This window comes from Vicia villosa, linkage group LG7 (assembly GCF_029867415.1).
Source record: "Vicia villosa cultivar HV-30 ecotype Madison, WI linkage group LG7, Vvil1.0, whole genome shotgun sequence".
NCBI classification, from domain to species: Eukaryota; Viridiplantae; Streptophyta; class Magnoliopsida; order Fabales; family Fabaceae; genus Vicia; species Vicia villosa.
In genome coordinates, this window is record NC_081186.1 from 26602747 (window position 1) to 26674835 (window position 72089).

General features: G+C 35.5%; 2 protein-coding genes and 2 long non-coding RNA genes across 4 annotated transcripts; 2 read left to right on the forward strand and 2 right to left on the reverse strand.

Annotated features, from left to right (window-relative positions):
- Nucleotides 1-12524: 12524 nt before the first annotated feature.
- LOC131617057 (uncharacterized) lies at nt 12525-14137 on the reverse strand. The gene is made up of 3 exons (XR_009288408.1): nt 14019-14137; nt 13449-13912; nt 12525-12937 (listed from the first exon to the last, which is right to left on the reverse strand). It is a non-coding gene; the product is annotated as an uncharacterized LOC131617057 (long non-coding RNA).
- Nucleotides 14138-23471: 9334 nt separating this feature from the next.
- On the reverse strand, nt 23472-25403 carry LOC131617058 (uncharacterized). The gene is made up of 3 exons (XR_009288409.1): nt 24966-25403; nt 24396-24859; nt 23472-23884 (listed from the first exon to the last, which is right to left on the reverse strand). It is a non-coding gene; the product is annotated as an uncharacterized LOC131617058 (long non-coding RNA).
- Nucleotides 25404-39234: 13831 nt separating this feature from the next.
- LOC131620410 (probable LRR receptor-like serine/threonine-protein kinase At1g53440) lies at nt 39235-48291 on the forward strand. The gene is made up of 24 exons (XM_058891479.1): nt 39235-39553; nt 42225-42399; nt 42639-42710; nt 42817-42885; nt 43151-43222; nt 43319-43390; nt 43492-43563; nt 43649-43720; nt 43842-43913; nt 44082-44153; nt 44240-44311; nt 44476-44547; nt 44655-44720; nt 44851-44910; nt 44994-45038; nt 45125-45171; nt 45264-45634; nt 45819-46014; nt 46094-46231; nt 46397-46509; nt 46652-46862; nt 46967-47204; nt 47322-47472; nt 47734-48291. The coding sequence occupies exons 1-24, from the start codon at nt 39448-39450 to the stop codon at nt 48127-48129; spliced, it is 3030 nt and encodes a 1009-aa protein (XP_058747462.1). The 5' UTR covers nt 39235-39447; the 3' UTR covers nt 48130-48291.
- A 1105-nt stretch (nt 48292-49396) lies between these two features.
- On the forward strand, nt 49397-54541 carry LOC131620412 (uncharacterized). The gene is made up of 4 exons (XM_058891480.1): nt 49397-51744; nt 51863-52054; nt 52949-53507; nt 54164-54541. Exons 1-4 carry the CDS (start codon nt 49565-49567, stop codon nt 54167-54169), a joined length of 2937 nt encoding a protein of 978 aa, XP_058747463.1. The 5' UTR covers nt 49397-49564; the 3' UTR covers nt 54170-54541.
- Nucleotides 54542-72089: the final 17548 nt, after the last annotated feature.

Sequence of the window (72089 nt, forward strand, 5' to 3'; positions counted from 1 at the left end):
AGATTGACTATACTGGGGAATTTGTTTGAGTGATTGACCTAGACTCTATTGAGGAGTTTTTGAAGGTTTGAAAGATGATTTGGAAGCTAACCCTTTCCAGGGAATTTGGATTTTTTAAAGGAGTGATTGTTGGAGGCTAACCCTTTCTAGGGGTTTACTCTGCTGGAGATTTTATCTTTTGAAAGTTAAATTTTTGGAAGCTAACCCTTTCCAGGGGATTTTGTTAAAAATGAAGGAATTAAGGGAGGCTAACCCTTTCCAGGGAATTTGGATTAAGAAATGGAGGATTGTTGGAGACTAACCCTTTCCATGGAATTTGGATTAAGTGTTTTATACTTCTTGTTTAAAGCCCAAGATTAAGGTTGACTCTGACTTAGGATAGACAGATGTGGAGCCTAGACTCTGCTAAGGAGGAAAATTATTGGAGATTTGAAGATAAAGGTGACAGAGACTGTCCATGTCTCTCATTCCAAAAGGTGAACTCAATACTGAGATTGAGACATTCTTAGCTTGTTTAACGTTTGGTTTAAAAAGTAGAAGAATCTCACCAGGGTAGGCTAAAAGGTGACTAAAGACCTGTTCCTATGTTTATAAGAAACTTGATGGGTCCTTATATACAAGCTCAAGAGGAAGCTGGGAATGCTTTTAAGAATCCTGTGGGTCCTTGTATTGTAAGCCCAAGAGGAGGCTAATCGAGGGTCCTTGTTATAGCACAAGAGAAAGCTATGTGGTTTTGAACTTATTTTGGCTCTAAGCAAATGGGTAAGAGGTTTCACCGGGAATAATTTCTCTTGGGTGGATGTGTCCTATTTTTGGTTCTAAGGGTTTTTTCAAGATGTTTTACCGGGAATAATTCATCTTGAGGTTTGAACTAAGGAAATCTAATTAGGAAAGAGCCTTCATCGGGAAGACATTCTCAATCCTAGGCCATAGTCCTATAATATATATAGTTTATCTGTCCTAAGATTGTACTCAGACGTAGTTCTAAACAATATATATATATATATATATATATATATATATATATATATATATAATTTGTATTTGACAGTAATTTAAATGAAAGCTTATAAATGGAAAGCTATAAAGCCTAACCTGGATGGAGTGGAGGCCTTTGAAGATGTATGTACAAAGCCTTACCAGTAGCTTGGTTGTTTATTGGAAACAGTTGAATGTTTATTGTAAACAGTTTAATGTTTTGGTTTTGAAAACAGAAGAAGTGAAGATGGACACTAGGTCACATAGGTATCTGAAGAGTTTCACCGGGAATAATGCCCTTCAAATACCAGAAGAATGTTTTGAAAACAGATGAGGAGATTTTGTAAAGAAATACAGTTTTGAAAACAAACTATGAAAAGAAAGAAGGTGTTGGGTCTTACACTCTATTAGAGGCCCATTGAAATTGATTCACTGTTTATGAAAAACAGTTGAAGATGATTTGAAATATACAAGGTTTTGTTGTCTGAAAACCTTAATCGTTTGTTTAATCGGAGATTGAAAACAGTTTTGAAAATTGACAAAAGTCAACTTAATTATGATAAAGACAAAGCCTATATCTAATTAAGACCTAAATGATTAGGGTTTTATCACAAAAATATATACAAGAGATTAAGTTTTGAAAATCAAGAGAAAACTATATTTTTAAAGTATTAAAACATACTTAAAACATATGATTTTAAACCTAATTAAAAAATATAAAAATAATATATTTTTTTGTGATTTTTTTAGATATTCTCAAAATAGATATATTAAATGAGAAGTGTGTGAAAAATCAAGTGAAAATGATTTAATTTGATAGGTGAATTAATTAGTTGAAGTTGTGAAGAAATTGAAAGGGAAAAGTGATAAAAAATAAGGTTTTGTCTCCCAAAGGGCTTGAACTCACGCCCTCTAGGTCACCACTCAAAACACTTACCATCTGGACCACGCGCGTAGCTTGTTAGACAAACACCTTCAGTTCATTATATTTGAAAACAAGTGCATAAAGGAGCAAAAAAATAAAATGAACAAAATAAAAGGTCTAACGGGGGGGGGGGGGTCGAACCCCAGACCTTGGGCAAGAGAGACTTTAGACGCGCGTTGTAACCATTGTGACACTACGATGAATTCGTAAGTGACACGCCTATCATTCAAAATGAAATAAACTCATTCCTGGGAAATTTGAAAAATGGCGCCACCATCTTCATCTTCAACCTCAAGCTTCAAAAATTTGAATTTGCTATCTCCTTCGTTTCTCAACCAAACTTAAAGATGTAAACATGGATTTTGCTCGTTTTTGAACAAGGATCATGATGGTGTCCTTTGATTTTATTTATTTTCAGTGTAATTCAAAATTTGCACGCATGAACACTAAGAACCCTAAAACTGAAAATCAACATGAAATACTCTATATGCATGATATGATGCAATTGATTGAGGGTTAATGATCCTCTCAGGGGCAGAAACTTGTTGGTATAACAAGTTTTGATTTATGAAGAATGAATCATAGAGTTTGAAGCTTATGAAACTTACCTCTAAAATGGAGATCGAGCTCTGATCAAAGTGTGTTACAGAGTTGTTGCAGCAATCCAAATAGCTTCAGTGATCCCCCAAGAAGGTGTTGAGATGCTTAGCTTGGGTTAGAACTCCCCAGAATCTCTTGCTCGACCTCAACTGATGTAGCTCCAAGTGAGAGGTGAAGATAATGATTCTCCACGTACAGAAGTGTTCCATATGTTTGGATCACTTCTAAGTACCTCCCTTGATGTGTTTGAATACTTACTTTCAAAGGAAGAGCTCTGGTTTGAAGAATCCGAGTCTTCTTGCCAAAGAGCCTTTGAAAAACCTAAGTATGAGGGAGGAAGAGAGAAAGCAAGATTTCTGTTGCTTTGGTGTGTCTAATTACTGAGGTATGCTCTTCTATTTATAGGCAAAGAGGTCAGTGTATAGGAAGAGAGTGAGCTTTGCTTAATGAGGTTAACTTGGTTTCTTGGTTATGAAGGAATTTCAAAAATATCCAAAATGCAATTATGGCAATTTTGATTCCACTTGATCAATCCCCTAGCCATCTATTTTGTGTGATCTTAGGGGACAATTCTGTTGCAGAAGTGAACTCTAATTGGCTTAGGAGAAGATTCTTTGGTGATTCATCAAGATTCCAATTTTGTAATGATTACTTAATCACATGGCATTGAATTCTTGCAACTTGGCCAAAAAGTATGAAAAGTCAATCTTTGACTTTTTTATCCTTGATTGATTTTCTTGATTTTTCTTGGTCAAATGACTTCAATAATCATATATTGATGATATTGATCCTTAAAAGTCATGTCTTGACCCAAAACCCTAAAAGTCAAAGGTGATCTTGTACAGTTGACTTTTTCAGATGAAGTGAAATCTTGGACCTTTGTGATGAATCAAGCTCTCCTCCTCAAGTGAAAGGTATGAATGGAACATATTGAGGTAATAGAGGTTATTGAGCCATGTTTTGAGTTGTGAATCCATGTCCTGATTAAAAGTCAACTGTCCAGATGAATTAGGTCAAAAACCCTAATTGTAAACCAAATGAAATTGATGACTGTAGACCTTGAATTGAGGTACAATGCCCAGTGGATATTGTAATATGGATCATTTGAAGAAGATTAAACCCTATGAGTGATGTCTTGGAGCTTTTTAGGGTTTCCCAAATGTGGTCCCTGATTTTAGTCCTGGGTGGGCTCAAAACCCTAGTCTGGTGACCTGAGCAAACTTGAGTCCTGATGACTCGTGTCCAATCAATCATAGGTGAATGAATGAATAATTTGAGTCTTTTGATTGTATTATATGTTATTCTCTTATTGATTGATCCTTTGCCTGAGCTCCTTTATCCTTGAACATCCTCGATTGAGTACTAGATAAACAGGTGACTGCTATGAGTACCTGTCTTGAGTTTGATGAAATATCTGGAGGTGTGACATCTCAGGGGTGGGTCAAAATTAGGGTATGACAGATGCCCCTATTTAATTTTCTTTCATCTGGAGGGAGAAAGATTAACATCTTGATCTCCTCTGAGCGAAAGAGACTTAAATACCAAAGAATGTCCGAATTTTGGGCGTTCCTGAGATGTTGCAGTGATAATGAAATGTTCATGCATTACTTGATCCCGTTGTCGCACTCGGCGGGGGATAGGGAAACAAACTCCTGTAGAAATGTGCTTATGCGGATTCCGGTGAATGGACGGCAATGTAGAATGCACGATCCATCTACTTTGACTAAGTGTTGATACTTAGAAAAAGGTAAACAACCTCCCCTCGTTTCGGATGTTGGATCGCGAAACTGGTCTCAGTTTGTGATAAACTCCCCTCGTTCCGGATGTCTGATCGCGAAAGTGGTCTCAGTTATAATGATGTAAACAACCTCCCCTCATTTCGGATGTCTGATCGCGAAACTGGTCTCAGTTGTGATAACCTCCCCTCGTTTCGGATGTCTGGTCGCGAAACTGGTCTCAGTTATAATGATGTAAACAACGTCCCCTCGTTTCAGATGTCTGATCACGAAAATGGTCTTAGTTGTGATAACCTCCCCTCGTTTTGGATGTCTGATCGCAAAACTGGTCTCAGTTATAATTTTGGACGATATCTCAGATAAAGAGAAAATCTCCAAGGGTTTGTTTCCTCATCAAACTTCTCACCAGTGTTTGTTAGAGAGATGCCATTTGATGGTTGATAAGAAACTTTATCATACTTTTCTTCAATGTGATGCGCGGACAAATATTTTAAATTCTTCTTTAAAAGAGTGGTATGTTGAGAATGTTACACATTTCAGGAGCTTGTGTGTCAAGTATCCAAATTTTCTAAAATATGTGGAATCTACTATTCTTGATCAGGTGAAAGAGAAAGTTGTATGTGCTTGGACGAACCGGGTTAGACATTTGAGAAACACAACAACTAATAGAATCGAATATGCACATGTGCCATTGAAGAAATGGTTGGGTGATATGAAGGGATATTTGTGTAGAGAATGTGACACGGTGAACCAAATGCTTCAAAACCAACATAATGAAATTCAAACAAATTTTTGTCGGAGCACAACCGTGGTAGAATTACGATTCAAAGATAAAATTCTATATGCACAGTTGGTTCTTAACATATCCCGAGCGGGATTGAATTTTATTTTTCATGAAGCGTGCGGAGACAACGGGGCCGGATAGTTTGAAGTGTGGATGTACAATTATGAAAACTTACAGGCTTCCATGTGCTTGTCTCTTGTCTATAAAAATGAAGCTAAATACCCCTATACGCATGGACGAGGTATGCACTCATTGGAAAAGACTCTGATTTGATGAATATGGTCTGACGAAGGAAGGTACGTCGAGTATAACCATCACAATCGAGTTGGAGGTGATCATGGATAGATTTTCTAAAGCAGGTAGGTAATACTATGAGATTGCACATTAAAGAATAGCTCTGAAAAATTGCCTATCCAGAAACCACTGATTTGAAACCTCCTTCGCAACCGGTAAAAACTAAAGGTGCCCCAAAAAGGTGAAAACCACCAATTCCACCACTGATTATTCACACAGATGAGATGTCGTTTTTTATGCCCAGGCACATTGAAAGGATCGTAGATGTGGGGTGATTGTAATTGTGGGTTTCGGGCTGTGTCCAGTTTACTTGGTAAAGGAGAGAAGAACCACACTCTTGTGCGACAAACACTTATTTCGGAGTTGACGATGCATAAGGTAGCTTACAGGAGACTATATTGGAATAAGGAAGGATTCGATAAAATTCACAATGCTCTTGTTCCATGTGTTACCGGTTCCGCACCACATGAAAAGTGGATATGCTTCCTTGAAATGGGTCATCTTATAGCAAGTGCGTATGACAGGGTGTGTATCAAAAGGGTGTGTCAAAATGAGCATCACTCACAAAGTGAACGGGGTTTAAATAAAAAAGGTGTGCTAGAGTTGTATACAAGTATTGTTGTTGACGGGTGGTTATCCGCAAGTATACAGAATGTATCAGAGAAATATAAAAGATTGTCGAACTCACAGAGACCAAACGGTTAATCTATCGTTACTATTGCTATGGTGTTTATCTAGAGCGATCGCTAAAAGGTTGTTAATGGACAGAAAAATAAAGTAATAAACTTTTAATAGATATGGAATGATAATGCTAGAATGTAATTCTCATTGACCAAACAATACTTTTATTATTTATAAATAGGATTACTTACGGGGCAATATTTTCTACTTTGAAAAGGAATTAATGAATAGGAATTGTCGCTCGCATATTCAAAACTGAATTTTACTCTCTAATTTTTACCAGGATTGTCACATTCCCAAGTTGCATTTGCGTTTAAGTAGTAAATCCATTTTTTAAGAAATTAAATCTTTTACTCAGTTGAAAAGTGATTTTGGTTTAAAATGTTAATTTAAAAGGGTTTTCGGCTTTTGCTCGAATAACTAGATTCTAAGCCTATAAATGCGTCCCTAAATAGTTTTAAAATCTTTTTTAGAAATATCAAATTTTCCTAATTAATCAACAAAGTGCTTTCGCGGTATTTGTTAACCAAAAACAAATCAATTTTAATCTTAAGTATCGGAAGGCTTTCGATCTTATTCGATGTATTCACGGCTTTACTTTCATAATAGTCGGCCAAATTATATTTAGAAAAATTGTATAAAAACCAAAACAGCCCATGGTATCAATCCTAAGAAATAACAAACAGAGTACCGTCGAATCAACAGTCCTCACATTCCAGCACTAATAATTTAGCTGGACATGATTATAGTAAAAGAAAAAGGTTTTGTTTGGAAGACGAAATTAAACATACTGGTACAAAAGGTTAATTAACGAAAATACTTGAATGCGAGAAATAAATTGTGGCAAGATTAAAGGTTGCTCCAAACTCGATACAGACTCAATCAACGACACGATAGCTCTTCGATGTCAAAAGACTAAGGCTTGCAAATTCAACAAAATATGGCTTAAGTTTGTACTAAGCTTGGATGGTTCAAAAAGTGAAACTAAAAGTCTGTTTATAATTTTCCAAGACCTAAAATATCTAGTGGGAGGTTGGTGAAATTGTGGGAGAGAATTTAGGAAAGAATGGGAAGAGTGGGTGACCACCAAGCCCAAAATGTAAGTGATGTGTGTTTCCTCAGTGTAGCGACCGCCACACCCTTCATGGAGAACACCATGCCTAAAAAATAGGCGAGACTTGGTCTTGATACCATTAGCACGTGGACCACTCATGGCCACCTCTATGATAAACACCATGGGGTTGCCTTGAGTGTAAAATGTCTTTTCTTCTCGGTTTTTCGTTCGAATTGCTTCGTTTCTTCGTGAATGACTCCCATTTGATCAAATACCTAAAATCCAGAAAAATACCAACATAATACAAAAATGTAAATAAATCAATAATAAAACTTATGAAAATCGAGTCAAATATACAGTGTGGTTCGGTGTTATCAAACTCTCCCACACTTGAACCATTGCTTGTCCTCAAGCAAAATGAAAATAAACAGGGAAACATCTACTCTGGGCGTAAAGACTTTTCTTTAAACAAGGTTATGTCAATAGGTACAAGTTCACAAAAACAAGGGTAACGTAATAACACATTCCGCATTTTATGGGCATAAGTCTCTTTCCTATACAAACCAATTTGTATCACGTTGTTATGCTTAAGCCTATTTTACTCATCTATCATAATCCATTTTTTGACCAAAATATCCCACTTCATTACCATCATTCATTTCATATAAAAATTATTCATGCATCATTTGTTATCCCAAAATATACAAAAATATGTTTGTTTGTTGCTTATTTCACAAGATAGGTATTGGCCAAGGAGCTCAAGAAAAATTAGGGTTTTCTTGCTCACAAAGAGATTCAAGCTTTTCATGTGCTCAAGTGATTCCCATAATCCATATTCAAGCCCAATAATGCTTCAAATCAAGATCAAAAACTTCCATTTCATCTGGTACACCAATTAGGGTTTTGACCTATTTATCTGAGGAAGTTGACTTTAGGTCAAAGTATGATGTTATGGCTCAAAACATGATTTAAGGATCTCAAGTACTTCATTATAGCCCATTTAGATCATATATTTGGCTAGAAGAACTTGATTTAATTGATATTTGGAAGAATGCAATTTAATTGGCAAAAGTCAATTGTGCAATGATCAACTTTAACTTTTGGGAATTTTGGTCAACTATGGACTTTTGAGGTCAGGGATCATGAAAACATGTTTGATGGAAAAATTTGATCAATAAAAATAAGAAATTTGAGGTTACTTGTAAAAGGGGTAAAAGTGAAAAGGTTGGAAAATTCACTAAGTCCACAAAATTACATGTTCAAGTACTCAACTTTGAAAGCTTATAACTTCTTCACCAAACCACCATTTTTGTCCTCTAAAGATCAGATTGAAATCTCATAATTTTGTCCTTGAGGATGAATTCCCAAAATATGCAAGAATTTTGAGTTATGGAACCATGAAGTTGGTGTCTCAATTACCCACACTTAGAGAAAATTTCAAGGTAGATTTGTTCCTAAAAAGTACATGACTTTGAGGCCATTTTCAACAATGATCTCTTGTGAATTCAAGAAAGCACCAAACATGAAAGTTGTAGAGGATGTTAAGGGTTTTCTAAAAAGTGCAAGAACTCATTCATAGCATACTTGAGCTGCAATATTCGAAGAGATTGAGTTGAGGTCCAACCCTTGAATTAGAGGTCATTTTCCATGAAGAATCCTTGGAGCCTTAGCACTCAAACCTGCAAAATACTTGATTACGGGTCCTATAACTTGCAAATCTACCTTTAATCAAAAGATTACACAGGTCCAACAAGCATTATCCAACTAATTTGATCATTATCGATTGATTCATTCCATTTTGAGCATAAAGTCATGACTTCCATTTTCATAAAGAAGCTTTAATCACAAAACTTTAACCTTAAGCCCATACCTTGTTGCTTCTGAACACAAAAGTGTCAAAAAACCAACAAGCAACCATCTAAAGATCATAAAATCCTCCCTATTGTCTAGATTAAAGCTTGCCAAATTCATGGGAACTATAACTTTCACATTTCTTCACCAAGAACCCAACCAAGTCAACTTGAGTTTGAGACAACCTTTTGATCAGATCCCCCCCCCCAACAAATCATAAATCATCCCTATAAATAGAGGCCTTTGATTCTGAATCCAAAGACACATAAATTCTCAAGATCACTCTTTCATTCAAAAGCTCCAAAATTCTACTTTGCATAAACTTGGGAATCTTGAATTCCAGCCAAGTTCTTTGCAACCTAAACACTCAAACAAGTTCCTTATATCATATAGAAGCTATCAAAACCTTTACATTGCATCAGTAACAGCCATATCATCATCACTCATTTTCACTTTTTCCATTTGCAACTTGGTTCGAGTAGAGCAATTAAGATCACCTCAAGGAAATTTAAGCATTCTAATAGCTTCACCAAGGTCCCAGGAAGTTATCCATATCATCCAATCATTTCTAGAAGTGATCAAACTCCATGCTCGATATTCACTGCAAAGTTAAGTTTCTCTAATTTCAAACTTTATGTTTAAGGTACCAATTTTAGTAAAGATCGATTCTATCTTGTTCAACATGATGTGAGGATCATTAACCCTCAACTAGTTGTTATTTATTGTTTCTATACATCATATAATTTTTTTAAGAATTAGGGTTCTTAAGATTTTCTGCAAAATTCAAGAGTTACAATTTAAATAAATTGATGAATGTTACATTTTTGAATTCGTGAATAAATTCTACATAAGTTTCATGTTTACATTTCTACAATTGATTGAGAAACAAGATAGTTGAGTTTTTCTGAAATTGGAAGTTCAAGGTTGAAGATGAAGTTTATCATTTGAAATTCTCGGCTTGGTTTATAATATATTTATTATTTTGTGTTTTAGTAATTGGATGTATGGCCACCCCAGTGGTGGAACGCGCGCTTGTTGTTGCCTGGGTTCGAACCCCCCTCAAACCATTTTTGAATTTGTGATTAAATTCTACACAAGTTTTATGTTTACATTTCTGCAATTGGTTGAGAAACAGGAGAGTTGCGTTTTTCTAAATTTGGAAGTCCAAGGTTGAAGATGAAGTTCATCATTTGAAATTCTCTGCTTGGTTTATAATATATTTATTGTTTTGTGTTTTAGAAATTGGATGTATGGCCACCCCAGTGGTAGAGCGCGCGCTTGTTGTTGCCTTGTTTCCTTGAGTGCGTGGGTTCGAACTCCCCCCCCCTTCAAACCATTTTTTTTATTTTGATTTTAAAAGAATTTTTCACTTATTTTGATATTTGTTGAACTGAAGCCACATTATGATCACCACAAGCGTGTGGCCGATTGGTCAATGTTTTGACATGTAAAGTGAAGGGCATGGGTTCAACACCCTTTGGCTACCAAGATATATTTTTGGCAAAATAGCCTTTTTGGTCTTGTATGTTAACCCCTGGGTTCATTTTGGTCCCTTAATTTCAAAAAGTTCCATATTGGTCCTTTAACTCTTCAAATGGTGTCATTTTAGTCCTTTTTGTCATATTAGCGACTGATTTAGCGACCAATATTTGAGTTTTTCCGTCGCTAATATGACAAAAAGGACTAAAATGACACCTTTTAAAGAGTTAAAAGACCAATATGGAACTTTTTAAAGTTAAAGGACCAAAATGAACCCTGAGGTTAACATACGTGACCAAAAAGAGTATTTTTCCTATATTTTTTATCACTATTTTTCTCTTATTTTTTCTTCATAATTTCACATATTTATTTAACCTAGCAAAATTAATCATTTTAACTTGATTTTTTGTACACATCTTATTTATATGATATATTTTTATAATATATTTTAAAATCTCAAAAATATTATTGTTTAATCATCTTTTAATTAAATCAAAATAGTTTTTTTTTAATGTCTTTTAAAAGCTTTTTATCAAAGATTTTCAAATGATTTCTTCACCAAATAAATTAATCAAACTTGTGTAATCACCTTAGGGTTAAGTTTAGCATATCTTGAAGACAATAACATGATCCCCTTTAGTTCTCCCCTTTAGTGGGAACCAGGTTCCAGAATGGGGGAATTGGTTCCCATCCATAAAAATTGTGTAAAACTGCATCAGAGGGTTTCGGAAACCGGGTTCCAGAATGGGGGAACCGGTTCCCATCCACCAAAAATGTGCAGGATTGCAATAGAGGGTTAGGGAACCCGAGTTCCATAATTTAGGAACTGGTTCCTACTGAGGGAAAATGAAATATTCTTTTTTGAAACTACTAAATGTCATAACTTTTGATCTGTAACTCCGTTTTATGCACCGTTCAAAGTGTTAGAAAGCTAACGTGATTATCTATATAATAGGATTTTAATGGTTAGTATTTGATGGATTAATCATGATGTTGTTGTGCGAATAACATGTAATTATGTGTATGTGAGTTATGAATTAGTGAATCGTGGATGACATTTGTTGATATGTATGTGATATGATATTCATGAAATTGTGTGAATGAACATATGTTGTTTAGATGCATTTGTTGTGAATGATTACTTGGCATATTTTGTACAACTGGTGGATAATTCAACGTGTGAATTATTGTGGTATGCGGTATGTTAATATTATATGGATAATCTTAATTGCATATGTTTTGGTGATAATTGTACATGCATTCATGAAGGCTTTGAAACATAAGCGGTGAAACTTCAGGTTCACATGGTGGCTTTGATCCTTGTGTGGAAACATAGGCATGGCCTTGTTCCTTTGTGGTTCGGAAGCGGTGAACTACCGGATCATAATTTTTGGAGAGCTTTGATCTTGTCTGAATCGGAAGCGTGGCTCTGATTTATAATCGGAAGTTGTGAGCTTGATACTCGCATGGTATCACTGTTGCACCCCAAAATTTGCCCATATTTATTTCTAACTGGCTTAAGTTTCTCATTTCATCTGCATACCATCCATTAGGTCATCAACAAAGTCATACATTCATCAATGATATGGTATGGGATCAAGAAGTCAGGCTAGCTGGGACTTGAGTCTGATTCAGTTGGTTTTTGATTATACATGGGTCAAACTTGAGGGTTTATTTCTCTAATAATGGTGATGATCAAGTTTTTGGATGAATCAATTCCACTAGGGTTTCAGGGAGGAACAGACATGGCATACACAATTTTAATTCATATTCTCGCCCAAGTGTGGTATATAAAGTTGTATCGATTCATGTAGTTACGTGGATAAAGGTTTTGGTTTTGGTTGAAATTAATTTTGCTAAGCTTGACTTGTTGACCGAAATAACACTTGATATTCATTAAAGGCATGCTATCGATTTCTAATCATGGAAGGCTAATCTAATTGAAAGTGGGATAGCAACAAGGGCATTTGTATATGGAATATGGAGAGGTGATACACCGACAAATTTCATCCAAGTCTGTTAAAGTTCCATCACAAAAATCCATGATTTAATCTATCATTCAAAGTTCTGTACAAAATTACACGGAGAAATAACAAATTGCAATAGAAAATCAAAGGAGAAATCATGAAAAAAAGACCGCTTTACAGACCGGTTTGATATTCTTTTATGTCAAGAGAATGATCTTAATTACAGCTTTGATTTTAGGAAATTCCTCGACATGATGGAGGATGAAATCGGATCCCATGTAAATGCAATGAAAGCTGGCAGTCTTGACGAACTTGAACCCGAGATACAGTCCATTGTATTACTAAGTGATGCATATGGAGCTGAAGGTGAACTTGGCATCGTATTATCTGAGAAATTCATGGAACATGATGTTTACTGTATGAAAGGGGCCAATGGTTCAGTTGCAATGGCGGATTTCTTCGTTTCATCTCCTGTAGCTAGCTCCCATACTGGCTTGCTTCCTGTGATTGAAGCTTCTACTGTATCAGTTGTTATCTCTTGCCGATCCTTCTCTTCAGTCTCCAATCCTCTCTCACCAATCCACCAACCTGCACATTCAAACAAGAAAAAGAAAGAACTCAGCCTCAGCTTCATCAACAGCAATATTCAGCCACATTATACATACCAAATTGACCCTGCATGTTCATATATAATTCGGCTTAATTACCACCCACAGCATGACATATCCAACCCTACATAAAACACATACATAAACCTCACTTCTAAACTCTCAACAAAAATTCTATCACTCCATAACAAACTTTAAAATTCCATTCAAAAACTCTAAACAGAAAAAACTCTAACTGTCAATAACCATTTAACTAACTGTTATAACAGTTTCATAACCATCCTAACTGAATTGTAACTAACAAGTAACAACCATAACAGAATCCCACTAACAACCAAAACAGAATTAACCAACCTATTTCTGAACCTCTTCCTAACTGTTAACCATTCTAACAACCTAGAATCAGATAACTAACCTTCCAAGTCAGTTACAAAACTCTAACAGATTCTATAACTGAAAATAACAGATAAGAAAATCAGAAGTTAACTAACCTTCAGCTTCTATAAATCAGAAACATCATCATTCAGAACCTCCTCTCCATTCTCTCATTCTTCACTCTCCACCATTCTCCTCCACCTTCACTCTTCAATCATCACCAATCTTCACTCTCAGTTCTTTACTCTCTCTCAATCTTCAACCTTCTCTCTCTGAACTCATCTTCATCACCTTCAAACTCCTCTGAACCTCTCTTTGTTCTTCAATCTGCATCTTCTCCTTCACTTCATCTTGTTTCTCTGCAATTGGTACACAAAAACTCAGAAAAAGCCTCGCAGAAAAACGATTCACCATTTCTCAAACTTCACATCTTCATCATCTCCACCATTGTACATACACCATCGCTTCACTCTCATCATCTTCATCCCAACCTTCACCACTTCTGCAACTCTTTCTCTCTCAGCAAAACGAATCGCAAGCAACCTTCAATCTTTGAGCAACAATTCCAAAGCTTCAACCTCTTGATCATCAACATCGGCACAACAACAACGATACGCAAAAATTTCAGAATTGAACAAAAAGATAGAAGAAGAAGCAGATATCGAGAGAATAACAAGAGAATTCACCTGAAGAACTCGACGTGTTCCTGCGTTTATTTCGCACCCGAGCACTGGATCCTCACCTCTGGTATTCTCGGTCAACTCATTCAACGATCAACGATTCAGGTAAGTCTTCACCATCCTCCTTCTTGCATGTTCTTGATGCTTTATCATTGTTTGATGCTGGTCCGTCCGTCGCCTTTCTTCAATCTCCAGAATCACGTTCGTTTTTTTTTGCAAATCGTTGATGATCGGAATTTAGGGCTCGCATTTCCCCTTTGTCGATCTACGACATTAGAGTTTTCTCTTTGTGAAATTGAGGTCAGGATAGGGTTCAGGTTGAAGCAAGGGTTGTGATTTTGGATTATTAGGTGTAAGGTCATGCTCCGCCGCCTCCGGCGCGGCGGAAGCGATTTCCGGCGAGAGAGAAAAGTGAGAGAGGGAGACGAGCGTGAACGAGAGTGAGAGAGCTTGGGGGAGTTGAAACGTCGCTCAATGAACCCTATTCCCCTTTTTTCTTTTGTTGTTAATTGATTTTAATTAATTGATTAATTGTTTTTTTTAATTAAGTTTAATTGAGTAAATTGATCTGATTAGATAATTAGCATCAGTTTAATTAGAATTTAGAAGAACCTTAGTCAAAGCCATTGGGCCGAAATCCACTCTACCCCACACTGAGCCCAATCACACCAGTGTTTTGAGTTGATAACAAAAAACTGTGTCAAAAAACAATCTTGGGCCTACCTTCTGGGCCCTGCGCCATTTATTCTGCTCACACACCTATATTCAGTTCGCACTCCCCCTGATTCACATTTAATTGATAGTTTTTTTTAGGTTTTACTTAGTTTTTTTGCTACTTCTTTTAGGTAATAAATTGACATAGAAAACAATAGAAATACTAGTTTAGTCTTGTTAAAATTTAGGTCTTTTAGTATAATTCCCTTAACACACTAAAAAACTCATAAAAATAGTAGATTTTTTAGGTTAATTTTGACATTTAAATTCCTTCACAAAAACCCATAAAAATAGTAGTGTTTTTTAGTTTAATTTCGCACTAATGCTTGAATTGCTTTTGTACTATTTCCATGTCATTTTTGTGTAATTGTCATGTGATTTTTGTTACTTGTTTTTTGCCATATTTTTGGCCTACTTTGTTAATACCATTTGTATGCTCCTTTTAGAATTTAGTCACCATGTTAACTTTAGAATTAGACATAGAATAACAATTAGGCTAGAAAATAGGTTAGTCTCCCCTCTTTCATTCTTTTTTCTTTTCAACTTTAAAACATTAATAAATAAAGAGGCGAATCACATTAAGAAAGTGATAGAGAAATGAGTGGGATTCATTCCCTAATCTGTTTCTCAATCACTTAGTGGCATAGAAATGAGTGGGATTCATTCCCTAATCTGTTTCTCGGTCACTACTTAATGGGAGAGAAATGAGTGGGATTCATTCCCTAATCTGTTTCTCAAACATTAGTTAATGGGATAGAAATGAGTGGGATTCATTCCCTAATCTGTTTCTTGAACATTATATAATGGGATAGAAGTGAGTGGGATCCATTCCCTAATCTGCTTCTCGATCATTATACATTTTATGTGATTCTAATCGCAAAGTAAATCCCCTTAAAAAATACCCAACCAAAAACATTCAAAACACTTAATAAAGGCTCAAATTAAAACAAAGTGACGAAGTGGTGCGAAACCTTGTATTGGGTTTTGTTCATCATGTAGTTACATAAAAAACACAAACCCAAGTTCATTCTTTTGCCTTGTTAGGCGCTTAAGAACAAGTTAAGTCCTTTCCAAAGTAGGCGTATAAGTCTCCAAAGGTCGAGCATCGTGGATTGTGACCTTAACCGCTGTTCAACTAAAAAATACAAAACAAATGGAAACTATGTAGCCGAACTACGGTCGCTCTGATTCCTTTAAAGGGATACGTAGGCATTGGGTCGCGGGGCCTAAGCGAGCACACTTGTAAATAATTCCTTCTTTTCCCCGTATTTCTTTTGCATGCATTCGCATTTAGGTTTTAGACATTAGACACCCTTTAGATAGAAACAAACATAGGTGGATACCATCGAGTACGATGGGCGTGAGGGGTGCTAGCACCTTCCCCTTGCGTAACCGACTCCCGTGCCCTGTTCTCTGGTCGAAAGACCTTGTTCTTGTTCTGAGTTAGGTTTTCTGATATTCCTTTCCCGCGATGGGATGAATATATTAGTGGCGACTCTGATTCCATTTTTCGCGGTAGCGACAGCTGGCGACTCTGCTGGGGATGTTGATAGACCTGTTGCTGGTCCATCCTTAGTGAGTCGATCCTAGCCTGCGTTTGTTTGTTTATTTACTGGGTGTTTATTTGTTTTTATGTCTATACCTTGTATATATGTTTACATGTTTACTTTTCTGCTTGCATATCATGTTTATTTCTGTTTGCACATCATGCATATGGATTATATTCTATGTTCCTTGGGGTCTTCTGTTCTGTTTTGCAGGTTGGGTGGGTTGTTCTATGAGGTAAAAGGCCCAATACCCAGGCCAGAGTTGACACATAGGATACCTAGGATAGAGTGGATAGTCATGACGCCAACAGAATGTCAGGTTCTATTGATTGCGATCATGAGACCCACGACCAGCCGAGACTCGAATGGGATATCGTTGTTGGCATGTATTTGCAACAATGATGGTGTTTCAGGAGAGTTGTTAACGCTGGAGACCTTTTTGACCTACCTTGACCTAGATTCACCTGTGAGTGGGGAGGGATATACATGACAGGTACCGTTGGTGACTATTTTATTCTGTTGGTGACTATTGGTTCTCCTGGTATTCAAAAAGGTGTCGGAACTTTGATCTCATGACATCTGACCTATAACAGTTATTCAGAGGATTGTATAGTGGTTACTTGGATTATATGGACCTTGATCCCATGCTTTTGCATTGCATAGCATCATTACTTTATCCATTTCATTTGTGAGGGATTCTAAAGTCTATTTTCAAATAAAAAGAGAAAAAAAAAGTAGAAAAACAGAAAAGATGGAAAAGAAAAAAAAAAGAGAGAAAAGATACTATATGCAAAAAAAAAAAGAATAAAAGAGAAATAAAAGTGTGTGAAAAGACTTTAGGATTCTCCATAAATGAAGCATGCATTCATAACATCATGCATTTCATGGTTCTATCAGAAGCTTATGGGGGCCCTTTCTACTCAGATTTTGATTTCAACAACAAATTGACTTCTCACCGCTACGTGCTCAAAGATTAACAATGGAACAACTCCGTGAGGACTTAATTCAAATGAGAACAGAAATGGGGATTAACCTGAATCATTGTATGGAGGCTATTCAAGCCCTTGCTGCTAGACACGAAGAGTTGAGACAGGTTCTTCAGAGACCGGATGCAAATGTTAATCTCAACACAGAAGAAGGTCTTGTGAATCAGAATGTCAGAAATACTGTTGAGATTCCAATTCCTGTTAAGGAGACTTCGCATCATGAGAATAATTCAGAACTTGAAGCCTTCAGGTTCCCGATTGACGAGTTTGACAAAAGGTTCCACATCCTGGATGAAAGGTTGAAAGCCATGGAAGGTCGTGACTCCATTGACCTAGATGCTGCTAGTTTGTGCCTAGTGCCTGGTATTAAGATTCCTGCTAAGTTCAAAGTCCCCAACTTCGAGAAGTACAAGTGTACCACGTGTCCAATAGCTCATGTTAAGGCATTTTGCAACAAAATGGCTCCTTATGCTGAGAATGACAAGCTGTTAATGCATTTCTTTCAAGATAGCCTCAGTGGCACATCTCTTGAGTGGTATAATCAACTCGAAAGAACCAATGTCCGAACTTGGAAAGAACTAGCAGAAGCCTTTGTCAAGCGTTACAAGCACAACAGTAACATGGCTCCGACCAGAATGCAACTCCAAGCTTTGACTCAGAAAACTGACGAATCATTCAGAGAATATGCCCGAAGATGGAGAGAATTAGCTGCTAGAGTTCAACCTCCACTCTTAGAGAAAGAGCTCATGGATATGTTTAAGGATGTGATGGAAAGTCCGTACTACCAATGTTTGGCTGCATGTAAAGCCTCTGATTTTGCAGAATTGGTTCTCGTTGGAGAACGAATGGAGCATGGTATTAAGAATGGTAATGTCCAAGTTTTTGGTACTCTTTCTGAATTCCCTAAGCAAGTGAATGAAGAGACCAATGCAGTCTCTGATTATGAAGAGGAATCTCCCGACCATTTTCCTGATCATATCTCTCGTCATGAAGCAGTGGTAGCTACTTCTGTTCAGAATAACTCACCAGTTTGTGCTGCAATTCTCAATGAGCCTCTCACTCAATTTGTTCAACAGAAGCTTATCCCAAAGGATCAATCAGGTCAGTATGTGCCACAAAGGCGGAATTATCAACACAATCGTCACCCACAAGGTAGACAGAGGCATAGAAGGCCAAAAAGAGTGTACGATCCCATTCCTATGACTCGTGATAAGCTGCTTTCTCACTTGATCAATCTTTCCTTGGTAGAACCAAAGCAACCCAAGCAACCAAAGCCTGTTCATTTCCCGTATCATGTGGGATTTGACCCTAATGTTAGTTGTGGCTACCATGCTGGGGCACCTGGCCATTCGATCGAAGATTGCCAACCATTCAAAGATAAGGTTCAAGACCTGATTGATTCCAAGGCTATCACTTTCATACCCGAGGGCCAAGATTGAAGTTCTCTGTTGACTCAGTGGGTCTTCTGAAGCAATAAGGCCATACAAAGTCAAGTCTCCTCAACTATGGCAATCATCATTTCATTTCCGTATTCTCATTTCAGTACTTCCTATTTTGTGAACGGCTATTTCCTTGTTTGAACCGGTTGGTATGATAATAATAAAAGCACCCCAAATTCTCGAGCAACTTTGTCAGAATCTTTTCAAAAAAAGGGAAATCAAGAATGTTTTGTAGAAGCATCTCTCACTCTCAAGGTTCTTATGCTCAGTTGTATCCGTGGAGATTGGTGTTTTAGTTGGTGTTTGAGCTCTCTTTGCAACAAGTAGTCTCTCTAAATTTGGTAACCACGCAAGGTTCCTCCATGTTTGATGGCAAATATTTCTTCAACGAATATGCTTGGGGCTCCCGCACGAGGGATAAGCAAGACGTACTCTTATCTTGAGCATTGCCTCACTCGCATTGCTCAAATCCCTAAAGTAAAAAAAAAAAGAGTAAAAAGAAAATAATAATTACAACTCTTGGGTGACTTCGTTGAAGTTTCCTTTTGAAGTAATCTGAAGTTTTTGGAAGGAACTGCAGAAAATATTCAAGAGCAATAAGTCCATACGGAGTCAAGTCTCCTCAACAATGGCATTCATTTAAGATCTTTATTGCATTCTCATTGGTAATATTTCATTGTTTGTTTAAGAATTGCTAGCATGTAAAATTTTGTTAATTTTTGAATGAAAATCATAATACATTGTTATGTTTGTCTTGAAGTAATCCATTCGTTTTCACTCAAAAAAAAAAGAAGAAGTTTTTGGCATTACGATACCAACTTTACTTATATCTTGCTTAGGCAACGAGCGGAGGGAGAATGATGAAAGAAAAAATGCAAAATCCCTAATTGTGTGTTTTTGAATAAAACCCTACTGATGATGTACAGGCATTGTTTCAAATCCCCAAACACCGGAGATATAAGGGAGATAGACCCTCGTCAACCCCTTTGAGCCTTGAAGTAGGAGTTTCTTTTCTGATCAGAAAAAACCCGTATTTTTAACCCTGGGGCAGGGTAGTGTTCATTTAACTTGATCGAGTGTTCAAAACTCACCAAATGATATACATTCAAGGATACAACAATGGTTATCCTTCCAAAGGTTGAGGAAAATCAAAAATCGTGATGGTCATCCTTCACCTACCAAGAGGTTAAAAGATGACGATACCACAATGGTAATTCTTCATCAATCATGGAATGAGGCAGTCGCAATCACTTCTAACGAATCAAAGACAATACGAGGTCACACGACTTGTCCAAAAAAAAAGAAAAAGAAAAAGGAAATAGAAAATAGAAAAAAGAAATGATGAAAGAATATAGCGATAGAAAGAAAAATGATGGTGAAAATAAAGAAAGAACAAGGTCGTGTGACAATGAATCAAAAGAATAAAAGGTGAGCGATTGCCATGTCCGAAAAAATTCATTGATTCCTCGACCATTCCAGAATTCTTGGTGAGGGACGAGCACTCATGTTGAGTTGACGGAACTTAGGAGTGGAGAACATCACGAAGGGGGTGGGCACTAAATATTTTTGAGCCTAAAAATCCTTTGTTTCAAAAAACCATGAACCCGGCCAAGTTACAACCCTTAAAAGTCCTAATTGAAGTAGGGTTTATTTCGAAAACGCACTCCAATGAGATAGTGTTTACTGACTCTCAATGAAGCGTAACACATGTATGTTGGTATTGTATGCCCGCTTTGCATTCCATTCACAAGAGGTTGTAACCTCATTTCATAAAAAGTTTTAAACTTCAAGACTATCATAGGCTTTGTATTAGAATTGTCATTCTTAGAATTAACATTCTTTTGCATACAAAACATTTGCTTAAACATCAAGGAAGTTTCCATGATGAGAATCCATAAAGAGTTTGATCATGTCAAAGTAAGAGAGACTTGAGAATTCCGTAAAGTAAAAAGCTATCACTTCAGAGATCAAAGCAAGTTGTTTGAATACTCCATTGAGCAGGAGCAGTGGATACTCTATTTGTTTGATTACCCTAAAAGTTTTGAATACTCTTCTGAGTACGGTAAAGTTACTTCCATGATTTATGGGATCTTAAGGGAAGTAAACTTAAGGAGTCTGATACGATGAATATAATCAGGGGCAATCACGACGAGGAATCTCTCTCGTGAGTTCAGCCTACCTGGGGCAATTAATTCGAGGTTTAACCTCTCAAATTCAACCAATCAGGGGCAATCAAGTCGAAGTGTGATCTCTCCAATCCACTTAATCTGGGGCAATCCAATCGAGGAATCTCTCTCAAAATCCAGTCAACCTGGGGCACAATCTTTTGGGAATCATCATTCACTTGTAATGTGACCATCACATAATGAAGAAGTATCATAATGATTCCCCAGCAAGTTACTCTCCCCCAAGCATAGGAGTTTATTTCTCCTGAGACTTTATTCCTCCCCAAGCATAGGAGTTTATTTCTCCTCAGATTTTGTTCCATTTTTCAAGCATAGGAGTTTATTTCTCCTCGAGTTGTCCCAATCCTCCCAACAAGGGTTCCTCATCAATATTTCTCAACATGGTGAATTGAGGGAATCTCCTCAAGCTAAAAATTCTTCGAGCTATGGCACATGGTGAGAAGTCAAAATTTTCTTCAAGTCAACAATCAGAAGTGTATCCCGCAAGTCAAAGTCCAATGTTTATTGGCACCCCCACAGAATTCTTAACACTAAGGGGATTCTCCCTGGTGTTTACCTCTCCCGAGGTCAAAGATGAAATTCAATGGAATACTCCCCGAAGGGACCCCAATGATTTTGCTTCTCTATCACACTATTGCCTTTATTTGGCGCCTTGCATATAGTAATCATTGCATTCACATTGCATCTACAAAAATGCGTAGCATTTCCATGAAAATGGAGCATTACGCTAAAGAAAAATTCAAACATGCATCAATGCATAAGCCAGTTTGTGTACGCTCCAAGGGCACAATATAATATATCCCCAGAAGAAGTCTCATTTTCTCTCTCCAGTGTGGATTGAATACAAAGTCTTTCTTCATCAAGATCATTGTTTCATTGGTTATTTCCCATTTGCAGAGATCAATCATTTGGATAAACCATACTTTGTGTGTGGCAATTCAAGTGATTGTCACTTTTGTAGAATTACACCCGCCTTTGGCCTGAGGGATCCATGTAATTCTTATGCTTCGCAAGCGTCAATGTTTCCTTGCAAATACAGTGTTTGACAACATCTCCAATAAGAGTCTGGTCATTACTAGTCTTCTTGCAGTCAAGTCCAATGATTATTGGCATCCCTTTCAAGTCCCGTGGTTATGGGCATCCTTCGGTCAGGTCTAATATTGTTTAGTCCTCCCCGCTCAAGTCCGGTGGTTATCGGCATACCCCTTCAGATCCAGTAAAGATTCCAACCATCGGGTTGTGAGTCCTTTGTTTTCCGACCTCGAGTCGTGAGTTTCCGACCTTTTGTCGTGAAGATTCCAACCATCGAGTTGTGAGTCCCTTGTTTTCCGACCTAGAGTCGTGAGTTTCCGACTTTTTGTCGTGAAGATTCCAACCATCGGGTTGTGAGTCCTTTGTTTTCCGACCTCGAGTCGTGAGTTTCCGACTTTTTGTCGTGAAGATTCCAACCGTCGAGTTGTGAGTCCTTTGTTGTCCAACCGTTGATTTGAGAGTTCTGAGATTCCAACCGTTGAGTTGTGAGTTTTGGGGTTTCCGACCTCGAGTCGTGAGTCTTTCAAACTTTGAGTTGTGAGTTCTGAGTTTCCGACTTCGAGTCGTGGTTGTCCTAACCTTCGAGTTGTGGACGTTTGTCGTATACTCCCCAAAAAGTGTTCTGGCAAACTAATCTTTTGCACCTGCCTATTATAGGCATTACAAGGCTTTTTCTTTCCTTCGAGGAAATCCTACGGGAATATTACAGTTACTTGCTGAAGCTTGTTAAGTGGAGGCATCCAAAAGGAAAAAAAGAAATGATACAAACATTTGTCACCTGGAGCGCAAATTTTCTGGTACTTTGGTATTTAATCTTCTTCTACCTCGAATGTTCGAAAGGCTAACGCCAATCTCACCTTCAGGTTTAAGACGATTAAATAGGGGCAGCTGTTGCACCCCAAAATTTGCCCATATTTATTTCTAACTGGCTTAAGTTTCTCATTTCATCTGCATACCATCCATTAGGTCATCAACAAAGTCATACATTCATCAATGATATGGTATGGGATCAAGAAGTCAGGCTAGCTGGGACTTGAGTCTGATTCAGTTGGTTTTTGATTATACATGGGTCAAACTTGAGGGTTTATTTCTCTAATAATGGTGATGATCAAGTTTTTGGATGAATCAATTCCACTAGGGTTTCAGGGAGGAACAGACATGGCATACACAATTTTAATTCATATTCTCGCCCAAGTGTGGTATATAAAGTTGTATCGATTCATGTAGTTACGTGGATAAAGGTTTTGGTTTTGGTTGAAATTAATTTTGCTAAGCTTGACTTGTTGACCGAAATAACACTTGATATTCATTAAAGGCATGCTATCGATTTCTAATCATGGAAGGCTAATCTAATTGAAAGTGGGATAGCAACAAGGGCATTTGTATATGGAATATGGAGAGGTGATACACCGGCAAATTTCATCCAAGTCTGTTAAAGTTCCATCACAAAAATCCATGATTTAATCTATCATTCAAAGTTCTGTACAAAATTACACGGAGAAATAACAAATTGCAATAGAAAATCAAAGGAGAAATCATGAAAAAAAGACCGCTTTACAGACCGGTTTGATATTCTTTTATGTCAAGAGAATGATCTTAATTACAGCTTTGATTTTAGGAAATTCCTCGACATGATGGAGGATGAAATCGGATCCCATGTAAATGCAATGAAAGCTGGCAGTCTTGACGAACTTGAACCCGAGATACAGTCCATTGTATTACTAAGTGATGCATATGGAGCTGAAGGTGAACTTGGCATCGTATTATCTGAGAAATTCATGGAACATGATGTTTACTGTATGAAAGGGGCCAATGGTTCAGTTGCAATGGCGGATTTCTTCGTTTCATCTCCTGTAGCTAGCTCCCATACTGGCTTGCTTCCTGTGATTGAAGCTTCTACTGTATCAGTTGTTATCTCTTGCCGATCCTTCTCTTCAGTCTCCAATCCTCTCTCACCAATCCACCAACCTGCACATTCAAACAAGAAAAAGAAAGAACTCAGCCTCAGCTTCATCAACAGCAATATTCAGCCACATTATACATACCAAATTGACCCTGCATGTTCATATATAATTCGGCTTAATTACCACCCACAGCATGACATATCCAACCCTACATAAAACACATACATAAACCTCACTTCTAAACTCTCAACAAAAATTCTATCACTCCATAACAAACTTTAAAATTCCATTCAAAAACTCTAAACAGAAAAAACTCTAACTGTCAATAACCATTTAACTAACTGTTATAACAGTTTCATAACCATCCTAACTGAATTGTAACTAACAAGTAACAACCATAACAGAATCCCACTAACAACCAAAACAGAATTAACCAACCTATTTCTGAACCTCTTCCTAACTGTTAACCATTCTAACAACCTAGAATCAGATAACTAACCTTCCAAGTCAGTTACAAAACTCTAACAGATTCTATAATTGAAAATAACAGATAAGAAAATCAGAAGTTAACTAACCTTCAGCTTCTATAAATCAGAAACATCATCATTCAGAACCTCCTCTCCATTCTCTCATTCTTCACTCTCCACCATTCTCCTCCACCTTCACTCTTCAATCATCACCAATCTTCACTCTCAGTTCTTTACTCTCTCTCAATCTTCAACCTTCTCTCTCTGAACTCATCTTCATCACCTTCAAACTCCTCTGAACCTCTCTTTGTTCTTCAATCTGCATCTTCTCCTTCACTTCATCTTGTTTCTCTGCAATTGGTACACAAAAACTCAGAAAAAGCCTCGCAGAAAAACGATTCACCATTTCTCAAACTTCACATCTTCATCATCTCCACCATTGTACATACACCATCGCTTCACTCTCATCATCTTCATCCCAACCTTCACCACTTCTGCAACTCTTTCTCTCTCAGCAAAACGAATCGCAAGCAACCTTCAATCTTTGAGCAACAATTCCAAAGCTTCAACCTCTTGATCATCAACATCGGCACAACAACAACGATACGCAAAAATTTCAGAATTGAACAAAAAGATAGAAGAAGAAGCAGATATCGAGAGAATAACAAGAGAATTCACCTGAAGAACTCGACGTGTTCCTGCGTTTATTTCGCACCCGAGCACTGGATCCTCACCTCTGGTATTCTCGGTCAACTCATTCAACGATCAACGATTCAGGTAAGTCTTCACCATCCTCCTTCTTGCGTGTTCTTGATGCTTTATCATTGTTTGATGCTGGTCCGTCCGTCGCCTTTCTTCAATCTCCAGAATCACGTTCGTTTTTTTTTGCAAATCGTTGATGATCGGAATTTAGGGCTCGCATTTCCCCTTTGTCGATCTACGACATTAGAGTTTTCTCTTTGTGAAATTGAGGTCAGGATAGGGTTCAGGTTGAAGCAAGGGTTGTGATTTTGGATTATTAGGTGTAAGGTCATGCTCCGCCGCCTCCGGCGCGGCGGAAGCGATTTCCGGCGAGAGAGAAAAGTGAGAGAGGGAGACGAGCGTGAACGAGAGTGAGAGAGCTTGGGGGAGTTGAAACGTCGCTCAATGAACCCTATTCCCCTTTTTTCTTTTGTTGTTAATTGATTTTAATTAATTGATTAATTGTTTTTTTTAATTAAGTTTAATTGAGTAAATTGATCTGATTAGATAATTAGCATCAGTTTAATTAGAATTTAGAAGAACCTTAGTCAAAGCCATTGGGCCGAAATCCACTCTACCCCACACTGAGCCCAATCACACCAGTGTTTTGAGTTGATAACAAAAAACTGTGTCAAAAAACAATCTTGGGCCTACCTTCTGGGCCCTGCGCCATTTATTCTGCTCACACACCTATATTCAGTTCGCACTCCCCCTGATTCACATTTAATTGATAGTTTTTTTTAGGTTTTACTTAGTTTTTTTGCTACTTCTTTTAGGTAATAAATTGACATAGAAAACAATAGAAATACTAGTTTAGTCTTGTTAAAATTTAGGTCTTTTAGTATAATTCCCTTAACACACTAAAAAACTCATAAAAATAGTAGATTTTTTAGGTTAATTTTGACATTTAAATTCCTTCACAAAAACCCATAAAAATAGTAGTGTTTTTTAGTTTAATTTCGCACTAATGCTTGAATTGCTTTTGTACTATTTCCATGTCATTTTTGTGTAATTGTCATGTGATTTTTGTTACTTGTTTTTTGCCATATTTTTGGCCTACTTTGTTAATACCATTTGTATGCTCCTTTTAGAATTTAGTCACCATGTTAACTTTAGAATTAGACATAGAATAACAATTAGGCTAGAAAATAGGTTAGTCTCCCCTCTTTCATTCTTTTTTCTTTTCAACTTTAAAACATTAATAAATAAAGAGGCGAATCACATTAAGAAAGTGATAGAGAAATGAGTGGGATTCATTCCCTAATCTGTTTCTCAATCACTTAGTGGCATAGAAATGAGTGGGATTCATTCCCTAATCTGTTTCTCGGTCACTACTTAATGGGAGAGAAATGAGTGGGATTCATTCCCTAATCTGTTTCTCAAACATTAGTTAATGGGATAGAAATGAGTGGGATTCATTCCCTAATCTGTTTCTTGAACATTATATAATGGGATAGAAGTGAGTGGGATCCATTCCCTAATCTGCTTCTCGATCATTATACATTTTATGTGATTCTAATCGCAAAGTAAATCCCCTTAAAAAATACCCAACCAAAAACATTCAAAACACTTAATAAAGGCTCAAATTAAAACAAAGTGACGAAGTGGTGCGAAACCTTGTATTGGGTTTTGTTCATCATGTAGTTACATAAAAAACACAAACCCAAGTTCATTCTTTTGCCTTGTTAGGCGCTTAAGAACAAGTTAAGTCCTTTCCAAAGTAGGCGTATAAGTCTCCAAAGGTCGAGCATCGTGGATTGTGACCTTAACCGCTGTTCAACTAAAAAATGCAAAACAAATGGAAACTATGTAGCCGAACTACGGTCGCTCTGATTCCTTTAAAGGGATACGTAGGCATTGGGTCGCGGGGCCTAAGCGAGCACACTTGTAAATAATTCCTTCTTTTCCCCGTATTTCTTTTGCATGCATTCGCATTTAGGTTTTAGACATTAGACACCCTTTAGATAGAAACAAACATAGGTGGATACCATCGAGTACGATGGGCGTGAGGGGTGCTAGCACCTTCCCCTTGCGTAACCGACTCCCGTGCCCTGTTCTCTGGTCGAAAGACCTTGTTCTTGTTCTGAGTTAGGTTTTCTGATATTCCTTTCCCGCGATGGGATGAATATATTAGTGGCGACTCTGATTCCATTTTTCGCGGTAGCGACAATCACATGCATTGAGTTACATTAATTGCATTCGAGTCTCATTATGTGTAGTGTGATTGCTTGAATCGGTGTGAATTGCCTTTTTGATAATTGGAAATTGTGTTTTGTGTAATAAATGTGGAGCTTATTCAAATTATGAAGTGTGAAAATATGATAATGATATTGTATGCTATATTCAGTGTACATATTGTATGTATTCATTATGATGTGAATTATTACCCTTCTGTTTGAATGATGTTCATTGTGACATCGTGCAGGTTCCGACGAGTACTGGGCTTGTCCGAGGATTTAGCCGAGGAGATTTTGGTTTATCATTTTGATTAGGTAGTGAGTCAAATGCTCTGGTCATGTAACACTAGGGGGTTTTCTTTGAACTCATGTTTTAATATTTTGGATATGGTTATCTTATCAGTATTTAACGTAATATTTTGGATATGATGTGTTGATGGCTATGCTGCCAAATGTTAATTTCATATGACATGTCTATATTTTGAGTTGATTATGTTATATGAATTGGTAGATGAGTATAGTATGGGAGATATTCATTAAAACTTCTTAAGTTACCTTTATTCCGCGTGCGATATGCATATTTATGAAAACATGAAGATTCAAATTATGCTATGGAATGATCAGTGCATATGATTGTTATGGGTTTTCATTACGGTGAAAGCGACATGTGACGCCCTTTTATTTTATGCATGTAAATACTCTATGAATGTTTGTTATAATTGGGGTTTAGAAAAGAGGTGTTACATTTGTAATTTACATTCTTTTTTGTGAAAGAAGGAAGAAACAAGAGAAGATCTCAGCTAGGGCTAAGGGAGAACCCCCATTGGTAGAGCAACTTTTGAAGAAAATTGCTAAGGTAAGGGTGGAGTTCTTACTCTCTAAGGATTGGCATGATGATGAGTATGGTAGAGGTTATATTTCATAATTGTATATCCATGAATTTGTGAAGAAGTTGAAGTTTGATGTGTTGATGAATGTTGAAATTGATGTATGATTTGTTGTGCCATCGATGAAATTGGTGTGTTTTTTGGAATAGATACATGATAATGATGTCGGACCTGAAAAATTATAATTTAAAACGATGTTTTGATATGGGAAATAGAGATTTTGGGGTTTTGAAGGGTTAAACTCGTAGCAGCCAAAAACAGAATTTTTTTGAAACTGCTACAGCAGGAACTGGTTTCCAGTTTGGAGGAACCGGGTTCCCAAACCTTCTGTTGCGTAAAAATTCTTTTTTTGAATAGGGGAACCGGTTCCTAGTTTGGGGGAACCGGGTTCCACTGAGTCGGACTGAATTTTCTTAAAAACTTCAAAAAGCCATAACTTTTGACACGGGTGTCCGTTTGACGCGCCGTTTGGACCGTTGGAAAGCTAAAATAAATTTCTATCTTATGAAAATGAATTGGGAACCAGTATAAAAATATTTAATATAAATTACACTTGTGGTACGTATTCGATCTGTATGAGTTGATAAGGATGTTGTATGCTTAATGCAATTGGTTGTACGAATTCGATCTGTATGAGCTGATAATGATGCCTTGTGATGAGTTAACAATAAATATGCTTTTATTAAGAAGTTGAATTAACTGTGTCATGTCGTTACTTGTCTTGTGTACTATGATGTTTGCTGATTAATATGATGAATTTAGTTGAATTGCCTCCAATTGTTGGCGAGATAACGTTGTAGGCCCTATGGCCAATGTTGATAAGTTGTATGTTGTTGTTGAATTTTTTGTTGTTGTTGTAGGCCTTATGGCCAATGCTGATAAGCTGTATGTTGTTGTTGAATTTATTGTTGTTGTTGTAGGCTTTATGGCCAATGTTGATAAGTTGTATGTTGCTGTTGAATTTATTGTTGTTGTTGCAGGCCCTATTGTAACACCCTGTTAATTCTTGTTATTAATTTAATTATTTTCCTTTAATTAAATTATAAGAATTAATAATTTTTGGGAATTATTTGGAAAATGATGAAATATTGGTTTGGGCTAGGGTGGTGATTAGCAGAAGGGGGAGTGTTAACTAAGCAAGCCCATTATAATATTTTATTTTATTTTTCATAAAATAAAAGGAATTGGGAAAAGAGGAAGAGAGGAGAAGGAGACAGACTCTGAGAAAGGAAGAACACGTGAAAGAGAGAAGAGCCAAAGGGGAAGAAGAACTTCGAAGATTCGACTCTGAGGTAAGGGGGGATTCTTCGGGTTAGTAATCCTTATGCGATTGTAGGTAGTATGATTGATTAGGATTGTTGTCTAGTTCAATCGTACGTGTCGGGTTGGGAATTTTATTAGGTTTTGATGAATTTGTATGAATTACATGATTCTGTTAATACTCATGATATATGCTGTTAATACTTGGATAAAACTTGTCTGAAATGTGTGATGATGTGAAAATTGATGGTATTTGTGTGCTATGTTCGTATGTACCTGAAATTGGGAAAATGGGATAGGGTAAATGCTGTCAAAATGGTGAATTTGGCTGTGCAGGTACGTAGGAACCGGTTCCCCCTTATAAAAACAGAGAGGTATGAATTCTGGGTTGCTGGGAACCGGTTCCCAGATAGGGACAACCCGGTTCCCCATAGTAAAAATCAGAGGCGTGTTTTTGGAAGCAGCCAGGAACCGGTTCCCATGTGGGACGAACCGGGTTCTGCAGCATATTTTATAAAAATGTTTTACTTTCAAAAACCCATAACTTTTGATCCGAGTATCCGATTTATGTGCCGTTTTAGGCGTTGCGAAGCTAAGGAGATGCTTTATCTGATGAAGAAATAATACGGGCAGTGGCCGACTTATTTATTTATTTAATTAAATTATTGATGAATTGGATTATGGTAGCAATTAACATTAATGTGATGTGTATGTTATTGTGATGATGTGGTGTATGTTTGTGAATGATTGAATGATGCTTATACATGTACATACTTGTTATGATGTTATTTGTAAGAGGTGATAAGCGATGTTAAGCATCGGAATGATGATGATGTATGACGATGTAAGTATGTGTCATGTGTGCATTATTCATAAATCATTTGCATTGGAAGGCTAATTCCCATTGTGCTGAGATTAGCGGGAAGTCATCGTGTGCCCATGTGGGGTGTGAGCGATGAGGCAGTAGTCGTGTGTCCATGTGGGGTGTGAGCGACTAGAGGGCAGTATCAAAGAGAGAAGTCTTGTGATGTGATTCACGAATCTTGGTACCACATGCATGAGTGTCAGTCCATTCATTGCATTATAGCTTGATATAATTGGATGATTGTGTGGTGTGATAGATGATGCTTATGTGCTGATGTTTGCTTGTTATAATAATTTCCGATTATATGTATGTTGAATGGATGTTAATTGCTATGAGATCTTATTGCTTATGATTGTATAATGGTTATTAATTCGAATGAAACTCACCCTTACTTTGATGATTTCAGATTAAGGATGTAGCGGCGTCTTGATTGGGTGAAGATAGCTTGTAGGCTAGCCCGTAGTTCGTGTCGAGTCATGCTTTGATTGTAACACTGGGATCGACTAGTCTAGCGTTACTTGTTATACTTTGTTGCCATTTTGGCTAAGGATTATGTATTGAGTATTGTGTGGAGTTGTTTCCTAATACTGTTGAATTAAGTTCCGCTGTGCTAAACACATGTTTGATATTGGTTAATTTCTAATAAAGCATGACAATTGACTTGATGTTTTTATTCATCTAATAATTGTAGCATCCTTGCTGTTTATTTTACTCTGATTATGTTATATTTCCGCGGGGTTTTAGAAGGGTGTTACAATAGTGGTATCAGAGCCTAGTCGGTCGTTAGAGTCGGAGTCTTAGTGTCAGTGTTCCCTTGTATGCGACTAGTGTAAGGTAAACACTGTCGATACTTTTATTCTGATGAGATTGTTTTGTGATTTAGCAGAACAATGGCTGGAAGAGGTGGAAGGAACGATGACGCTATCGCAGAGGCTTTAGGCATGATTGCTGGTGTACTGGGAGGGAATGCTAATGGAGCTACGATTGGTGCTGACAGGCAGTTGAACAGCTTTCAGAGGAACAATCCTCCACTGTTCAAAGGCACTCATGACCCTGATGGTGCTCAGAAATGGTTGAAAGAGATCGAGAGGATCTTCCGAGTGATCGATTGTGCAGAAAATCTGAAGGTGAGGTACGATACTCACATACTATCAGAAGAAGCTGATGACTTGTGGGTTACTACTAGGACTGAGTTGGATTCAGATGGGATTGCGATTACTTGGGCCATATTCAAGAGAGAATTTCTGAGGAAGTACTTTCCTGAAGATGTGCGGGGAAGGAAGGAAATTGAGTTCTTGGAGCTGAAACAGGGTAGTATGACAGTGCCGGAATATGCTTCCAAATTTGTGGAATTGGCTAAGCACTACATACACTACACCAACGATGCACCTGGAGAATTCTCTAAGTGTATCAAGTTTGAGAATGGTCTTCGTGATGAGATCAAGCAGGGTATCAGGTATCAAAGAATTCGCCGATTTGCTGATTTAGTGGACTGTAGCAGAATCTTTGAGGAAGACAGTCTTAAGCTGAAATCATCTCACTCTCGCGAGTTAGTTGATAAGAAGGGTAAGAAGCCTATGGACAGAGGTACACCATATGGTAGGGGAAACCCAAGAGCTGGTAATTGGAAAAGGCCTAGTGGGGGAGATTCTGGTGCTTCCGTTAGGTGCTTCAACTGTGGTGAAACAGGACATAAGAGGAATGAGTGCAAGAAAGAAGAGAAGAAGTGCTTCAAGTGTAACAGAATGGGTCATATTGCTGCTGACTGCAAAATGAGAACCGTAACTTGCTATAACTGTGGAGAAGAGGGTCATATCAGTCCGCAGTGCACCAAACCAAAGAAGGACCAAGCTGGAGGGAAAGTCTTTGCTTTGTCCGGATCAGAAACTACTCCGGAGGATAGACTGATTAAAGGTACGTGTTTCATACATAACACACCTTTAATTGCGATTATTGATACTGGTGCGACTCACTCGTTTATTTCATTGAATTGTGCTAAGAGGCTAAATTTAGAGATATCAAAGATTAGTGGAAGTATGGTTATTGACACTCCTGCGTCGGGTTCAGTGACCACTTCATCTGCATGTTTGAACTGTCCTGTGGATATATTTGGTAGGAAGTTTGGAATGGACTTAGTGTGCCTTCCACTCAAACAACTTGACGTTATTTTGGGGATGAACTGGTTGCAATTTAACCGAGTTCATATCAACTGTTTTACGAAGACGGTCATCTTTCCTGAAGAAGTTAATGTCGATGAGTTGGCAATGACTGCATGACAAGTGGGTGAAGCAATTCAAGACGGGGCAGCCGTGTTTATGCTTTTTGCGTCGGTGGAAGTGAAAGGAAGAGTAGTGAGTAATGAATTACCAGTGGTACGAGAATTTCCAGAAGTTTTTCCAGAAGATGTTAGAGAGCTACCACCTGAAAGGGAAGTAGAGTTTGCCATTGAGTTAGTTCCTGGAACCAGTCCTATATCGATGGCACCTTATAGAATGTCAGCATCTGAATTGACCGAATTGAAGAGTCAATTAGAAGAATTGTTGGAGAAGGAGTTCATTCGTCCGAGCGTGTCACCGTGGGGTGCACCGGTGTTATTGGTAAAGAAGAAGGAAGGATCTATGAGGTTGTGTGTAGACTACAGACAACTGAATAAAGTTACTATCAAGAATCGGTATCCATTGCCGAGGATTGATGATTTGATGGATCAGTTGGTCGGAGCTAGTATATTCAGTAAAATTGATTTGAGGTCTGGGTATCATCAGATTCGTGTGAAGGCGGACGATATTCAGAAGACTGCGTTCAGAACGAGGTATGGTCATTATGAATACACTGTGATGCCGTTTGGAGTTACTAACGCTCCTGGTGTTTTCATGGAATATATGAATAGAATTTTTCATCCTTATCTTGATAAGTTCGTCGTGGTGTTCATTGACGACATTCTGATATATTCCAAAAGTGAAGAAGAACATGCAGAGCATCTCAGAATTGTACTAGGAGTATTGAAAGAGAAGAAGCTTTATGCCAAACTGTCGAAATGTGATTTCTGGTTAAGTGAAGTGAGTTTCCTGGGTCATGTAATTTCAAAGAACGGTATTGCCGTAGATCCAACAAAGGTAGAAGCTGTGTCTCAGTGGGAAGCTCCGAAGTCCGTGACTGAAATTCGTAGCTTTCTGGGTCTTGCAGGTTACTATCGGAAGTTTATAGAAGGATTTTCAAAGTTAGCTCTACCATTGACGAAGTTGACTAGGAAGGGTCAAGCGTTCGTTTGGGACTCGAAATGCGAAGAAGGATTCCAAGAATTAAAGAAGAGGCTGACTAGTGCTCCTATTTTAATTTTGCCGAATCCGGCAGAATATTTTGTTGTGTATTGTGATGCTTCATTGATGGGACTTGGAGGTGTACTAATGCAGAACCAACAGGTAGTCGCTTATGCGTCGAGACAACTTAAAGTGCATGAGAAGAATTACCCGACTCATGACTTAGAGTTGGCAGCAGTGGTGTTTGTGTTGAAATTATGGAGACATTACCTTTATGGTTCACGATTCGAGGTATTTAGTGATCATAAGAGTCTGAAGTACCTATTCGACCAGAAGGAGCTTAATATGAGACAGAGGAGGTGGTTAGAGTTCCTTAAAGATTATGATTTTGAGCTGAATTACCATCCGGGTAAGGCGAATGTTGTTGCTGACGCTTTGAGTAGGAAGTCCTTGCATATGTCGATGTTGATGGTGCGAGAACTAGATTTGATTGAACAATTCCGGGATTTAAGTTTGGTATGTGAAGGCACTTCGAATAGTATCAAGTTAGGTATGTTAAAGCTGACAAGTGGAATTCTTGATGAAATCAGAGAAAGGCAGAAGGAAGATGTGGGACTAGTTGACAGATTGACTTTGATTAACCAAGGAAAAGGAGGTGAGTTCAGAATTGATGAGAATGGCATAATGAGATTTGGCGACCGTGTTTGTATTCCTGACGTTACTGAACTAAAGAAGAGTATCTTGGAAGAAGGACATCGTAGTGGATTGAGTATTCACCCTGGTGCTACTAAGATGTACCATGATTTGAAGAAGTTATTATGGTGGCCGGGAATGAAAAAGGAAATAGCTGAATTTATTTATTCTTGCTTGACTTGTCAGAAGTCAAAGATCGAACATCAGAAGCCATATGGGACTATGCAGCCTTTATTTATTCCTGAATGGAAGTGGGATAGCATATCCATGGACTTTGTATCTGGATTGCCAAGAACAGCTAAGAACTATGAAGCCATTTGGGTTATTGTGGATAGACTGACGAAGTCTGCTCACTTCATACCGATGAGGATGGATTATTCGATGGAAAGGTTGGCACAGTTGTACATTGAGAAAATAGTAAGTTTGCATGGTATTCCTTCGAGTATCGTATCAGATAGAGATCCAAGATTTACATCCAGATTTTGGGAAGGATTACAGAAGGCCTTGGGTACTAAATTGAGGTTGAGTTCTGCTTATCATCCACAGACTGATGGTCAAACTGAAAGGACGATCCAATCATTAGAAGACCTATTGCGTGCTTGTGTATTGGAAAAGGGTGGGGCATGGGATAGTTATTTGCCGTTGATTGAGTTTACTTACAACAACAGCTACCATTCGAGTATTGGTATGGCTCCATTTGAAGCCTTGTATGGTAGGAGGTGTAGGACACCACTGTGTTGGTATGAATCTGGTGAAAGTGCAGTAATTGGACCAGAAATGGTTCAAGAGACGACGGAAAAGATTATGATAATTCAAGAGAAGATGAAGGCTTCTCAAAGTCGTCAGAAGAGCTATCATGACAAGAGGAGAAGAACACTTGAATTTCAAGAGGGAGATCATGTGTTTCTGAGAGTAACTCCTACGACGGGTGTTGGTCGAGCACTGAAGTCAAAGAAGTTGACGCCGCGTTTTATCGGGCCGTTTCAGATTACGGAAAGAGTAGGAGAGGTGGCTTATCGTATTGCTTTACCAACAACACTTGCAAACCTACACGACGTATTCCATATATCTCAATTGAGGAAATATATTGCGGATCCGTCTCATGTAATCCAGGTGGATGATGTGCAAGTGAGAGATAATATGACGATTGAGGCGTTGCCAATGAGGATTGAAGATCGGAAGTTAAAGCAACTACGTGGTAAAGAGATAGCTCTAGTCCGAGTAGCTTGGGGAGGAGCTGAAGGTGGAAATGTTACGTGGGAACTGGAGAGTCAGATGAAGGACTCCTATCCCGAACTCTTCGTTTGAGGTATGTTTTCGAGGACGAAAACTCTTTTAGTGGGGGAGAGTTGTAACACCCCGTTAATTCTTGTTATTAATTTAATTATTTTCCTTTAATTAAATTATAAGAATTAATAATTTTTGGGAATTATTTGGAAAATGATGAAATATTGGTTTGGGCTAGGGTGGTGATTAGCAGAAGGGGGAGTGTTAACTAAGCAAGCCCATTATAATATTTTATTTTATTTTTCATAAAATAAAAGGAATTGGGAAAAGAGGAAGAGAGGAGAAGGAGACAGACTCTGAGAAAGGAAGAACACGTGAAAGAGAGAAGAGCCAAAGGGGAAGAAGAACTTCGAAGATTCGACTCTGAGGTAAGGGGGGATTCTTCGGGTTAGTAATCCTTATGCGATTGTAGGTAGTATGATTGATTAGGATTGTTGTCTAGTTCAATCGTACGTGTCGGGTTGGGAATTTTATTAGGTTTTGATGAATTTGTATGAATTACATGATTCTGTTAATACTCATGATATATGCTGTTAATATTTGGATAAAACTTGTCTGAAATGTGTGATGATGTGAAAATTGATGGTATTTGTGTGCTATGTTCGTATGTACCTGAAATTGGGAAAATGGGATAGGGTAAATGCTGTCAAAATGGTGAATTTGGCTGTGCAGGTACGTAGGAACCGGTTCCCATGTGGGACGAACCGGTTCCCCCTTATAAAAACAGAGAGGTATGAATTCTGGGTTGCTGGGAACCAGTTCCCAGATAGGGACAACCCGGTTCCCCATAGTAAAAATCAGAGGCGTGTTTTTGGAAGCAGCCAGGAACCGGTTCCCATGTGGGACGAACCGGGTTTTGCAGCATATTTTATAAAAATGTTTTACTTTCAAAAACCCATAACTTTTGATCCGAGTATCCGATTTATGTGCCGTTTTGGGCGTTGTGAAGATAAGGAGATGCTTTATCTGATGAAGTAATAATACGGGCAGTGGCCGACTTATTTATTTATTTAATTAAATTATTGATGAATTGGATTATGGTAGCAATTAACATTAATGTGATGTGTATGTTATTGTGATGATGTGGTGTATGTTTGTGAATGATTGAATGATGCTTATACATGTACATACTTGTTATGATGTTATTGGTAAGAGGTGATAAGCGATGTTAAGCATCGGAATGATGATGATGTATGACGATGTAAGTATGTGTCATGTGTGCATTATTCATAAATCATTTGCATTGGAAGGCTAATTCCCACTGTGCGGAGATTAGCGGGAAGTCATCATGTGCCCATGTGGGGTGTGAGCGATGAGGCAGTAGTCGTGTGCCCATGTGGGGTGTGAGCGACTAGAGGGCAGTATCAAAGAGAGAAGTCCTGTGATGTGATTCACGAATCTTGGTACCACATGCATGAGTGTCAGTCCATTCATTGCATTATAGCTTGATATAATTGGATGATTGTGTGGTGTGATAGATGATGCTTATGTGCTGATGTTTGCTTGTTATAATAATTTCCGATTATATGTATGTTGAATGGATGTTAATTGCTATGAGATCTTATTGCTTATGATTGTATAATGGTTATTAATTCGAATGAAACTCACCCTTACTTTGATGATTTCAGATTAAGGATGTAGCGGCGTCTTGATTGGGTGAAGATAGCCTGTAGGCTAGCCCGTAGTTCGTGTCGAGTCATGCTCTGATTGTAACACTGGGATCGACTAGTCTAGCATTACTTGTTATACTTTGTTGCCATTTTGGCTAAGGATTATGTATTGAGTATTGTGTGGAGTTGTTTCCTAATACTGTTGAATTAAGTTCCGATGTGCTAAACACATGTTTGATATTGGTTAATTTCTAATAAAGCATGACAATCGACTTGATGTTTTTATTCATCTAATAATTGTAGCATCCTTGCTGTTTATTTTACTCTGATTATGTTATATTTCCGCGGGGTTTTAGAAGGGTGTTACACCTATGGCCAATGTTGATTGAATTGAGTTGCTGTTGTTATAAGTTGTTGTTGATGCGTTAATTAAGTTGCAGGTCCTATGACCAATGTTGTTAAGTTGTTTTGCAATTGCCGGTCTTGTGACCAATGTTGATTAAGTTGTTGTATTTTGTCGTTGTTGTGTGGTGTTTATTAAGTTGGCGTTGTGGTTGTTGTCGCATGTATAGCATAACATTATTAAGTTGGCCTAGATTGACAATTTTAAGTTGGAGCTAATGCTCACCACGTTGGCCTGGATTGACAATTTTAAGTTGGAGCTACTGCTCACCATGTTGGCATGGATTGGCAAAATAAGTTGAAGGCTTATGCCTTGTTGACGCCTCGATAACCTGGCGAATATTTAAGTTGGGAGTTCTGCTCCAACGGTACCACATGCATATGCATAGTTGAGTCACATCTGAAGTTGCATGTTGTTTGAGGTTGCTATTAAGTTGTGATATTTTGATGTTGTATATATTAAGTTGTTGCTATTAAGAAGCTGTTGTTATTATTAACTTGTTGTTGGTGTTAATATGTTGTTGTAATCAAGTTGTTGTTGTGGTTTTTATGTTGATGGTTGATTTAATGTTGTTGTTGTTAACAAGTTGTGCTGATTTAAAGTTGTCTGTTACTTGTTGTATAATTGTGGTATGAAGTGTTGAAATTATGTATGATCTATATCTCCTATATTATTTATTATGCATTCCTTTATATTGTAAGATATCTCACCCCTTCTGTTTGAATCTTACCCCTATGCTAGTAACGTGCAGGTGATACGCATTGATGAAGATTTAGTAGCTTCATCGAGTCCAAGTTGGTGTGTCGCTCTGATACGTAGCACTCGGGGGGATGTTTATGTTGTGGTTCCTATGTTGTTATTACTGTAGTTGTTTAATAATTATAATTTGAATTTGGTGTTAGTTGAATAAATATTGTTAAATGATTTCTAAGTTAAAAGTTGTGAATTTCGCTACGTTTATTAAAAGAAGTTGTTTTGTGGTTATAACAATAAAGTGAGTTGTCAATTGTCTTTTGAATTCTATGTATCTATGTTGAGTGTAATACAAGTTGAAGTTTATGTTGAATATGTTGAGTGTAATACAAGTTGAAGTTTATGTTGAAATGTGATACCCTGAATATGTTGAAAAGTTTTTAAATACTCTAATTTTTGTCTTATAATTTACCGGATAGATTTGGGGTGTTACAGGATGGATGCCCATTAACACGACAAACTTTCACTAGATGGTTTGTGCTTTTAGGGCGGTCACTAATTTCTTGGAAAACCAAGAAACAACATATTGGGTCGCGTTCCTCTGTAGAAGCTGAGTACTGTTCCATGGAAACCACCACTTGTGAACTGAAATGGCTTATGGGCATTTTATCTTGTCTTCGTATTGATCACCCTCAATCCATACAGATCTATTGTGATAGTCAAACGGCTCTTCACGTTGCCAAGAACCCGGTTTTTCATGAGCGTACTAAGCACATTGAAGTTGACTGTCACTTTATACGAGATGAGATTGCTAAAGGAATCATTCAATCGATCCATGTCTCCACTCATACACTGTTGACTGACATTTTACCAAAGCTTTTGGCAGATCACAGTTCACCTCTTTTATGTCACATAAAATAATTTAAAAATACACATGTCAACTAATAAAGATTCATCATTTAGCACATGTCAACTAATAAAATAATAAAATAATTATTAATAAATTTTCACCCCTTATATATGACAGTATATATCTTCATTATCTTTATTAATCTTTCTCATTTTTGTCATAACATCTTTTTTCACATACTCTCTTTTTCTTCTTTCCGTCTCTGACAATTGTTTTCAAATTCCCTTTTTATTCTAAAAAGCTTCATTTCCTTTAACAAATTAACAGAACCAAGACTAGTCTTGTTTTCTTAATTTGTTCGGTACTTGTTGTTTCAGAAGTGAAAGCCAAAAACAATAAAGCTTTGAGAGAAACCAAACATATATGAGAGATATTCGATGTCAGGTTCGAAATCCAAATATATGATCCTGTGTTTTTTTCTTGCTTTGAATTTATCTCTTCAAGAGTTTGATTCCAACGCTCAACTCATTCCACAAGATGAAGGTACGCTTCCATTTGTTATGAATTATGATCAATGCTTGTTTGTTTAATTATTGATTTGTAATGAAACTGCCTTTGAGTCTTTAACTTTAACCACCCTTTTCTAAGTTCTAACCGCTCCCACTTCTACAGTACTATACTGTAGTAATTAACAACTCTAATAACCTAATTAAGTACTTAATAACTGGTGTGTGAATTTGATGATAAATTATTATAATAATAATAATAGTAATGCCATCATCACATGTGAGATGGTCTCCTTTACCGACTGGAACAACCATAACTTATTTATTTTAGGGTAGGACCATGATATGATAAGATAAGAAATAGTAGTACTATAGAAACTAAGATAATTATTGATCGTTGAAAATAATGTTTCATAAATGATGGCTAATTTGAGAGGATTAAAAGTCAAATTTCGAGATGCTATACTGCATGGCTGATGTCAAAATCAAAGATGCTATCATTTTTCTTTATGGGTTTTGACTCTTTTATTGCACTGAATATGTCTTAGTATTGTCAATAATTAACAATTTGGTAATGGTCACTTCAACCAAAACCAATTACTATCATTGGATTTGGACCTATTTTCAGCTTTTATTTTTCCCTATATCAAGGAAAACAACCTCATCTTCTGCAATAGCTACAGAGATGTTGAATTTGGGTGCACTTCAATTTAATTAACTATCTTTATCTTTAGTTACAAGATAGTAACACTTACCAATCTATAAAATCTTTGTAAGTTTAAAAGTATGGTATTTTGTCGATATATAATACAAATTCTTTGTTCAAACACAAAAGTAGATAGAATGGAATTATATATATATATATATATATATATATATATATATATATATATATATATATATATATATATATATATATATATATATATATATATATATATATATATATATATAGCAAAATAAAATAATATTAGTCAAGTAAATAGTTGAAGTGGAAGGTACAATTTCCTCTAATGATCTATGAGGAAAATGAGCCCACTAATATATCAAGTATTTAAGAGACAAGGAAGCACAGCAGAAAAAAAAAGAAACAGTAAAAAGAAAAAAAGAGACGAGTGCACAATATCAATATGATGACAAAATAGATAAACATTTATTTATTACTTTATATAAAATATTTTATTTTTAAAAAATGATTTTTTTTCCTACTTCTCTTCTTTCAAAATTCTATACTATACAATTGTTTTTTCATCACATATTTTACTTTCTCTTTTGCATACATCTCCTTTAGGGTGGATATTTTTAGAGGTTAAAGGTAATGTATTACACCCCGGAAAATTTTTAGGGTGGATATTTTTTTACACCGTAAAATAAATCGTTTTGTCATATCATATAAAATTTTTAAAAATTAAAGTCTGATTTATCATGATTCATGGTTGTGATTGATTGACAGTGTAAAACTTTTTTACACTCCCAGCACATCAACCATTTTATCATATTTTTATAAAAAATAAGCGAATCAAATTGTGTAAATCTATTTTATATTTTTAATTTATTTTCAAAACTCATATCTGATCTTGCAAAAGACGCAAAAAGATTAATCTCACCAATAAACTAATCAGATAGAAGAATTATAAAATATAATTATGAATAAAAGTTTAATCGCAACATAAATTAATTGAATAATGTATAACAAAATAATTTCATTGTCTACTAAATTTAATTTCAATAAAAGAAAATTTGTTTCAATGTTGGGATCTCCTTCTTCAATATCAAAATCATCGGTAACAAAATTAACTACATCTGCAACAATTTTTTAATTTCTTAATTTTAATTTTTAAATAAAATAGTCAAAACGATGTTATTTTAATTTTTTAAAATTAAAAAAATTAAAAAATGTATTTAAATCGTCGGTTTTCTCGATTTTAGCGGTTTATATCGGTTTTGACCGGTTCACACCGGTTCAATAACATTCTCGATTCAACTATTGAATCAAACTGGTTACCTGACCGGTTCTTGGTTCGACCGGTCCGATCCAGTTTTTAAATCATCTAATTAAGTTAACTATAATGTCAGCCATAAATCAAATTAAATACCTAATCTATTGACCACATTTTTATATGTGAATAACTAAATATTAAGTTGTTGTGCAAAAACGACTTTGACTACCCAAAAGTAAAAGGATAGCTTTTTTATTTGAAGTAAAAGGATAACTAAATAAATAATTCAGGGTCTTCCTAACCAGTGCCTTCAGGACAATGGTTAAGCATTTCTAAAAAAGAAAATATTTTATAGAAATTTTAATATTTTAATTTTCAAGACATTCAATACGCAGATTATCGAGATAAAATTACTATTTAGGAATGTTTAACCATTGCCCTAAGAGCACCGGTTAGAATTTCCAATAATTCAAATATAGATGGATAACTTCAACGTAACCAAAGTTCTCAGTTATGGATACGCAACAGTGATAAAAAAAAATTAAAAGAAAAGTTTTGTCGTTCCATAGTGTTCCTCCCCATTTGAGGGATTAATCTATGTAGGCATTCTACCTAAAAAAAAATATACCTTGATAAATTGTACAACTCAATTTTCACAATCCCAATTTTCTTAAATCAACTTAATCTTATTCCATGTGTATTAATTGTTAAAGATAATTGTATCATTTGCGTAACCAATTAAATCACTTGATTTGTGTATTTTTACAGTGAAATCACTACAAGCAATATCAGATAAACTAAAGAATGTGAATTGGAAAGTAACACAACGTTCTTGCATTGATGGTAGTGGCTTTGGTAATGATAATATAGATGATGATACAGTGAGGAATGTCACATGTGATTGCACTTTCCAAAATAAAACTCTTTGCCATGTTACTAGCATGTAAGTTTTTTTTTCTTTTCTGTATTTAAATTTTTACAATTTTATGGAATACTGATACCTAGTGTCCGAAATCGACACAGACAGTTATAATTACATTTAACTTAATTATTTTTTCAAATTATTACTTGGATGAACATGTTAGTGTCATTTTCTTTATTCATTTTTTTCAAATTATTATCTACGTCGATGTGTCAGTGTTATGGTTTCAATGTTAGCTGATACCAATTTGGCTATGGCAGCTTTCTAAAGGGGCAGAATATAGCTGGAGTCATGCCTAGTGAATTTGGAGATCTTACTCAATTGAAAATACTGTGAGTGGTTGTAAATTTAAATTCTGTTTTATGGAAATTACTAAAACTAGTGAAATTTGAATCTGTTAAAGAGTAATTGGAACTTCTATTTTGTGTTTGTTTGCAGTGATCTTACACGGAACTATCTCAACGGCTCCATTCCGACGAGTTTTGCTAACATATCTCTAGTCGTTTTGTAAGTCATCTTTATTTTTGTAGTTCATTTGTCTCACCGGTGCGAAATTCAGCCTCTTTTTAAATCATTGTTGTTGGAGATATTAACATTAGTTAGAAATTAGTTACACTAGATGAGAGTTAGTTATTGGTTGTAAGTTAGTTACAAATTGGTTACAGTTAGTTTGACTCTTAGTCTATATAAGTCTCATTGTATTTTAATGGTAGAAGATTTCTTTTGATCAATACAAAGCTAATGATCAATGTACTACTGGTATTTGATTCAGGTCCCTTTTGGGAAACCGATTAAGTGGTCCGATTCCCGCCGAAATTGGTGATATTGCTAGCTTGGAGGATTTGTAAGTGTTGCAAAGAATTTTAATGTTATGTTAAAAAATGATAGGGTTTTTGGAAGTTGAATACTTGAATGATTATGTTGGTTTACATGTTCATAGGGTCTTAGAAAATAATCAACTTGGAGGACCACTTCCTTCTAGTCTTGGAAATTTGAGCAACTTGAAGAGACTGTAAGAATGTTTCTTTCTTCTACTCATTTTCATTTTGAATTTTTTCCGTGCTTTTTCTGTGCATGGCTAATTGTTTCGAATGATTTCAAATGAATTTGCAGGCTTCTTTCTTCGAATAATTTTACTGGCACGATTCCAGAATCATTTAGCGAACTAAAGAATCTCACTGATTTGTGAGTGATATGACCTGAAACCGTGGGTTTTATAGAAATATATGTGTCTATTAGATTCTGAAATCAATGTGTGCATTTTCTGCAGTCGGATAGATGGAAGCAGTTTATCTGGACAGATACCTAGTTTTATCGGGAACTGGACCAAGCTTGGGAGATTGTTAGTATACATTTAAATCTATCACTGACATTTTTTGTTGTTGGAGAGAAAAACAGATTTTATATGTTATATCATGCTTAATATGTTTACGATTTTCTGATGAAATTTTATGTTTTGGAAGGGATATGCAGGGAACATCTATGCAAGGTCCAATTCCCCCTACCATATCGGGGTTGAAACTTTTGACTGAGTTGTGAGTATCTACGCCCTTTCTGAATAGGATTTAACAATAAATTGCGTGTAGACTAACAATCAATTGTAATCGTTACATCGCTAAAAATGCTTCGTGGGATTGGTTAAAATTTGTTGACAAGGTATCAAAACTAAACTCTTTTCACTGACGAAAATTTTTTTGTATCAGGAGAATAAGTGATTTGAATGGACCGACTATGACATTTCCTAATCTGAAGGATTTGAAAAACTTGCAACTACTGTGAGTTGAAATATTTTCAGCCATTTTGTGAAGAACTAAATGATTTATTTCCGCTTTTAATGTATTGTTACATTTCTGTGACTCAGGGAGCTGAGAAATTGCTTAATCACAGGTCCTATTCCCAATTACATTGGTGAAATGACAAACTTAGTTACTTTGTGAGTCAAATCGATACTCTATTCAGCTCAATATTATTTCTTTTCTTTTTGCCAATCATTCAACATTCCAAAATTTCTTGTTTTTGGAATTTGAAATATCTGTAATGTGTAATAATTCACAAGACCATTACTTCAACATTAAGTAAAATATATACTTCTTGCAGAGATCTAAGCTTCAATATGTTTACTGGTTCAATCCCAAATTCAGTTCAGGGATTGAAAAGGCTAAATTACATGTAAGTGAACATTCATTTACCGACCGACCATAAGATTAACCAAAATAATACCTATCTATATTTTGATATCTAGAAAATTTTGATTTAACTTTTCTGTTTGGATGTAGGTTTATGACTAATAATTCTTTGAGTGGACCGATTCAAGACTGGATACTGGACTTCAAAATTAACATGTTAGCCTATTTCATTTACCATCATGCTTTTTCCAATCGCATAATTTAAACACTTTATTGTTATTAATCTCAAGTCGTAATTGAGCTATGGAGAATTAAAATTTCAATCTATCTATATGCTTTCTTTCAGAGATTTATCTTACAACAATTTTACAAAGTCTTCTGCAACTAGCTGCCAGCAGCTAAATCTGTAAGGTTCCCTTTGTCTAGCAATATATAAGCATTTCATTTGTGTCAATGTTATTATGCTAACAACTTATTGTTTTGGAAAAGGAACTTGGCTTCGAGCTATTCGTCTTCAGCAGTCACTTCACCTTCGTAAGTTCTTTTATTATTTCCAAACTTGGCTATCAATCACCATTGAATTGAATAATCAATTGAAACTAACTACGTTCATTTTGTAGAACATTTTGTTTGAAAAGGAACCTTCCTTGTGCAGGAAAACCTCAATGTGAGTGTTGAGCTTATTTACTAGATCGAACAAGTTCCATACAACATTTTATCTGGAGCGAATTGTGATTAGATTTCATTCTGTCTTTGCAGATGATTCATTGTTCATAAACTGTGGAGGACCAGAAGAAGATTTTGATGGAAATCACTATGTAGGTGACCTGCAGGAAAATGGAATTTCGAATTTCGTTCTTAGAAATGCAGGACAATGGGCTTATAGCAGCACAGGAGTGTATATGGGAAATGTTCATGCAGACTATACAGCATCAAATACATATTCTTTGAATATTAATGGCCCGGACTACTATAAAACTGCTCGGCTTTCCCCTCTGTCTCTTAGTTACTATGGCCTTTGTATGAAGAACGGGAATTATAAAGTGAATCTCCACTTTGCCGAGATAATGTTTTCTGATGACCAGACCTTTAAAAGTCTTGGAAGACGCATATTTGATGTTTCAATTCAAGTAAGTGCCGAATCAAAATAATTTCGTTACATTATTTTGGTTGAATCTTATATTTCCATCCTATTTTGTACTCTATCCGGGTTAAATATAAGAAAAAATGTACATGAGTTCGGTTGTATCTGGTATTTGAAGAAACCACACGTCGCAAACTGAGGGATAAATTTAAAATACTATATCTTCACAGGGTTTTAAATATTTGAAAGATTTTAACATTATGGAAGAAGCTGGTGGAGTTGGAAAGGGAATCACTAAGGAATTCGATGTTGAAGTCAATGACAACACGTTGGAAATTCACTTATATTGGGCAGGAAAAGGAACCACTGCCATTCCTGACAGAGGTGTATATGGACCTCTTATATCAGCTATCACAGTAACACCAAGTAAGTCTTTTTTTTTAATAATCTTTCTTTCGATTACCATGCTACACCGTGTTCTATAAGCATTTCAACATTGTTGTAGACTTTAAAAATCATTCAGAAGGGTTGTCTGCTGGAATTATTATTGGAGTTGTGGCTGCATCATGTGTGCTTGTCATACTCGTAGTGGTTGCCCTTTGGAAGATGGGTTTCCTTTGTGGAAAAGATATAAGAGACAAAGGTAAGATTTTCAGTCCAAAAGAACATTAGTTTATCATACATAATTCGGTATAAACATGACTTTTATGCATCCATATTCGTCGGAGGCATAAAAATTAATGTATGGATACAAAAATGAGAAGAAATTTAAAAGAAAATGCTGATTTGCAAATCTTTCATGTTGCAGACCTTCTTGACCTTAAAACAGGTTATTTCAGCTTGAGACAAATTAAAGCAGCTACTAATGACTTTGACCCTGCAAATAAGATTGGTGAAGGGGGATTTGGGCCGGTATTCAAGGTAACTAACTATCCATAAGTCTTTTGCTAATGGCATGACATGACAGAAAGTCATACCTCTATTTTCTGCCATTTTCCCCACGTCCGTTCAATCGCGCATAGTATCTTTACGAATTATATTGAAGCAATGGCTTATAATGCAGGGTGTGCTGCCAGATGGTGATGTCATTGCTGTTAAGCAGCTCTCCTCCAAATCAAGGCAAGGGAACCGCGAATTTGTTAACGAAATTGGAATGATATCTGCTTTGCAGCATCCAAATCTTGTTAAGCTCTATGGCTGTTGCATTGAAGGAAAGCAGTTGCTACTGATATATGAATACATGGAGAACAACTGTCTCGGCCGTGCACTTTTTGGTGAGTCCTTCATTAACAATAATACCTTGGTGTTGTGGGTGTGTTTTCTACTTTAAAACCAAGATGTAACTGAAAATTTTTCCCCTCCCCCGGTATTTCGACAGGTCATCAGGAACAGAAGCTGCACTTGGATTGGCCTACAAGAATGAAGATATGTCTTGGTATAGCTAAGGGATTAGCTTATCTTCATGAAGAATCGGCATTGAAAATAGTACATAGAGACATTAAAGCAACAAATGTATTACTTGACAAGGATCTGAATGCCAAGATCTCTGACTTCGGTTTAGCCAAGCTTGATGATGAAGGGAACACCCATATCAGTACACGGGTAGCTGGAACAATGTTAGTACTTGCAATATCTATTAGTTCGAATCCAAGTTTTTGTTCAAACTTAGTTGATATTATATGTCTCTTTTTGGGAAATCATAACTGACTCTAGGGTGCTACGTTTTCTAATAGCGGATACATGGCTCCAGAATATGCTATGCGGGGTTACTTGACTGATAAAGCAGATGTATATAGCTTTGGAGTTGTAGCTTTAGAGATTGTTAGCGGAAAAAGCAACACAAATTTCAACCCAATGGAGGAGTTTGTATATCTTATGGATTGGGTATGATTGAACTTCCTTTTTGATTTTTTGAGTTTATGATAACCATTTACTATCAAAGTAGAGATCATCTCAATTTCTTAAAAGAAATCGATAACTCCATTACTATAATTTTTTATGTCGCAAACTCTTCATTTCTTATGAGAAATTGAGAAGATTTCTACTATGAGCTCGTAACACTAAACTCTTCCTCTTTCTTTCTTGTTTCTGTTATATTTATGGTTTGTCTAATTTTCTACTTCATATTTGCACGCGTCGTTGAAGGCCTATGATCTCCAAGAGCAAGGACGCCTTATGGAGCTGGTGGATCCAAATCTTGGTTCAAGGTACTCCTCAAAGGAGGCCATGAGAATGCTGAACTTGGCATTGTTATGCACTAACACATCTCCCACTCATAGACCACCCATGTCATTGGTAGTATGCATGCTTGAAGGTAAAACTCCAATCCTAGCGCCCGTAATCAACCGCGGTGAGAGTGGCCGCCATGCAAGACTCAAAGCCTCTGAGTTGCTGGCAGAAGATAGTCAACCTCTTGATTCTTCTACATTTTTACCCGAAAGCATCGATAGAAGACATGGATCATCAAATGGTCCATGGGTTCCCACCTCCATATCTCTTCAAAGTAAAGATGATTTTTCTTCAAGCAGTAAACTTCCTTAGTTTCACATGATGTGTTGAGACAGAATGTTAAATTTCAAGTTGTTTTGTGAAGGTGATAGATATATAATGTATAAACTGCAGTGTGACAACATATCAAGAAGATAAGCAAGCATCAAAGTTTGGTCCCATAAGGTTTAGAAATGCATAGCTCATTTACATTTATTTATTGCTAAATTGTGATTTAAATCGTTTTTGTTTTATTGATTTAAAGAAATTTAGTCATAAATATATAAAGTAATAAATGTTTGTTTAATCATTAGTCATACCCTCCTTGATCCATGCATGTTCAAACTTTGTGATGAATAAAACTTTTTTTAACAAGCTTTTTTATTTTTTTTTATTAAAAGGCTTTATTATAAAGTTTATTTTAAACCTAGTAACCTCTTAGACTGATTTTGATTTAGTTGAAATGAAGTACACCTTTGTAACTCTACTAGCGAAAGCTACTAAAGTCTCGATTTTTTCAAGAGTATGGATTGTTTGTCATCTTTTATCTTGTGTTTGTCTTTGGAGAACTAGCTAGAGAAAGCTTTTCTTTATTATCATTTTAGACATGGATTAAGTTTTTAAGACACAAAAATAGTCACATTCTATATATTCTGTACCTTTTCCTCACAAGTGCAAAACGAGAAGGATTTTAAAATTCTTAAAGTCAGAGTAGCGAACTTGAAAATAAGTTTTTTGAAAAACTTTTTGTTGAAAATGGCATCTCCCATATTTCTCCTATCCTAAAACTCCGCAGCAAAATGGAGTTGTAGAGAGGAAGAATAAGACTTTGAAAGAAATTGCCAGAACAATTATCAATGAAACAAACATGGCTAAACACTTCTGGGTTGAGGCAGTTAACACAGTGTGGTATTGAAATTCTGGAACTTCCAACAGATGTCAAGACAGATGTCCCAACAACACACAATGTCAAGATAGATGTTATAACATCTGCTGACTTACAACACACTTACCAAAACTGGAAAAAAATTGCAGAATGATAAATAACACAATGAATTGTTAACCCAGTTCAGTGCAACAACACCTAATCTAAAGCTACCAAGTCAGGAAGAAAATCTCCTTTTAGTAGTACTAATTCAAAGCCTAAATAGTCTCAATTTACAACTTCTCGCTTAATCCCTATCCAAATGCTACTTCTGCCTAGGTCAAAAAATTATAGTGTAAGTTAAAAAAATTAATGTTGCTAAGCCAAAGCTATGTCTAAAAAGTGCACATATAACCTTTTTCAAAAAAATTCTCAAGTATTATTGGTCAACATTAACCGACTGACGAGTGACGACCTAGGCGGCAAGGAGTAAAAAATTGGAGAGAATACATTTTGGCGGGAGTTTAGTCCTGGGATCATCTTCCTTCCTCCATCATTTCATCAAATCAAAAGAGACAATAAACATCAACACACTTTCACTCTCACCACCGCACAACACCACCAATGTCTTCTTCAATCTCAGATCCAATCACATCCTACTCCCACACTCACCGCATCGTCCTCCTCATAGATCTCGACCCACTCCTCCAAACCAACAACAGCAGCCGTTACATCAAAACCATTCTCTCCACTTCCAAAACCCTACTCTCTTTCCCTCCCCTTTCTTCATCTCTCTTCGCCTTCAAATTCTTCTTCTCTTCCATTCCACCCCACATCTCCTTCTCCAAACTCCACCCTTTTCTCCCCAAACACTCTTTCTCCTTCGATCACCCTTCCCCCACTTTCACCCTCCTCTCTCAAATCCTCTCTTCACTCCCAAATTTTCCTCTCCCATATCACCCCAAAGCCGTACACCTCATCGATTCCATCACACAGCTTCTCCATGATTACCCCTGGGAGCCTGATTCCGACTTAACCACACCTCTCATTCCTCCTAATTTAATTCTATTGTTTACTCCGTTGCTCAATTCATTCAATTCACTCGCGGAATTCTTTGAATCCGGCGAGGAATTGTTGCGAATTGAGAGCTCTTTCTGTGATAAATTTTTAGGGTTTTTCGGGAATGTGAGCCGTCGGTTTGGCTCTAAGGGTGTTCATTGTAGTTGGATTGGTGTTAATAGTGATAGTAATAGATTCAGCGAGAGTGGTGATGATGATAATGAGGTTGGAGTGATACGTGGGCTGTTTGAGATTGGGGCTAGGAAATTAGGTTGGGGTTTTTGTTCTTTGGATTCAATTTTGCTTGGTTCTGCTCTTGTTCCGTTTGGTTTGATATATCCCAAAATCGGGGTTTCGTGGTTTTCTGTTCGTTGTTGTTCTAGGGAAGTTAAGGTTCAATTGAATCTTAGGATTTTGGATGTTAATGGGAGTCCTATTGACTACAATTGTTGTGATCTTGAAGTTTTGGATTTTAGGGTTTTGGGTAGAGGTGAGGATGTGAATTTGCAAGGTGGTGGTGGTTGTGGACGAAGGAAGGAGAGGCTGTGGAGTGTGTGTTCGGACGGGACGCCGAAATTGAAAGTTATGGCTGTGCGCAAGTGTGACGCGTTTGTTAAATTGAATGGTTGTCTCTCTGATTCGGTTCTGGTGCGTGAGGTTTTAGGGGAATCTAAGAAAGGGGATTCAAGTGAGTTTTTCGCTGATAGGGTACTTGAACTGCTTGCAAGTGAATTTGGCTTTCAGGGGCGGCGGAAATCTATTCCTGTTTGGGAGATATTGTTGTGTTATCTTTATAAAGAAGATTGTTGGGCTTTGGTGTCGGTTGACAGTGGCAAAGGTGGTGGTTCTTGTGTTGGTATTCTTAGGCCTTTTACTGTTTCTTCGGCTCTTTTATCTATCTTGGAGGATCCACAATTGGCTTCTGATTTTGGTGCAGCAAATATGGATTCTTCTATCAGGACAGGTATTAGGGAATCGGATCGCAAATATGACAAGAACAAGGGTATGCTGGATTCTCAGGTCAAGAGTGCTGTGGGAATTAAGGGTAAGCAGAAAAAGAAGATGACGGATTTAAATGTACTTCAAAACCTCACGTGGAGCTCTTTTTGTGATTTAGTGTATGATCAGTTTGAGATGGACCTGCTTGAGGTTTATTATGCAATGGAATGTAACAAGTCAAAGAAGTTGAAGTTTTTGAAATGCTGGATGAAACAGGTGAAGAAATCTAGTTGTTGTGATCTGAGTTTGTCAGAAAATCCCAAGCCAAATCAGAAAATTGCCGAAGGGTCTGACAGTAAATTGAATGAGTTACCTCAAAATGGTGAACAGCCAATGTCACTGGTGGTTGAGTCAGATGGAATTAATGCTGGGGTTGCTATGAAACAAGATGATGCTGTGCTTGATTGTGAGTCTGAAACATCTCAAGCATTTTTTAGTAATCTTTCCAGCAGAATTCAACAAGGAATTGAATCTGATACCATAGACCTCCTAGCTTTGTCAGAGCGACTTGTGAATTCATCTATATACTGGCTATGTAAGAAGGTTGACAGGGAAACAATTCCTCAGATAGATTCTCATATGAATGATAATAAGGCTTGTGGTAGTGTGATTGTGTCTGAACTAGTAAAGCTACTGTTGAAGGATCCCAAGGAGTTAGCTGCAAAGCATAAAAGCAGAAATTCATCCTCTCAGTTATCTGATGCAGCAGGACCAACTACAATAATCACAGAACATGCAGTTAGAGAGTATCCTTTTATTTAGTTTCAGTAATCTAAATTTTTTATGTATATTTTGTTTTCTAGTTCTAATCAGTTTTATAATTTGTGAATTTTAGCTTCATGTTTTTCCTTAAGTGAGAATTAGATATGAACTACAGATTTTATTTCGAATGGAAATTTTACAATCAGAGATTGGGTGTGGAATCGAAGATTCCACTAAACAAAAGTTTGTCAAACAAATATGTCTACTCTTAGAGAACATTCAGTGCCACATGGAAGGGGGATTCTTTGGTGATTGGAACCTTGAAAATTATGCGGCAAAGATCATAAAAAGCAGGTACACACTTGTATAACTCGATTGAGATATGTTGATTGATACTTCATCTGAAAAGTTATATTATGCTTTAGCATGAACTGTGGAAATTTAGGCTTTGTTTTTGAGTTTGGAGGGGAAAGAAGGGGAGGGTTTTGAAAAATAGGAAGAATTTGGTGAAAAGAATAAAAAGATGGGTCATGCTAACATGTGCCCTTAGGCACATGTTAAGGATACTATAGTTAGAAAAAGTTTAATGTAATTAAATGTAATAAAGTCATATTTAAAGTTTCAACACATTGAATGCACGTGTTTCAAGAAAATATTTCTATAAATAGCTTATTAATTTGTGCCCTGCACATGTTAGCTTTTTCCTAGAAGTATTTTGGGTAGGAGGGTTTGATTTTATTCATAACACCAAAAATCTCATAAAATGGGGGAACTCAAAAATTGTATTGAAGGAGAGTTTCAGAGGGTTTTGGAGGGTTTACATAAATTTTCCAAATATCTTTTAGGTTGTTATAGTATTCTGAAAATTAAAAATATAGTAATGATAAGGACTCTTTTATCATTCTAAACAAAATTATTTTTTTCAAAAATGTCAAATATTATCTTATATTTTTTTAAAATTTCGTTTTCGGAAGCCTTCCCCTCCCCTCCTCTCCAAACTTGCAAACAAAGCCTTAGAGAATTCTTAGATTCTGTTTAAAGAGCAGTCAATGACTCAATTTATTCAGTTGGCTACAATCATGACAATATATGACATTTTTAGTGCTTGCTTCTTGTTTTACTAGAGTTTGTATGAGGTTCTTTTTGTTTGATTCTCTTTTTTCCATGGAAACAATGAACTTTAGTTGATAACTGTATAAAGTAAAGAAAGCATGCACACTTATGTTTGTTAAACCTGCCGAATTTTAGGTATTCTCACACCCTTGAAGATATTGTTCATAAAATCTACAACAAAATGGACCTGCTTCTGTTTTCAAATCAGGATGAAGCCCCGGATTTTTTATTTAATAGTGAGGACAGCAGCAAATCGTTGAATCTAAAAGTATACGGGGACGAGATGGGTGAAAATGATGTTATAAACGGACCCTTTTCAGCAGAAAACGAGGTTTTTCATTTGCAGAAGAATGTCAAAGGAAAATCCCAAAGGAATACAGATGGGGGTTGTGATAAAAAGCTATTTGAAGCTGTGGAGAGGAGAGAGAGGGCACACAGATTTTCATACATAAAAAGTCGAATGCCTGCTCTGCGAGTTTGGGCCCCAAAACAGAAGGCTATGAAATCCAAGACAGATCACCTTTTTAAGATTCCAAAAAGGAAAGACAGATCAAGGGCATGTTATGATACTGTATGTGAGACACCAATGACAAAAAACACACGGTCAAGCCCACAGTCAATTGGTTCAGATGATGACAGATACATGGCTGATGGGAGTCAAGTATGTGGTTCAGTTGCCAAGGCATTGTTTCAGGTATGATTCTTGGTGTGATTAAACCATACCTGTCTTTGACTTACAGAGAAGTTGTACATGCTAGCTGGAAGAGCGAATTGAGGCAAATTCCGAATACTAGATATGACCTAACTTAAAATAGGTGTTTCTGATTCTCACAATTCAACCACTAATGGTGGATTGTTTTTGTTTAGACTCTGGATTCTAATTGGTTTCCCAGTATTAATTTACACACATCTCAGCTGATTCATTACATTATAATAGTAAATAAAACGTTTTTTCAGTTTGATGCATTTGTATAGTCGGAGTTACATACATCTCAGCTGATTCAACCACTTTGTGTGGTTATTATTAGTTTTTTTTTCAAAGAGTTGTTAAATTACTCTTGAACCTTATCAACTGTGTGGTTAATTTCTCTTTCTAAATAAACCCACTATAGCTCCGCACATTTGATATTCCTTATTATTTTTTTCGAAAAGCAACTTCATTGACATTGTGTTCTTCCAGGTATCCAAATAAGGAATTTTTAATAGATTGTTTTGCCCCATAGGTATTTTACAATTGTATATTATATCTCAATTGTATTTATGAGTTTTCAACTTCAAGTACAAGCTTCTTGTTGTTCGCAATGTGTTATTGCTTTCTGTTATCTTCTACCAAGTGTATTGTTGCTGTAGGTCTGAATATTCAGTTATGTCAGCATGTTGGTGAAGTTTGTAAAATTTCAATAAAGAATTGATTTCCAAAAGACAAGATTAGGTTCTCTCTGGATATCTCTCGTGTTAAGCGTGTTAGACTCGCATTATATATGCAAGGAGCATAAAGTCCTCCTTAAATTGTAATTTTGACTCAAGATATGTGAATGTGTAAGATAGCCGTCAATGGTGGGTGTCTTTGTTTATTGTTTTTGCATTCCTAGTTTTTGGCTAAGTATCTGCTTGATATTTTTTCTTTAAATGTTATGATGCTCATAACCTGTTTTTATGGATCCTCAGACATAAGATCTTGTATCAAATTCAATCTGTCACTCATTTTTTAGTTATCAAATTCATAGTTTATACTGATTTGAATACCTTTTTTTTTCGTGAGAATACTGATTTGAGTGTAATTATGACTGCATATTTGGTATCATTTATGGTGGTTATGAGTAAGTGGGGATTCATGAATAGTTTCCGTTAGATTTTTTAGTCAAAGTTTCTATTAGATTTTCTTCTCACTATTCAATTGTTTATAATTATTTTAGCTGGGAGTTTGAATATCATAATTGTAAGACTACAAAATTGCCCAGTTTGATTGCAAAAAAGGCCTTCCAAGTCTCCAACCATATAGCCATGATCACGGATGGGTCTGAGAAAACATTTGAGCTTGTGGTTTTTGATGAGGAATTGCTAGTCCACCCTAAGTGGGAGAAAAGCGTCCTATTAAAAATTTAAAAATGTCTCTTTAATTTTGGAGATGCATTTTCAGACACACTCTGGTCGTCACTGAAACACACTTCAATTGAGCATTATTCTATATCTTTTTAAAAATTAATTTTGGAGATAAATCTCTGGGCAAACTCTATGAATTTATTTCTAATTTTACAAACCACTGACTTTTTTGGAAGGCCATTTCTGGGATTTGTGAATCGGGAATTTGAAAACATGTCACCTTTGTATGTCAGTTATTTTTGGAGATGCACTTTTGGAAATATCAAACGTGATTTTTAATAAAACATCACCCAGCATGATTAGACTCCATAACCATTTTTACAGAAGACCCTTTCAAAAAACTCTTCAATTTTCTATCTAGGTTTTCACCTTAAAGCTTCAAACTTGAGTTTCATTACATCATTTAAGATAAAGATCTTTTATTTCAATCCTCATTGCTCACATTAATCTTGTTGTATAATTGATAAAAGTTATGTTGGTTTCGGAAATGTACTTTTGGATTTTGTATGAACTCCTTCGGAAGTGTATTTCTGGAGGTTGTCTGTTTTTGTTTTCAATCGTCTTTGAATAATTTACGTTATTGTTTGCATTAGATATGATGCACTCCGATGTTTTTTCAAAATCTATTGTGTCTACGGATGTCAAACGTGTTGAAGTGAAGAAGGAAGATGTTGGCAACCAATTTAAAAATGGAGAAGAGTTTGAATTTTGTGATCATATGCTTTAATGGATTCGCATGGAGGCATCCAAATTGAGAGTTGGTGTTGTAATTGGAAGATTCGATAATGGTTCAGATAAAAGAATTGCTTTTGTGATATTGAGATGCGAAAGAAGTGAGAAATATAGAACTCCTCTACGGAAATTCAAACGGGATGACATCAGTTCAAGAAAATGTGAGTGTCCCTTTAAGTTGTGTGGTTATCTTTTGTCAAATAACAAATGGAGATTTAGTGTGATATGTGGTTTACATAACCATGACATGTGTGAAAAGTTATTCGGTCATCAAATTGCATGTCGCTTCATGTCGAAAGAGAAGGAAATCGTTTCACACATGACATTGAATATGGTACAATAGAAAAACATACTTGCAACTTTGAAACGCAAAAGACCCAGGAATATCTAAAATATCAAGCAAGTGTACAATATTTGAGTCTTTAATAACAAGACGTTAAGGGGGGATAAAATTAACATGCAACAACTGTTGAAACTTCTGGATGATGACAATTATCTATCTAGGTACCAAACGTGCGAGGATGAAGTAACCGTTCGAGATATATTTTGGACTCATCCTGATTCCATCAAGTTGTTCAACACGTTTACTACTGTGCTCATCATTGATTCAACATATAAGACCAACAAGTACAAACTTCCATTATTGGAAATTGTTGGTGTTACCTCTACTAAGAAGACTTATTCTATCGGCTTTACATTTCTAGAGAGCGAAAAAGAGGTAAATGTTACCTGGAGTTGGACTTTAGTGGTGTGTTAGGTAATGTTGAATGGCAAAGAAGACGCATCGAAAGTATTGTCACCGACCGCGATTCCGCTTTGATGAATTCAGTTACAAATGTATTTTCTACTTCTTACACATTACTTTGTAGGTATCATATAACAAAGAATGTGAGAAGTTGTGTTAAACCCGCGATAGGGACGAAACAAATTAAGGGTGAAGAAGGAATAATTGTCAAAGCTAGCGTGATAGTGGAAAGAATAATGGATGTATGAAATGTTATAATAAATTTTTCTACAAAAAAGTTATATGTTAATGTTGTTATACATTTCAAGAAAGTTTGTGAAAAATATTCAGATTTGTTGAAATATGTTGAAAGTACTATTTTAGACTAGGTAAAGGAGAAGATTGTTTGTGTTTTGACCAATCAGGTTAGACACCTTGAAAATTCAACAACTATCCAAGTTAAGTCTGCCCATGCTACACTCAAGAATTGGTTGGGAGATAGTAAGGGTGATTTCTGTAGAGATTAGGACTCTGTGAATCAAATGCTCCAAAATCAGCATAATTAGATACATACATCATTTGGTCGTGGCATCACAATGTTGGAAAACAGATTCAAAAACAACAATCTTTATTCTTAGTTGGTCGATAACATATCTCGAACAACACTGCATTTTATTTTTCACAGAGACAAACAAGCTGAGAATGTATGACCCGATAGCTTAAAGTGTGGTTGCACACTTAGGAAAACATATGAGCTACTATGTGCTTATCTAATTTCAAAGAAGGTGAAGCTTTATAGCCCGATACGAACTGGTGAGGTTTGCACTCACTAGAAAAGGCTCAAGTTTGATGATGATGATGGTGTAAAGAATGATGGTTAATCGAATATCTATATCTTGATCGAATGGGAAGTGATACAAGAGTGATTTTTTAAAGTCGATGACAATATAAAACTTCACATCAAATATCAATTGAGAAAAATTTCTTATTCACAAACCACAGACTTGAAACCAACTTCTCAATCGTTAAAATAAAAGGTGCTCATAAAAAGGTCAAACCAACACCTAGTGACAATTCAATGATGCGATATCCTTCCTATTATGAACATGTTGACAAAAAAATTCGGATTCTCCAACTACAAAATCTCAAAATAGTATTTTCAAAGAATCTTGAATTAGCAAAACAACTCCACCAAAAGTCCCATTCATCAACGACATGTCGAGTTTTATGCACAAATACATTGAACGGGTTGTCAATGTTGAAGGTGACGGTAACTATGGTTTTTGAGCTGTTTCTGCTTTATTCAATAAAGGAGAAGAAGATCACACACTTGTCCGCCCATCAACTTAATCAAGAGTTTAGGGGCCATAAAAGAATCATATGCACGACTATACGGGAAAAAAAGAAAATTTGGATGCAATTTATGAATCTCTTGTTTCTTGCATTAGTGGACCATCACCAGAGGATAAATGGACGGACTTCCCTGAAATGGGACATCTTATAGCAAGTGCGATGAAAGAGCGTGTATTGATATGATAATATACAGTTTCTTGGAAACATTTTTTCCATTGCGCACTGCCCCACCTCAAAATCTAAATGCTCGTATTATATGTGTTGGGTGGATTTCAAATCCATGACACTTTGCTTAAGTTTATTTAAAACCAGGATGCCTAATACCATTGACATCATCGGAGTAGACAACTCATTCAACAACGAAAGCCAAGACTTGGCCAGATCATTTTGTGTAAAGGAAGTAAAATCTCACCAAATTGAGAAAGATTGAAAGAGAATCAAATAAACAAAAGTGAAAGGCGGTACCACCCGTAGATTTAGATTTAGTCGATGACATGTTTTGATTCATTTTAGTTTTTATTTAACAATGTATTTATGTGGTTAGACATGCTTTATATGTAATCTTGTATTAATATTAATGATGTCTAATATATACATTTTCAAATATTACAATACATGTTTAAGTTTCTAATTTTTTTTTTTGCATTTCTATATGTCATACCCCAAAATTTGCCCAACATATTTATTCATATTTCAGTCCATCTGACTTTCAAATGCTCAAAGATATACAAGATGGAAGCATGCAATCTCTCTCCTAAACAACAACCCTCAAAATAGGGTTTTGGTCTCTTCAAATTAAAATCAAGTTCTGACAATTCAAGTGGACCTCATAACCTCTCATATGCCTCAAAGAATCCTCATACCCAGTTACAAGCCCTGAATCAAAAGATTGCTCACTCAATGGCCCAAAAAAGTCAACAAAAACACCTTTTGAGTCAAAGCTCATAAAGTGCAAATGGAAAACTCAATTGAGATGAAACCAAAAGGGTCATTTAGAAGACATCTTGGGCTTTCTAAAAAGTCCTAGAACATGGTCATATGATAAAAATCGAAGGAGATACGAGGCTCAGAAGTTGGTCGATTCTCAAGAAAAACACAGAATCCTAATTGCACGATTTGGTATTTTTGGACTAATGGGCCTGAAGAATGAATTCCAAACTTGTCCATGGGCCTCAAAATGACCTTTAAAATAATTATTTTTTATATTTATAATATTTATCCTATTTACTTGAATTTTAATTCATTTAAATGTTGAATAAATTATTATAAAATATGAAAAAATTATTTTAAATTAAAGATTTGATTTCCAATCAATTTAAATCAATCAAAAGGGGCCTTTACATCCATCATTATTTTTGTGTTTTTTGTGATTTTATTAATATTTATTTGAATTTTTATTCATTTAAATATTTAATAAAACATTAAAAAAAATGAAAAAATTAGATTAAGTCATAAGTGATTTGTGAAATCTTTCTAAAAAAAACAAAAAAATAGGACTTTTAGGAAAGGGAACCGTGTGGTAGAGATTGATTTGGTAAATTGAAGATCAAAAGGGAAAGTTTCAATTCCCATTCCAACAAAATTGCAATCATTCAAATTATGAAGATTTGATTCAGTTTTTAAACCTGATTTGATCTCCTATATATGTATAAACATATCCTGATGCAAGGAGAGGGTTTTCGGAGGATTGGGGGCGGCCAAAAGAGCACTAGCAGAACCGCAAAAAACTGTGGCAATCAAGATTCTTTGCAGACCAAGAATTCGATCAATCCAAGCCATTCTGGGATTCGTGAAAGCCCTCTCGGCCCTCTCTGAAGTGAATTAGACCGTCGCCGACATCCAGAACATTCAGAATTATCTCCAGCAAAGTCACGGTTAGTATCAAAAATTTTGAATTCGATTTCGTTCATGCGCTCATCATAAACGATATATGAACATATAATCTGGATGGTGATGATATTTAGAAGCTCCATGTATCATTTAATTGAAGTTTAGATACGGGCCTAAGGTTCCGCCATTGTTAGGGTTTATACACCTCTTGAATGGGGGCTTTTATACAAAAGCAGTTTCAGGCCAAATCGAGGAGTTCGTTGAATTCGTGGCGTCGTTGATATGGACCATTAGTTTGCCTGGATTGACGTTTGTTTTGCAGGTTTGAGTTGGAGAGGTTAGGGTAACACTCAAAAACCGTGGCCGAAAATACTATGCTTCAGAAAAGAAAACGCGATGGGGAAGAAGGTCCCTGGGCGCGTGTTTCTATTTTTTTTAAATTCTTTAAATAATTTATTCTATGTATTGTTTGTGGTTGATACATAAAACAGCTAAGCATCTCAGCTCCATTGGCCAGAGCGAACGCCTTATCACCCAAGGGTTGAGGGCTCAATCCCTGGCCCTTGCATATATTTTTCTTTAATTTCCTCTACAGGATCGCATGCGTCTCAACTATGGATGGCAAAAAAAACCCATACCCGCGGGTATCCGCAGATAAAATTCGTCACGGGCACGGGTTGGATAGCTTAACGGGTATCCACGGATATTATAAACGGATATGTAGTTACCCGTTTACTTACGGGTACGGATACAGATTTGATGGTATCCATATCCGCGGGTATCCATATCCGTTAATAGTGATTAAAATTACTTAAATATCCTTTTAAAATCCGTATACTTGAATATCTTTTTAATATCAATTAGTATACTTAAATATTCTTTTAACATTTTCTCACATTCTACATCAATATTCATTATAAAATACTTTTAAATTTAATATCGTAAATGTATAACACATACATTTTTATTAATAAAAATATAAATTCTCTATTCAATATATAAAAAATTAGTAAATTTCAATTAAAAAAAATATTTATGGATATCCATGAATACCCGCGGATATTTAAAATATCACGGATACCCACCCGACAGATATCCACACGGGTATGAGTCGGATATGGATATCATTTTTATTAAACGGATGGATAGCGGAAGACTAGTATCCGTATCCATGGGTATCCATTGTCATCCTTAGTCTCAACAACAGGGCTTATCACACACCATCCCATCATCAGCCTTCAGATCATTAAGAGATCTCAACAATTAGTTTTTTTTAATTGCATTATACACTTTTGTTTATTTCCTTTTTCTTTTTATTATTAATTTCTTTGTTTTATTATTTTTATTTATCTCAACAATTAGTTTTTTTATATAATAAAACTATAATTATTTATTTATCGAAAGTTCGTTTCTTTATTAATAATTGTGTTTTACTATTTATTTCACTTATTAACCATTTTATTCGTTTCTTTAAATTGATTTATATATAAATTAGTTAATTAGTTTTTATTAATTGATAAAAGTAAAAATTAGGATTAGATGATTTAATCGAAATCTTATTTTCATCGATTTAATTAATTAGGTTGAAAACCAGTAATTAATTAATTCGATTTTATTCTATTAACCAGGGTTAACCTGTGCCCTAATCAGGGTTTACGAGGATCATTCCTACACTGAAAAACTTTCTTTGTGCATTTTGCAGGGTTAACAACCGGGTTTCTTCCGACTACGTGCCACATCAATCAAAAAGCTAAGTGTCTAACCCTCTTTTGGTTTAAAAAATCATTTTAGCTTTTATTTTTCCCTTTTTGATTAAACTAGGGTTTGTTGAACTTGTAATGCACTCACCCTTATTTATTTTCCTCTTAATTTGTAGAGTTGATCAAGGGTTCGAGGAAGATCAAGGCTCAAGATAATTATTCATCCCTCTTATTTTTTCTGTCTTTTAAACTTCCCACATACCCGCAGGTGTTTATTGTAATAGCGTAGGACATTTATCTTTCCGCCTTTAATTTCCGTATGATTTTAACTGCGTGGTTAGTAAATTAGGGAGTGGAAGATCATCAATCAAACGTTAGATCACTAACAATACAAGATTAAATATTCGAACTGAACCACGTGATTGTTGCACCCACACACCTTTAGGGTAATCCCTCTTGTTGCCTTATTGTTGCCTTATATCGTTGCCTTGTTGCCTCTAAACATACTAACTAGTCAAAGTCCCTTAATTCCGAGGATACCTAAAGCAATGTTGCCTTCAAAGTTATTGAAACTCCTTCGATGTAGCCTCGGTAAATGATTTGTCCCTATTGCTAAGGTATCCTCGCATGATGCCTAAAGATATTAAATGACTATTATATCCTTCCCTTAGACTACCTGCCCTCTTTATGGTATGGGACAGTCTCGTGGCAAACGATTATTCTCGATGACCCTTAAACATCCAATTGAAAGACTTCCTGCCCTCTTATGGTATGGATAGATCCTTTCGCCCGAAAAGCTAAAAGAACGATTTTTCAAACTTAGGGTAGTTGCTACTAATTGCTTGCTCTAAATTCAAAATCTTTTTTCCACTCCTTTCAAAATCAAATTCAAAAAGACTACGCTTATTTACAAGCTAAAGTTCTTCTTCAAAATCTTTTCATATTCAAAATCTTTTCAAACAATTCAAACAAACAAGTGAGCTAAGCAATTAACTGCCCATGGAAAACCATGGATGCAAAGGGTGCCTTACACCTTCCCTTTGTATAACTTACCCCCCGAACTCAAAATATTTAAAAGGTCTTTTCTATTCTTTTAGCCTTTCCAATTGGATAAAATAAAAGTCGGTGGCGACTCTTGCTACCCGTAACATTTCGATAAAAAGTCAGTTCACCGTATTACACTATACAAGTTCTGTTTCTGCCTATTTCAGACTTTTATTCAGTTTTGAGTGGTTAAGAAAATATATATTCGGAATAAAATAATAAGATGGTACCGAAGATGCATCTCCGGAACGTCTACTGGTACAAGATATAATTTTTAAGGTCCATATTTGTCTAGAACTATTATAAGTATATGGCTTTTATCTCATGTTTCTTACCAAATCACATTATGTAACACCCCAATTTTTTTAATTTTTTTATTGAGTTTGAAGTGTTTTTGACTTATTTAATTGTTTTTATTTAAGTTAATGAATTTTGGATGTAGTTTTATTATATTTAAATTAGTGTAGAAGTGAGAAATGGTAGTTTAATATTAATTTAGAATTTAATTATATTTTTAATAATTTAATTAATTATAAGATAAGGGAAATTGAAACGTTGGAGAGAAAATTAGTTTTTTAATAAAGGGTTAAATACTATTCACCCCCCTGCCAAAGTAGCGAGATTTTGAGGTGGCACAGAATCGGCGTGAATAGGTTGCAAAAATCCCAATTAATTGATTTGCAAAACCGGGGGTGGCACAGAATCGGCGTGAATAGGTTGCAAAAGTCCCAATTAATTGATTTGCAAAACCTAGGATTCGAACCCAGGTCTTAATGCATATGGGGTGATCCTCCAACCATTGAACCAGTCACGTTTTCTTGTTATAACTTACTTCGTTATAACTTATGACTTACTTTCTTGTTATAAATTTTTAAAAACGTTAATAAATTTTTAAATATTTTTAATAAAAATGTTAATAAATATATATAGATTTAATAAAAAAAGCTGTACATACAAAAACTTTTTAACATTTTATAAAAACGTTAATAAATATTTTTAACATTTTATAAATATTTAAAAACGTTAATAAAAATAAATTTATAAAAACGTTAATAAATATTTTTAACATTTTATAAATATTAACTTTTTAACATTTTACAAATATTAATATTATTTTATAATAACTTTAACTGTACATACAAAATATTTAAATAATTATATAAATGTATTATTTAATTATTATAAAATATTTAAATGTATTTTAATTAACGTTTTTTTATAAAATATTTAAATGTATTATTTAATAATTATATAATTATAAAATATATAAATGTATTTTAAATGTATTTTTAAATATTTTATAATTATATTATTATATAAATGTATTTTAAATGTATATTTTAAATATTTTATATATATGTTAATAAAATAAAAACGTTAATAAAATAAAAACGTTAATAATTATAAAAATATTAATAAAATAAAAATGTAAATAAAAACGTTAATAAAAATGTTTTATAAATTTTTTAACATTTTAAAATAACTGGGCAATTAAAATAGTTATTAAAATATTTAAATAGTTATTAAAATATTTAAATGTATTTTATATAATTATATTTTTTTAATAATTTTAATTAACATTTTGTTTATATAATTATATAATTATAAAAAAAAACGTTAAAATATTTAAAATACATTTATATAATTATATAAAAAAACGTTAAAATATTTTAAATACAGTTAAACATAATTATAAAAAAAGTTAATTAAAAACGTTAATTAAATATTTTATAAAAAAACGTTAATTAAAATACTTTTAAACATTTTATAATTATATAATTATTAAATAATACAGCTTTTTTAATTTATATATTACTGAAAAAGTTAATTAAAAAACTAAATAAAAAAATGGAGTATTATTGAAAAACTAAATAAAAGAATGGAGTATTATTGAGAAACTAAATACAGCTTTTTTAATTTATATATTATTGAAAAAGTTAATTAAAAAACTAATTAATATATACAGCTTTTTTAATTGAAAAAGAATGGAATATTATTATATAGAACTTGTTTGCAACTATAAACAACAAAACATGCATGGTTTGGTGGTAAGCTAGTAGGAATGTAACATTAGTGACCCGGGTTTGAAACCTAGGTTTTGCAGTTTGATTATTTGCAATTTTGCAAGCTTTCCAAATCGCCCAGTCAGCTTGTTTTCTAAGGGGCGAAGGCTAAATTTTTTTTTAATAAGGGGGAAAACCGAATCTCGCTACTTTGGCAGGGGGGTGAATAGTATTTAACCCTTTAATAAATTAGGGAGGAGGGTGGAATTAGTGAAAATTGAGAGAAGTTGTAGAATTAATTAAAATAGTAAAAATATGATTTTTTTTTAAAATTTAAATAGAGAAGGGGAGTGAAAAGTTTTCGGTACTTAGAATTTTGGGAGAAAAAGGCTAAGGAGAGAAAGAGGCAACCTTAGGAGAGCTTTTGAAGGAGAAGAGTAACTTCATCACCGTAGCTTCAAGCTTTGCTGCAAATTCGAGGTAAGTGGGAGAAACTATTCATGATATGGGTGTTTTGACATAAATGATATATATGATCTCTTATCCTCTTTCCTTTTTCTTTTCTTACTCATCTACTGATGAGGGTTTTGAAGCTAGAGAAGGTTTGTGCAAAACTACTCTAAGGCGTTGTGATATGATGTGAATTTTGTGCTCTTTCGATTGTTGATTTTTCGTGTAAATATATATGTCTATTCTTGAGTTTTAATGTTCATGAGCATAGATTTTGAATTGATAAAATATGTTGATATTTTATGATAAAATGAGGACGTAAATGTTGAATCTGTGATGTTTGAGGTGATAAAATGTTATATCATTCAAGGTTGTAATTTACTATGCGTTTGGGGTGGTTGAGACTCAAATAGGCGAATTTTGAATCTTTTCAATAGAGAGATAATTCAGGAATCTCAAAACTTAGAAAAAATAGAAAAATCTCCAAAAGGCGATAATTCGCAAAATCAGGAAGAGGAGTCATGCGGGAATGATGGTGGCGGCGCGACGGCGAAGCTGGAACACTCGACGTTGAAGATTATCGGATTTCGGCCACACGGCGGCGCTCACATTCGACAGTACGCGGGAGGCGTGATGGCGAAGGTTTCCAGATTTCGACGTTGTGGCGACAACGTCGGGATCGACGTCGGCGAGTTTTGCGGTCATGTTCGGCGAGTTTCGAGTCGTTTTCGATTTTATATCCTATGTATCATTTTCCGTGTTTCAGAATTTTTCATATCATTTTACAAATATGTGATGGTTGTTAGAGTTAAGGCAAAGGTTTTGGAAATCCCTTGCCAAATGACAGTGAGACAATATATTAGTATAGACAATTTGTAAGACGAGGTTGTTTTTTGGAAAACTCTTGCCAATTACAGTGAGACAATTTTAGAGTCAATGCAAGAGTTGAGGGAACCCCTTAGAGTGATTTAAGGCGTTTGAGTTATTTGGTATATTTAGAGTTATTTGAAATGTTTAGAGTTGATTTTGAAATGTTTAGAGTTGAGTTTGACTTATTGATGTGTTTATAGTTGAAGTTTATATGTTTAGAGTTGAGTTTGAGAATTAAATGAATTAAGTTTGAGTTATCAATATGTTAACGTTGAGTGAGATTTAAATGAGTTGAGCTATGGTTGTTCTTGAGATCTTAAAGGATATGCCTGTTGTTGCACCCCAAAATTTGCCCATCTAATTTTACTTCTAACTGGCTTATTGCTTTAACATCATCTGCATTTTAAGTCATTAGTAAAATCATGCACTCATCAATAATTTAAAAATATGACTTTGGATGTAAAGGTTCCTTTGATTTTCTTAATAACTATTCATATGCTGAATAAGAGCCATTCTTTGACTCTATTTATCTGATTCTATCTATCACCAATTTAAGGGGTTCATACAATCGATTGAGGTACCAGAAATGAATCATGGATTGTGTAACAAGGTGATAATGAGTTCATTTATCTTTTGATGCATCAAGCCAAGGTCTTATGCATATCAAGTACAAAGTATCATGGATTTGAGGTTAAATCAAGACATGAGTGTGGAATTCGAATTTAATTATTATGGAGTATAAGTTTGATTCAAAGATCTTCATTCAAGATTTGTATAAATGTCACTACTTGTGATTCAAGTGACATTCTATCAAACTCCTTACAAATTCCCTGTGTAAGATTTGTTCATGGTTGGCTTCTTAAAATTCATTGTCATTATTAGAAGCTTCATTCCCCTCAAAGTTTAAACAAAATACCAATACATGTTCATACAATGCCATTTCATCCAAACATGGTCCAAATCATATTACACAAAAAATACACATCTAGAAATCTAAATATCATGCTACTACATTGCTTCTATACATGAGATCCTTTGTTCCTAAACCTTCAAATCATTGCTCCAAACTTCACTTTATAATCTCTGACCATTCTTTAAAGTATGTTGCCAACATCAATTTCTCACTTCACAACAGTACTTTAGTTAACTTGCAGCCAAATCAGAACATACATCATTATCAAAAAAAAATATCAAAGTCACAATACACATACATGTTCACATCATTCTGCAGAAGAACAAATTCAAGTGATGCAATCCATTCATGATACAAACCAAAACAGCCCCTGTTCATAATCTCATATATTATTTCTAACAGATTTTTAGCTCACAACCTTTGATTCAATTCACCAGTTCAGTTTACAGATGACAGAACTTTACTAAACCAATTCTCTCTAACTTTCACAAACAGACTTAACCAACAATTTCTTTCTAGCCTCCCTAACTACCTTATAACAAACCTTCTAACCGAAAAATAGGGCCATAGCTAACTCCCTAACTGTTATAACTAACCTAACAGAATGTAACTAACTCTGTTACAATTCCTAAAACTTATAACTACCCAACAGAAACAGTTACACACCTAACAAACTTCTAACTAACTCAAAAAATCGGTTACAATCCTTAACAGTTATAATAGAAAGTAACGACCATTTAACAGTCCCTAACCGATTCAGTTATGAATAACTACCATTCAACAGAAAGAAATTCAGATGAAAACTAACCTTCAGAAAACTAATCCTCTTCATCTCTATATAACAGGCTTTTCGATTCATTCTTCAAGGCCTTGACCACTCTGTTTTCACTTATCCACCATTCTTCATTCATCACTTTCACACATCTTCTGATCTTCACCACTTCTCCTTCTCTGCTCATTCTCTAAATTCAGGACCACTTCTCTTTAATTTCCATAGCTTTTGCACCATCTTCAATCATCATTTCCACCATCTTCATCATTTTCACTTTCCTTTACACACTTCATCCATTCACTCCTCCTCTCTTGTTTCAATCATCTTCTCCAATCGCCATAAAGCTTCAACTCTCCATCAATATCAACTTTGGTCCTCAATCTCAGCTCTGTATATTCTTCATCAAGCTCACAACATCAATAACTATAATCTTCTCCTTCTGCAAGCCACGATTCGCAGCGCTCTCTGCAAAAACATCAACACATCAACAATGATATCATCATCGCATTAAACACGTCAAGAACTAAGATCAGATAAATGGAAGGAAAAGATTGAAAGAATTAAAGAACAGAGAAAAATCAAGAACAAATTAAAGCTCAGAGTGCACGTTACCTTAGTTCGCGATCGTCGTTTTCGCTTTCGATTCAAGCCGAGATTCTTCTTCAAGACATTGCGTTTATTTCGCAACGAAGCTTCGAGGACACCGTCTCTGAATTTCTCAACCTTCACCTCCTTCTTCACATCGAGAATTAGGGCGATTTTAGAGGTTAAGTTGAGATTGTTTTTGAACGAACTTGAGGTAGTGGAATGAGACGAGAATGAACAAGGTGAGATGGCTGGCGATGAATTCACGGTGGCGTTAGGAATCTTCGGTCGGAGACGAGAGAGGGTGCCGCCGCTGAGTTCATTGAGTGAAGAGAATTGGGAACGTCATAGAGTAACGTAACCCTAATCCCCTTTCGTTTTATTATTTTTTTTCATATAATGTTATTAATTTGATTAATCAATTGGTATAATTAGTGTATAATATAAAGTTTAATATCTGATTAATTGACTTAAATGTCTTAATTAACAGAATCTTATTAATCAAATTGGATCAAACACACAAACGCTTGGGCCGAATTCCTGTTCACACTTCCCTATGGCCCAGCACCACATTTTTGGACATAAAGAATCCTGAAACAACAAAAACTCTGCTGGGCCACCAATACCCTGCGCCCAGTTACTCTTCACACCTGAAATTCAATTTGCACCCCCCTGATTCCTTTTTGTTTAATTAATAACTTTGGGTTTTGATTATTTTTTTTTCTATTTCTTTTTAGATAATGAAAATGTTAATTTTAAGGCTTTAATACATATTTTGACATAAAAATAATCACTAAAAAATATTAGTTTTAGGCTATTTGTTTTAGTCTTTTACTTGATTTTTAATTCAATTTTTCCCATAAAAATCAATAAAAAATAGTAGTATTTTATTTTTGACTTGATATTTCATGCTTATGTGTGATTTTGTACCATTGCGCCATTCTCAATTTTTGCTTCTAATGGGACTTTATTTTCATGTCTCTTTAATTCCTAACTTTAGGTAGAAACCTTGATAACATTAGGATCTAGAAATTCCCTTTTAAACACTTAGGCTAGTTACTTCATTTTAGGTTAGTTTGCTTTTCCTTTTTCTTTTCGACTTTAAAACATTTAATAAAGGAAGAGGCGGATCACACTTCACTAAAAGTGAGAGAGAAATGAGTGGGATTTATTCCCTAATCTGTTTCTCAATCACTTAGTGGGAGAGAAATGAGTGGGATTTATTCCCTAATCTGTTTCTCAATCACTATATGATGGGAGAGAAATGAATGGGATTCATTCCCTAATCTGTTTCTCTACCATTATACACTCTTATGTGATTTAACTCGCAGATTAATTCCCCTTAAAAAACACCAATCAAAAAAACATCTAAAACACTTAATAAAGGCTCAGACCTAAACAAAGTACTGAAGTGGTGCGAAGCCTTGTATTGGGTTTTGTTCATCATGAAGTCACATAAAAAACACAAACCAATCTTCTCTCTTCTCTCTCTTGCCTTCAGGGCATTCTTTCCCTTAATCGGACACGTTATTTCCGCTCCATTCCCAGCTTAAGACTCCAGAGGTCGAGCAGCGGAGTGCGAATGTAACTGTTCAACTAAAAAACACAAAAACAAACAAAAACATGTGAGCAGAACTACGGCGCTCTGATTCCTGAAAAGGATACGTAGGCATTGGGTCGCGGGGCCTGAGCGAGCACAACTATTTATAAACCTTTTTTTCCCCGTTTTTCTTTTTCTTTCATTTTCATGCATTCCCTTTGCATTAAGCCTTAGATTTATAGATAACACACCCTTAGAATTGAACAAACATAAGTGGATCCTGTGGAGTACCACAGACGTGAGGGGTGCTAATACCTTCCCTTCGCGTAACCGACTTCTTACCCGATCTTTGGTCGCAAGACCTTTTCTTATCCTTTCTTTATCCTAGGTTTTCTGATATTCCTTTCCCTCGATGGGATAAATATATTGGTGGCGACTCTGTTCATTTTCGCGAGCGTGCGACAGCTGTAACTCTTAATTTTTGAATAAAAGTTATTAGAGTTAATTATGAGTTTTGTGAACATGCCTTGTTGAATATTGATGGTTATTGTTGTTTTGATGTTGTTGATAAGTATTGTTGAAAAATAATTATTTTAATTACTATGCTGAGTTATGATGAAAAGTATTAAGTTATGCTGAGATGTTTGGTTCAGAGAGAACCATTATTGTGGCCTTGTATTGGCGATGTTCATGCCGAGTTTTAGATTCAGAGAGGAACCAATGATGAGTATTGGAGTTGGAGGTTTGTGACAAGTATTGAATTTTTTTTCGCATTCATGCATCATGTATATTGGAGATATGTAGGACTTCGGTCCAATGACGAGTTGGACTTCGGTCCAATGACGAGTTGGACTTCGGTCCAGATTCATTGGAAAAAAGGAAATGAATACATAACATACTTGATTGCATTTGTGAATAATTATTATAGTGGATGGATTGTATGCTTGATTAATTATCTTAATTGTAATATCCTTGATGTTTATACACCTTTAACATATGAGAATGTATTTCTTACCCCCTGTTTATTTTCGTGTTGTTCTTTACTTCTGTGGTGCAGATACTCAAGAAAAGGAGCCTTAGTTGTTGCTTGGGTTGGAGGACGACGTAGTTCACCTTCTCCATTGTTCATCGTTTTTGAATTTATTTTGTTTTCGCATGTCATTTTGATAGTATAACACTGATATAATTATGTGACAATTAAAGTTGAGCCTTAGTTGTTACTCGGGTTAGAGGATGACGTAGTTGGCCTTCTTCATTGTTGAACTAACTAATTTATGATTTGAAATAAAGTTTATTTTTTTATTAGAATACAATTAAAGTTGAGTTGTTATTATCTAAATTCCATTGCTATAATTTGATAATTGAGAAAGATATTTATGCTGGAAAAATGTGACACTCTTGTTTACTAAACTAATCCACTTTATTTCATAAATTAAGTGTTTTAGGTTTATGGTGTTACACATTACACCATAACGAACATTAATTGGCATGTCACAAATGTCTACTTTAGAGGCGCGAAACTCTCAATGAAATTTAAGTTCAATGAGTATACTTCTCTTACAAATCTAAAATACCTACTAAAGAATCTCCTATCATACTCTAACAATCGAAAAATTGTGAAACTCGAGTACCATTCTTCCTCAATTGACAACAAAGGGAAGATTGAGTTCAACAACATTGAGTTGAAGACAGGTGTAAATTTAAGAGCTATGTGGAACATTAAAAAAAATTTAAAATCGAGGTGGACACGATATTTTCAAGATTGATCGAAGATATTATTAAGATGTTAGAATGTCCACCTGGATGATGAAATGTAATGTTCGATGTATGTTAACGATTACGTATGTAATGTTTCATTTTTTATGTTATCAATGCTAATTTTTTTCATTCTGGATTGCATCTTTCTGGTTCTGTGATTCTTTCTGCTTCAGTATGATCTGAAAATAAACTCCCACAAGGTTAATAGAAATACATTTTTAGAAGCAAATTAAACAAAAATACGGGGCGTCACTCAAAATGAAATTGGGTTGTGTGTTTGGGATACGTCAAGAGATGGATCTCTGGAACCAAGGGGTATTTTGGGTTTTTTACGAGGGTGTGGTAGCAATATATAGGATGCCTTAATCAATTTCCTTTTTGATGTTATGTGGTATGCTTTGATTATAATGATCATAGATTACAAGTTGCATGGAATTTCAACATGAATACACAATATCATTAACTTAACATGCAAATAAAATACTTCAGTCGCATTTAATCTTGTAAACTTCTCATCTATGTGCTGCCCTAAAATGATATGTAATGTAGATTCCATTGACTAAACATATTTGAAAAAATCCATTTGCACCAACATAATAAATATTGTGGAGTAGTTGATTTATCGTTGACATTTGCACTCACTCATGATTTCCATGATCAGAGCAAACCCTCATAATGGCAAGCATAGGTTGTTGGTCACAGGCCATGCCTTTTTCTGTAAAAGAAAAAACTTTTTTCACTCACTGGATACTAGGTGTCTAGTGGATTCATATTTCTACACTAATGCACTAGAATATACTTTCAAAAACATGTAATTTATAATGGCTCATGCTTTAGAAAATGATAAGACACCCTTTACGCTCTAATATGTCGGAGACCAATAAGTAGCGACATAGTCA

Bases quoted from the DNA above. Each gene is read 5' to 3' on its own strand.
- LOC131620410 (XM_058891479.1), top strand. From the start codon at position 39,448: ATGTCAGGTTCGAAATCCAAATATATGATCCTGTGTTTTTTTCTTGCT. The intron at 45,039-45,124 runs GTAAGTTCTTTT...TTCATTTTGTAG, and splicing joins TCAGCAGTCACTTCACCTTC to AACATTTTGTTTGAAAAGGA. The intron at 45,635-45,818 runs GTAAGTGCCGAA...ATATCTTCACAG, and splicing joins TATTTGATGTTTCAATTCAA to GGTTTTAAATATTTGAAAGA.
- LOC131620412 (XM_058891480.1), top strand. From the start codon at position 49,565: ATGTCTTCTTCAATCTCAGATCCAATCACATCCTACTCCCACACTCAC. The intron at 51,745-51,862 runs GTATCCTTTTAT...AGTGAGAATTAG, and splicing joins ACAGAACATGCAGTTAGAGA to ATATGAACTACAGATTTTAT. The intron at 52,055-52,948 runs GTACACACTTGT...GCCGAATTTTAG, and splicing joins GCAAAGATCATAAAAAGCAG to GTATTCTCACACCCTTGAAG.